Source organism: Medicago sativa, chromosome 2 (assembly GCF_051527215.1).
Source record: "Medicago sativa cultivar Bolivia chromosome 2, Bolivia_mono, whole genome shotgun sequence".
NCBI classification, from domain to species: domain Eukaryota; kingdom Viridiplantae; phylum Streptophyta; class Magnoliopsida; order Fabales; family Fabaceae; genus Medicago; species Medicago sativa.
Window position 1 is genome coordinate 71,431,611 of NC_140750.1, and position 72,089 is coordinate 71,503,699.

General features: G+C 32.7%; 4 protein-coding genes, 2 long non-coding RNA genes, 1 other non-coding gene and 1 pseudogene across 8 annotated transcripts; 1 reads left to right on the forward strand and 7 right to left on the reverse strand.

Moving 5' to 3' along the window:
• Positions 1-1,943: 1,943 nt before the first annotated feature.
• On the reverse strand, positions 1,944-4,630 carry LOC146950348 (2-alkenal reductase (NADP(+)-dependent)-like). The gene is made up of 6 exons (XM_085746270.1): positions 4,298-4,630; positions 3,917-4,103; positions 3,313-3,479; positions 3,135-3,217; positions 2,422-2,548; positions 1,944-2,308 (listed from the first exon to the last, which is right to left on the reverse strand). The coding sequence occupies exons 1-6, from the start codon at positions 4,529-4,531 to the stop codon at positions 2,054-2,056; spliced, it is 1,053 nt and encodes a 350-aa protein (XP_085602396.1). The 5' UTR covers positions 4,532-4,630; the 3' UTR covers positions 1,944-2,053.
• Positions 4,631-8,952: 4,322 nt separating this feature from the next.
• Positions 8,953-13,264, reverse strand: LOC146950349 (2-alkenal reductase (NADP(+)-dependent)-like). Its single transcript, XM_085746271.1, has 6 exons — positions 12,902-13,264; positions 11,724-11,907; positions 11,342-11,508; positions 10,157-10,239; positions 9,492-9,618; positions 8,953-9,365 (listed from the first exon to the last, which is right to left on the reverse strand). The coding sequence occupies exons 1-6, from the start codon at positions 13,133-13,135 to the stop codon at positions 9,111-9,113; spliced, it is 1,050 nt and encodes a 349-aa protein (XP_085602397.1). The 5' UTR covers positions 13,136-13,264; the 3' UTR covers positions 8,953-9,110.
• A 155-nt stretch (positions 13,265-13,419) lies between these two features.
• Positions 13,420-13,493, reverse strand: TRNAN-GUU (transfer RNA asparagine (anticodon GUU)). The gene has a single exon. It is a non-coding gene; the product is annotated as a tRNA-Asn (tRNA).
• A 1,187-nt stretch (positions 13,494-14,680) lies between these two features.
• LOC146950351 (autophagy-related protein 8C-like) lies at positions 14,681-17,469 on the reverse strand. The gene is made up of 6 exons (XM_085746273.1): positions 17,372-17,469; positions 17,234-17,286; positions 16,331-16,386; positions 16,182-16,234; positions 15,097-15,215; positions 14,681-14,983 (listed from the first exon to the last, which is right to left on the reverse strand). The coding sequence occupies exons 2-6, from the start codon at positions 17,268-17,270 to the stop codon at positions 14,886-14,888; spliced, it is 363 nt and encodes a 120-aa protein (XP_085602399.1). The 5' UTR covers positions 17,271-17,286; positions 17,372-17,469; the 3' UTR covers positions 14,681-14,885.
• Positions 17,470-25,623: 8,154 nt separating this feature from the next.
• LOC146950352 (uncharacterized) lies at positions 25,624-26,285 on the forward strand. Its single transcript, XR_015027506.1, has 2 exons — positions 25,624-25,762; positions 25,813-26,285. It is a non-coding gene; the product is annotated as an uncharacterized LOC146950352 (long non-coding RNA).
• Positions 26,286-33,491: 7,206 nt separating this feature from the next.
• LOC146950353 (putative beta-1,3-galactosyltransferase 2) lies at positions 33,492-38,408 on the reverse strand. The gene is made up of 11 exons (XM_085746274.1): positions 37,904-38,408; positions 36,736-36,832; positions 36,590-36,651; positions 36,293-36,504; positions 35,932-35,995; positions 35,666-35,738; positions 35,441-35,561; positions 35,078-35,165; positions 34,850-34,975; positions 34,668-34,774; positions 33,492-34,073 (listed from the first exon to the last, which is right to left on the reverse strand). Exons 1-11 carry the CDS (start codon positions 38,011-38,013, stop codon positions 33,925-33,927), a joined length of 1,209 nt encoding a protein of 402 aa, XP_085602400.1. The 5' UTR covers positions 38,014-38,408; the 3' UTR covers positions 33,492-33,924.
• Positions 38,409-60,850: 22,442 nt separating this feature from the next.
• LOC146950354 (uncharacterized) lies at positions 60,851-62,343 on the reverse strand. The gene is made up of 3 exons (XR_015027508.1): positions 61,979-62,343; positions 61,018-61,079; positions 60,851-60,911 (listed from the first exon to the last, which is right to left on the reverse strand). It is a non-coding gene; the product is annotated as an uncharacterized LOC146950354 (long non-coding RNA).
• Positions 62,344-62,806: 463 nt separating this feature from the next.
• Positions 62,807-66,952, reverse strand: LOC146950355 (NEP1-interacting protein 1-like; annotated as a pseudogene). Its single transcript, XR_015027507.1, has 11 exons — positions 66,611-66,952; positions 66,336-66,408; positions 66,187-66,262; positions 65,558-65,745; positions 64,995-65,121; positions 64,821-64,865; positions 64,420-64,538; positions 64,170-64,321; positions 63,882-63,965; positions 63,621-63,788; positions 62,807-62,884 (listed from the first exon to the last, which is right to left on the reverse strand). The product of XR_015027507.1 is annotated as an NEP1-interacting protein 1-like (transcript).
• Positions 66,953-72,089: the final 5,137 nt, after the last annotated feature.

Below are 72,089 nucleotides of genomic sequence, written 5' to 3' on the forward strand. Positions count from 1 at the left end.
TTTTTTCTGCACTTAGTATTAGTCCCTCCTCAATTCAAATTTGTTTAATTTATGCTTAAACTCTTGAGTTTCTGAACAATTTTTTGCAGACGTGTTAAGAACATTATTAAAAATTCCTCTGCAAAAAAAGTGTCACAAAATTTGATTTTTACGTCCAAATTTTGTTAATTTTATCTTTAACTTTTGCCGTTTTAAAAAATTCATATTTAATTCGTTTCATGTTAAAAAATTCTAAATTTTAGTAAATGATCCTTTCATAGTGTTCTAAACTTGTCTAAAAAAAAATCGTTCAAAAATTTAAGAGTTTGAGAATAATTAAACAAACTTTGTTTTTAACAGGGACTAAAATTAGAAGTAATTTTTTTTGTAGGGACTAAAAAACCTATTAAAATTAAGTAAGGACTAAACTTAAAAGTTTCCAATTTTATAAGGACCAGAAACATATTTAACCCTTTAATTGTTATAAACCTAGAGTGGAAAATAATAAGTTGAGTGTGATGATCATAGGAATAATTAGATAGTAAGATTGAAAAGAAATAAGCAATTGAGAGTGACACTCTTTTCTTTTGCAAATACGATACATATTATGAGACAAAAGGAGTACTTTCTTACAACAACAAAAAAAAATTTCGTAATTTAATGGCTAGAAATTCACCCTTAAATTGAATAAGTTTGAAATTCGGAATTCAAAATCCGACCCTACGTATAAAATGTGATGTCCATCAACCAAGGTATTCTCACAGAAACTTTAACGGTAACAAAAAATACATATTTTTACAATTTACTCTCAGCGACCTTAACTATGACCAAAAATACATAATTTCACACTTTAAAAAATTGCCCCTAGGTAATGGTCACCCCCTCAATATTTTAAGGAATTAATGTAATATAATTTAGGATATTTGTGTGTCTCAATGGGTTCGTGATTTCTGCCGGTTATAAAAAAATAGTCTGATTTGTACCAAAATAAAAAATAAAAAAAAATAGTCTGATGCACATGTTTGGATTCGTTTAACCGATCTCCTTTAGGAATATTGGTGTTCTAAAACTTTATTTGAGATTGCGTGTGCTATTGGAATGTCTGTTTGATTACAAGAATCTACTAGAAACATAGAGTTTGGTCATTTTGCTAGATTGTGCGTGTGTTGATGTTGATTTATCTAAACCGATTCATGACTCTATTCTAGTAGAGAGGGAAGAGCTTGCATTTCATGTTGGAGTTTTGTATGATAGACTTCTTAAACTTAGTAACAAGTTGAATCATGAGAAAAATATAGCATACAATAAGCAGAATATATAAACCTGAAGTTTAAGAGGTAGTGGCAACAAAAAACTTGAACAGAAAGCAAGAGAAACGAACTACAAGAGTTTCTAGTCATGCCAAAACTTCAAAGGAAAATGCTACTTCTCAAGAAAAATAGCTTCAAGAATTTTTCAAGACACAGTTGGCAAATTTTAATTGGATGATTTATTTGTCCACTTCCTATTTTTCAGCCACACCTCCTTGAATTGTGGCAAATAGTGCATTGTGATTGGCTACTCTTTATTCTTGAAGAATTCTTGATGATATTTTTCTAGAGATATAGCATTGCTCAACTTCAAAATAGGGTTAGGAAAATGCAATAGCTAACTTGGACGTTCCTGTCATGGTAAATTTAGAGGTTGACAGCCACCAAGAAATAGACAAGAGGGATACAATGAGGCAAATTTATCTTCTTCAAAAAGTGTCAAGATTTTTTCCGAAACTAACTCATTTGGAGTTGGCTTAATGGTTGGTTTGGGTTCTTGAAGTTTGTTCCTCTTAAGGTCTGAGGTTCGATTTTCCCTAATGTCAATTTCGATGGGCAAGTCCATACAGAGCTTTGCTCTAGCTTTAAATGAGCCCCGCAAGTGGAACAATATAATCTTTTTTTTTTTTTTTGACAAGATGGAACAATATAATCTTGTACCGATAGTAATGTTGAATAGTACATTCATATGAAAATTGTAACATATCTAGTCTTAAGAGAAAATCATACAAACATAATGATCAAGCATATACAATATTTGGACACTAGGCCTTAACTTGAACAACAACTTTTCCAATGTTGGAGCTAGAGAATAAGGAGTTCAAACTCTCCAAAAAGCACTCAATTCCGATATTTATTTTATTGTTTGACTTAATCTTGCCTTCTTGTAAGTATATTTCCATATCTTTGGCAAAATCTCCAAAACGATCCCAATATGATTCTAGCATAAAACCCTCCATCCTTACTTCCTTTCCCACCATATTCAGAAGATTTCTAATGCCTTCTCTTTCAGTCCAAACCTATACCAACATTATAACTATAATTAGAAAATCAATGCTTTTTTTTTTTGGATTTGATATGTGCTACGTTTGAAATGCATTTGATGAAGTGTACTCTATATGACTGTGCTCACCTGATTATATTGAGATATCATTCCACAAAGAGGTATTCTAGCATGCTTGTTGACATGGTTAAGTACAGCTTCAAGCATTTTACCACCAACATTGTCAAGATAAACATCAATACCATCAGGAAAATACCTGCAAAATTCTAGTCTATATATTAGTAATTTATGTCATACATCTTTCTAGGTACAAAATTTATGTCATGAATCTTTCTAGGTACAAATTTTTACTTCAAAATTTAGTGTAATGGAAAATGATATATATAGCGAAAGGTTTGTCACGAATGCACAACGAAGGGTTTTTTCGCATGTTATCAAACTTTGACTACCCATGATCTCCATGAATTCGCATGATTTTTGGAACTGTAAATTACTTTACACGGTTACACATCACTTCGTGATGGATTCGCGAAGCACATTTTCGCTCAATATAACATTGCTCTTTAGTAATTTACATTTGGTAAGTTGCTTTATACAGGGCAGGTCCAATCCTTATGTAACTAAAGCAATGGTTTTAGGTCTACCAACGTTCTACGTTAACGTATTTTAAAAAAACCGAGTTTAGGCCAAAAACAGCATATGATCTAAAATTTGATGTCTCTAACCTCTAGTAACAATGAGATTGAGGTGTGCCGTGTGCCGGCCCAAGTGCGGCCCTGCCTTTATACAACAATATCTAAAAGGAAATGAAATGATAAAGAGAAAAAAGATGAATTACATACTTGTTTAAAGCGGCATCAAAGTCTGATTCCGCATTGTAATTGAAACCGTCGTCATATCCAAATTCCTCTTTAATGAGTTTCACCTAAAAAACCAAAAAAAAAAAAAAAAATTGTAACTTTGTAAGTAATTTTCTTGCGAATTTTCATACATACATTACAAGAAAAGATAGTAAGTTACCTTATCATCGGAGCCCGTGCTTCCGATGACCCGACACCCTCGGATCTTAGCAAGCTGGCCAGCACTCATACCAACAGCACCAGATGCAGCAGATATGAACACATGTGATCCTGGTTTTGGATCTCCTATTACCTCTATTCCCAGCCATGCTGCAAACCCCGCTACTCCTGCAATTGTTTAACTAATTGATAAAACAATTCTTTGATGTCTCTAAATAGTAAATATAAGTGTTCGACAAATAAATATACTTAAATATAAGTCTTATTTAAAAAATACTACGCAAATTATCTCCAAAAATTATTAAGCGTTTTATGAGATGAAAAATCAAAATTGAACACATACAAAAGTACTTATACTCAGGACGGTAGTATTTTTTTATATACTAATTTTTTTAATATATGTGTAGAGTTCTAGAAGTACTTATAAACAGGACCAGGGCAGTAGTTTTTTAAGGAACAGGGATATTAAGCCATTGTGATTTTGATAAAAATTGTTCTTTAAAATTTCAATAAAATTGTAATATTACCGTGATATTTTCAAGTTAAACATGCAGACTTAATTCTCTATAGGGTGTGAAATTAAAAAAATAATATAGAAAACGAACCTAAAGTACCAAGATAATCCGACAGTGAAATCCCATTAGCAGGATCAATTTTCCTAATTATGTCAGAAGAGGGTACAATACTATACTCAGCAACGTAACCATTCCCATTCAAAAGGATATCTCCTTCAGTGTATTTACTTTCCTTTGATCGAATTACTCTTACAATTGCAAATACTTTTTTAAGCACCTGCAAATATATATTCATATTATGTAATGAATTAAACACCAATATATGCATATACATACGAATAAAATAGAGTATAGAATTGAATACATAAAAATCTCGTAACATCACTAAAATTAAATCTCTAAATTATTAAATATCAGAATCACTTTTTATTTCTTTCTAATACGTAACAAACATCTCATAAATGTATGTACCTGATTAATCTCAAATTGTGGCATATAAAGGCCATCAATGGTGCCGGTGATTGTTCTGCGAAGATAAGGATCAACGGAGAGAAGGAGAGTTTCAACGGCTAGATGGTTATCTGGGATTGAATCATTGGCAAGAGAAAGAGAGACGGTCCGGAGTTTAAGATGATCTGAGGTTGGAACACCTTCAGGACAATATTCAGCTAAGTACCATTCTCTGCTTTCTACCAAATCTTCCATGGTTTTTCTCTTCTTCGTCTTCTTCTTTCTAGCAGCTAATTATAGTTTTACGTACTTCCCATGCAATGTCACCAACATGTAGTGTTTGATTCTCACGTGTGAAATTGCATGTGGTTTATGCTTAACATTTAACAACTATGTATTCGTCAAATTAGATGCGGAAATGAGGAAGAAAAATTAGAGTATGGAAGATCTATTTTTAGATCCGGCAGAACATTAATACATAGCCATCAGCCATGCATGCAAAAAATTTTGGCATATTTTTTTGGCAAAATTACATTTTTAGTCCCTTAACTTAATTTCAGGTAACAGTTTGGTCTTTTTCTTTTTTTCATTTCAATTTGGTCCTTTTTGTCCATTTTCATATACATTTTCAAGCTTCAAATCTAATATTCTTATGCAAACATAGACGAGAATCATAGATTTGAAGACTGAAAGACCGTAACAAAATAAAATCATGAATTTTAAGTTTAAAAATTCATATGTAAATGGATCAAAAGGACAAAATTGAAATGAAAAAAAGATAAAGGACCAAATTGTTACCTAAAATTAAGTTAAGGGACTAAAAGTATAATTTTGCCAATTTTTTTAGGAGCCTTTTTTTGGGCAACCTTTTTGAATTTGGAATTTCTTTTTAATTTGTATAGAAAATAATAACATTCTAAATTGAAATGAAAAATTGGGTAGTGGTTAATAAACTTTAGCCTCAGATGTGCAGACGCTTATGATTGAAGGCGTGTCCCGTGTCCAACATCGATACGACACCGATACTTGTAATTATATTGAATTATGTTTTTTTTCTTTCAAAATCTCATCAATGTCGACGTGTTATGTGTTCGTGTTTGTGTCCGTCCTCAATAGGCTTCAGTAAAGAACAAATTGTTCATGAAAACCTGAGTTCGATTCTTGGTGGAACAATTATTTGTCTAGCAAAAGATAAATGACATGTAAAGCCCAAAGCATTGAAATATTCAGCCACACTCACCTAAAAATTAATAGTTAGCACATCCCATCAAATAATTACAATTAGGTTGGACAATAATATAAATTAGATGTATCAAAAATGGAAAAAGAAACACATGTGCTACTTGGTTACCACTTAATTACTCTTACCTAATTTGTTTCCATGAATCCATTTGTCTTCGTTAAAATGCCCAGCGACATCCCATATTTCTTAAGAATTCTGCTATTCTCCTAGTAAGTTTCGCTCGCGCCCAGCTGAAATACCTAAACTACCTCTGTGTTAGTTAACTAACGCAAATGTAAATATGTGCGCAAGTTAAGTTACGTAGCGTGAGTTAAGTCACGCAGAGTGACTTAACTCACTTTTTTAAATTTTTTTACTATATTCAAATTATTTTATTTACTTTATACTAATTTATTTTTTCACTTTATTCTAATTTATTTATTTTTAAAATTATTTGTTCACTTTATTCTAATTTAATTATTTTCTAATTTATTTATTTACTTTATTCAAATTAAGTTATTTACGTTATTCTAAATCATTTATTTGCTTTATTCTAATTTATTTATGCACTTAAAATAAATATTTATTCGAATTTATTCATTAAATAAATACAAATATAAATAAAAAGAAATGAACTAAATTAATATTTATTCGGATTTATTCATTAAATACAAAATCAGAAAATAAAAGCAAATATAAATAAAAAGAAATGAACAAAATTAATACATATAACAACATCTCATTTTATTAATAGAATCCATACAATAATTGATATATTTATTCGAATTAACTAAATGATCTACTTATTTTCTTTTTACCCTCTTGGGGTAAAAAGTGAGCAGCCTTCTTGGGGTAAAATAGTGACCAACCATCTTGGGGGAAAGGACATCATCAACTTGGGGTAAATTTAAATCTGGTTCTTTTTATACCTAAGAAGATTCTTTTTACCCACGGTAAAAAGTTTTTGGGTAAAAAGAGGCAAATTTAATTTTACCCCAAATGTTGATCTCTTTTTCCCCAAGCGGGTTAGTCACTATTTTGTCCCAAGAAGTCTGCTCACTTTTGCCCCCCAAAGAGACTATTGAAAAAAAGAAAGAAAGAAGAGAAATAGAGGGAGAGAGTGAGGATGGAGAGAAAGTGGTATGGTGTGAGGAAATAAGGAAGTATGAAGGGGTATTTATAGGTGGGAATGGTAGTATAAGTTATAACAACCATAAATGTGCTAAAAAAAATGTGTAAATTTGGTAAAAAAAAAAAATGTAGATTGAATGTTGAAAAACTGACCACCTTCCAAAAAAACGTTTGTTCTTCAGTTCTGACCATCGGCAAACGTGCGTGAGTTAACTCGCTCATAAGGTGTGTGAGTTAAGTCACGCAGCGTGACTTAACTCACGCAAGGGTATAACTGGAAATCATGCTGGGCGCGAGCAAAATGTCTTGGGAGAAGAGCAGAATTCATTTCTTAATCAATTACTATGTCAAATAACAAGCAACATAATATTGGCATTCTCAACAATACAATCAAGAGCACATGCTATTTATCTAGAGAGTTTTTATCAAAATTTGTCAAGAAAAGATTTCAACCAATTAAATTTGTTATTTGGTGAAAATTAAGAGAGGTAATGGTGTGTAATTAAGGAAAGGTGTTAACAAATACACTGTATTGAAATTTTCTTAATAAATTTTGTCACTGTATCTATCATTTCCCAACAAGTAAATCACACTAATCAATTGATTTGCATTAATTTCTCAACTCCTACACAAGAGATTCTTCAAATCCAACTAGATTGCAATTTTCACTTGTCAATCTTCTAGTGACAATAGAGTATCATGGTAGGAGGCAAAGTATGGTCATGAGAAACCATCTCATATATCCCAAGGTAGTCTCTCAACCATGCAGAAGATGGTTGCCCCCCAGTCCTCTACCAACAACATGTGTTCCATGCACTTAATATAAGTTAGGTCAATTTGTTAATCTTAGTGTGATATCCGTTGTCGAATCCAAGTGTTTTTGGAACTTGGACTTCAGGAAGTTGAATCGCGTGTGAGCGCCTTTAATCTTTTCAACTTCCCGATCAGCTTCCTCCGGGTTGGATCCAATCAGCTCTACCATTAGTGTGGCCCCATCAGGTTTGGTCAAGGTGGTGTAGTCCAAAATACGATCTTGAATGGTCGGTCATATGCAGCTGACATGATACGTCATCAAGTGTCAATGTTATCCCCCCAACCAATCGGGAGATGGAAGCTGTTAATCTTAGTGTTCCACCTCTCAAAAAGTGCTGACAACATGTCGTGATCAATTAAGTTGTAACTCCTGGTGGCGAGGTCTGTCAGTCCACAAATTTGAACCACATTCCCACTGGACTATTTAGACAAATCTTTTTTCATTGCTGACACATTTCAGTGTCACGAAACTGAGAAACAAAGAATAAATAAGATGGGTGTATCATGCATCTCCTTTCCAAACCCGTTTATGATGCCTCTTCCCTTTGTTCATGAGTGTGTCACATGGTCCATGCACAGTGACAGACAAACATATCAGACGAGCCTCCAGGATACGACTCTAGAACCTACAGTGGTGCCTCTTCCCTCTGTTCATCCGCCTCAGCACCTCATGCTCTGGCTCATGTTGAGACTCGGGTTGTGGCTCTATGGGTTCCCCCCTCTCAGCTCTGCGTCTCAGCTCATGCTCCTGCCTAGCAAAGGCAATGACTAAGGCGTCATTCCCCTAATGTGATCGACACATTTATTTATTTCTTTAACATTGACAAAATCATAAAGAAAACAATAAATTTGAATAATTTTTGGATTCTAAAATCCAAACGAAACTATTACGAAAGAAATAAGAGAAAAAATACAATTGAAAATGCAAGATTTAAGCAAGATTTGATGAAAAGTGGCACAATATAGTAGGTTCGGATTTGGAGGGGTTGAGTTTTCTTCTCAATAGTAAATAAAAATGTAGAAGTGGGAGGAAGAGGAGGGATTTGAACGGTGAATAGGATGTGTTCAGATTATACAATCGGAACACACAAAAAAAATGCTCTAGGTGTTTTCACAAATACAAGGAAAGAATGAGGGTTAACACTAACACCTTAGACTGTCACAGATTAAAAAACATAACCAAAAGATCAGGCAACAAGTTTTTTAAAGTAGCAACTATTTTCAGACGTAGTTATAGACAAAATTGGTTGTTCTACAGTCAAGATGGACCAACTTACATGGGTGTGTGGCAATGGCCTGCACTTGGCTTTGAAGAAAAAGAAAATGAAAAAAATAATACACACAAAAAAACATATATAGATCAATGTTACAGATTGTGAGGAATAGAATAGAATATGTTGATATGTGTTCTTAGCACTCCTCTTACTAATTTTTTTAGAACTCTACATGTGGAAAATAGTTGGGAGAGATAACTGGTGCCATCATTATTTAAAATTTATGTGCCCGTCCCTGCAAAATAATCTTAAATATTATTACATTCACATGAATATCTTTACATATCCAGAAAAGTTTGAAACAGAAGACCAACAGATGACAAATATATGGTTAAAACATACACTCTGCGCAAATAATATATGGTTATGATCAAGCATATATAGTATTTTGACACTATGCCTTAACTTGAACAACAACTTTTCCAATGTTAGAGCTGGAGAATAAGGAGTTCAAACTCTCCAGAAAGCCTTCAATTCCGATATTTATTTTATTCTTTGACTTCACCTTGCCTTCTTGCAAGTATCTTTCCATATCTTTAGCAAAATCTCCAAAACGATGCCAATATGATTCTAGCATAAAACCCTCCATCCTCACCTGCTTTCCCACCATATTCAGAAGATTCCTAACACCTTCTCTTTCGGTCCAAACCTATGACAACATTATAACAATTTACTAATTAGAAAACCGAAGTTTGTTCATTTAATAAATTATGGAGTCGTGTATATGTGCTACATTTAAGATGTAGTTGATAAGGTGTACACAATATATGTTCACCTTGTTATATTGAGATATCATTCCACAAAGAGGTATTCTAGCATGCTTGTTGACATGGTTAAGTACAGCTTCAAGCATTTCACCACCAACATTGTCAAAGTAAACATCAATACCATCAGGAAAATACCTGTAAAATTCTAGTCTAAATATTAGAAAGTTAACTTATTTTTGAAAAACTAAAATATTTAACTGGATCCTCCTGAGTATGCCAATTTATGTCATGAATCTTTCTGAGTGCAAATTCACACTTCAAAATTTTCACAAGGCAGTCCAATCCTTATGCAACTACAGCAATGGTTTTAGGCCTACGGACATTCTACTTGACATGTATTAACAAAAACTGAGTTTAGTAAACAGAAAAGGCATATGGTCTAACAGTTGAGGTCTCTTTTTCTTTTTGGTTTCTCATAGGTTCCCTCCACAAGAGGTTATCCTCTTTCAACTGGAATTCTAATCTTGGTTCTCCGTGTTGTGAGATACTGCCCCCTTCCACTAAATCCAACCCCCGTTGGTAAGAGCTGAGGTCTCTAATTTCTAGTAATAGTGGGTTTGAGATGCAAAAGTTTATTTTACTTTTTTTACTTCTTATGATGGGTTGGCCTTGCATTTATATAGCAATATTTGTAAAGGAAAGGCATTGATAAAGAGAAAAGACGGATTACTACTTGCTTAAAGCGGCATCAAAGTCTGATTCCTTATTGTAGTTGAATCCGTCATCATATCCAAATTCCTCTTTAATAAGCTTCACCTAAAAAACCAAAATAAATTGTAACTTGTAAGTTTCAAGTTGTAAGTAATTTTTTTTGTATTTCTTACATACATAAAGATTGATCCTCAAGCAATTTCTTCAATCCTTCATTACAAGGGTGAGTTAGTGGCATGTGAACAGTGTTTTGTTTTTTTTCAATACACAAACACATGTTGAAAATGTTTTTGTTTTAATTGATGTACAAACCAAATCTGTGGACCTGATTTACGGAAACAGGAATCAATCATGAAACAAAGCACAAGGTTATGACAGTCTGAAGGGTCTATCATAAAACAGGTTTGAAAGTATTATAATGTAACTAGATTTCCCCTGCTATCTGCACTGATAGGAGTGAAAATATTAATATAGATTGAATTACTTCATCTATTTCATTACATCATCTGCACTAGAAGGAGTGTAAAGATTAGTATCGCAATTCCATCACTTGAGCCATGATTTTCACTATGAATTGTGCTACTTCCTTTCATTGTTTATTTGTCTAAGAAACCTTTGTTAGGTGCTTCTAGCCATTATGTTAATTGTTAGTAGGACAATGTGGTAGACTTGTAGCTGATGGAAATATGACGTTTCCAAATAAAGTAAAGAAGATGAAAATGTTTCATATTCACTTTCTCATTCATCTCATGGTGTTTTCTGTCATTTGCTAACTATCAATTTTCTTTTTGTAATTTATTTCCTACCATGTTGGAATATGTTTTAATAAAAGATTACATGTTTTTTAATGAGGTATTGTTTTCTCCTCTGTCAAACTATGGATGTGCTTGAAGTTTGTTAGATATATACAATTTCAAACAGTTAAGCACAAAAGAAAAAGGAATGTTGAAATAATACTTGATTGTGAGACCATGTCACTAAATTTTTGACAGATTCATGCACCAAATAACTTTTTTTTCCTTTGTTGTTTTAGATTGATCATTTTTCTATATGTATTCAAAATTTGTTGCAAACTGAAAGCATTAGTAATAAACAAATTTCTTATGCTGTCGAAAATAATACGCCCAACATTTACTTCACCCTTGCATCGCACGGGTCCATGATCTAGTGATTTCAAAGAGACAAAAATTAAGAAATGATAGGTTACCTTATCATCAGAGCCAGTACTGCCGATGACCCTACATCCTCGGATCTTAGAAAGCTGGCCAGCATTTATACCGACAGCACCAGATGCAGCAGATATGAATACATTTGATCCTGGCTTTGGATCTGCTAGTACCTCTATTCCCACCCATGCTGCAAACCCCGGAACTCCTGCAATTAAGTGTATCACATTAATTTTGGTAAAAACGAGTATAATTTAGAACTTCAGCAAAATCACGGTAGACACTGTGAGTTTGTTGAACTCGTTGTGATTCCAAACATGTACCGACTATGTACCTATATAAGGAAGTCATAAAATGTCCTTTTTTATAAAATATAAGATTTATTAGGGGAATGAAAAGTAGACATGTATAGAAAAAACTCACCTAAAGAACCAAGATAATCAGACAGAGAAATCCCACTTGAAGTATCAATTTTTCTAGTCATTTGAGAAGAGGGTACAATACTATATTCGGCAACTGGAGCATTTGGATTCAAAAGAATATCCCCCTCACTGTATTTACTATCCTTCGATCTGATCACCCTTACAACTGCAAATACTGTAATCACCTGCAAATATATATATATATTCCCATGATGTTGTAAATTATGAAACAACAATATGTTATAGGTATAAATTAAAGAATAAATTTAATGGTACAACGTAGGTTTGTCTAGTTAGTAAGGATTCATATCAGATCTCACAACGATGTCAATTTGAATATGCTGCTGATGTGAGAACTTTGTTGGTGGGTAATATATAAGTAGTATGAGCTATCTAAGTGTGATGATTCAAAATCTAAGGAAATACACTTGGTATAACATAATTGATTGTGGCAAATGGACTTGTGGCTAGTGATCCTGAAATCAAGTAATGTTGAATTGTGCATAAATAGAGAAATGATGATCAATAATGGTTATGAAGAAAAATGAAGAAAAATTTTCTTCTCCCTTGGATACTCTCTTTGAGAGTAATGGCTAAATCTTTGGACTTGGGGTCTGTTTGGATTGACTTATTTTGAGCTTATGCAAAACAACTTATACAGATAAATAACTTTGAAAGCATTATTCATAAGCTTGTCACGATAGTTTATGAAAAAATAATAATTTTCATTGGTGAGAACTTATGAATAATCATCAAAGTTTATTTATTTGCATAAGTTATTTTTTTATAAGCTAAAAAATAAGTGAATCCAAAGGGACCCCTAGTCTTTTTATATCTTTCCCTTTCTCTTTAATATACTAAGAACACCAACTCTAATCGGGATCTCATCTAACAATTTTTCCTCCGATTTAATAATCAATTTGCAATTATCTATATATCATATTCTCAATTTTCAAAACCATTACATTGAGTCTTGGGGTCCGTCCTAACTAGCTCGGTAAGATCCACACTTCTAAATTCGACACGTGTCTTTGTCCACACAAACACAACATCAACGCATTTGATTACATTCAATTATGTTATTGTCTTAAATTATTACACGCATCCGTGTCTCTTGAATTCAATTCACCTAAATTCTATAAAAAAAATAAAAATAAAAAAAGTAAACTAAATATTTACCTGGTTAAGTTGATATTGTGAAATGAAAAGGCCTTCAGAGGTACCAGTGATTCTTCCACGAAGATAAGGGTCAACGGAGAGAAGGAGAGTTTCAACTGCTAGATGATTGTCAGGGATTGAATCAGAGGAAAGTGAAAGAGAGACAGTACGGAGTTTAAGATGATCTGAGGTTGGAACACCTTCAGTACAATATTCAGCTAAGTACCATTCTCTGCTTTCTATCACTTCTCCCATCTTGTTTTTACTTACTTTCTAGCACCTGAAGATAGTTGGATTTGGATAGATAGTTCCACTTCCACTTCTTGATGCAATGTCGTGTATTGTTTGATTCTCACATGTGAGGCCAACAATTGCACATGACTTATATCATATGTTAGCTTATGCTTATCAATTTGTAGGTGTATTACCAAAAAAAAAAAATTGAGAGGAGGTGTATTACCAAATTAGAAAGTGTATTGTATTACCCCGAAAAAAGAAAACAAAATATAGAAAAACATTAGAGCAAAAGAAAAAAAAATCGCTAGAAGGAGGGGTTGAACCTCCGACCTTGTGGTTAACAGCCACACGCTCTAACCAACTGAGCTATTCCAGCTTCCTGTTCTATTTGCGAAACAAATCGTTTTTGAATGGTTTTGAAACTATCATATTCATATAAAAAAGAAAACAACTTATTTAGTCCATAAGCGTTCAAAAACTTTTTGTTAATTATCTCAATTCAGTCCTTCAATCTCTAATCTCACATTTTCTCGAACTTCATAATTTTTCAAATTAGAGAACAAATCGAGTTAGTTTTAGTCATGGCTGATGGATCCTTCAATGGTGAAAATGTGTAGAGGAGATAGAAAGTACTTCATATCAAGTGTTTATATTGTGAAAGTATTGTTTGTAGAACAACAAATACATGTTTCAACCCAAGAAGAAGGTTTTGAATATGAGAATAGACCTTCAGTGTGGCTTCTTTTTTTGAGTGGAAGAATATCAATACCACGTGATAAATATGAGAATGAGAATAAATAACAAAAAGATTTTAATGTTGAGAGACTCAATTATTGTTTCTCTTATGAAGGACTTGATTAATGTTTTATAGTAGTTTTGAGAATATATTGATGTATTTTAATAGTTTATGAACTATTACCAAACAACCAAACAGGCAAACTAAGAATGTGAATGTGTTTGGATGGAGGGTTTAAGGAGGGAAGGAAGGGAAGAGCTTACATTTTTTTTTAAATTACAGACATTATTAAATGACTTTTAGAAAATTGAGCTAAGTTCACGGGACAACTATTGAACATGTTTAACACGATGCAATAATTCTTTTTTTTATTGAAAAAAAAAAGTTGCCAGAATAGAGAATCCCTGGCTAATAATACTTCTCAAATTTCGGAAATAACAGTAATTAGACTTTTCCATGATTTCAAACCTTAACCACCCTTCAAGCAACAGTTTTTAAGTGCTTCTTTTCAATGTTTTAGAGCATAACTTAATTTTGCAACTATAGTTCCCAATAACCTCAAGGGAAGAAAGTCAAAGTTGGTCACACTAATAAAATATGCTTCGACACACTTGAATAAAAAAAAATAAAGATAAAAGTAAAAAATAATATGACTAATTTATTTCTCTTTTAATTTTTTTAATTTTTTTATTTGTGTGCGTTCAAATATTTTTAATTTGAGATTGTGAGTATGCAAGAGTTTCTCAGTCCTCGAGGGTTACCTCTCCGTCATTGGACTTAAAATAATATAAATAATGGTCCCAAATGATTTTGGATTAGACAAGACGTGTCAAATGAAATAAATAATATAAACCTCGTCTATTTGCAATTTGAATACAAACATAAAGGTCATTTTCAAGTAGTTGCAGATTAGATAAGGATTGTCATGGATCAGATCATAAACTTCCCAATAAATTGTCACAGCAAAGCATAACTATTTCACATAGGATATTTTTATGTTCTATTTACATCGTTTCCCCTTGTGAAAATATTTCACATTAACATCCCAAAAGTGTTCTCCCCGCTGTAAGTCATATACAGGAATCCATCTTCATCCTTGTTTTCCTCATATATTGCAGACATCATAGCAGCTGTATGAAGAGGTAAAAAAAAAAATCAACTCAAAATTAATCACCAAGTTAATCACCATAAAGGAAATAATACTAATGTCATCAACAACTACAATAATAATCATATATATTACCGGTTGGTGGTAAAATGTTCTTCACAAAAATGAAGATGGCCTTCTCGGGACTCAATTTGATTCTCTTCCGCACCACATACACGAACTGGCCTACAGTTAGATCAGCAGGAACCAGATACCTGCAATCAACAAAAAACGATAACAGTGTGAATAAAGATGAAAATATACCACCTGCATGGACTGCGATATCAACTATAGATATGTGTTCCACAGCCACTTTTGCTACTTTTCTCCAGTTTCAAAAGTCATTTTACAAAACCACTTTTCCTTTAATTGGGAGGGTGTGTGTGTGAGATGAAGACAAGGGAGAATTGTCCAACCTCCAATGTTGCTAGAACGACGTAATGAAGATTGAAAGTTGTGCAACTAACCCAAAGTATTGTTGGAGGACAAAAATCATAAGCATATGTATTGAAGTTCAAACATAACAAAGGGTGCAGATAAATGTAACTTCAACCATATTTTTGACACACAGGATTTCAAGTTTCAACATTTACTTACAAATGTTATCACTGAAGCCTAAACCAAAATAACTCTTTTGTTGTAGATCAAATATATTAGTGGGAATTCACATGAATGAAATGAAATCATAAAAGCATCTACTATTAGAATTGAGCTTAGCAGTAACCCTTTTTTATTCACCAATTAACTGTAAGTGGCTTTTTCATATCCATTAGAACAATAAAGCAGAGATTAGAATAGAAGGCTTTTGTTTATGTTTTCTGTGCTAAAAATTAATCAAGATTTCTGTCTAACTTAAGTTAATTCAACCACTCAACCAAACAAAATAAGATACCAAGGTTTGCAAGGATAGGAACCATCAAGTCTAATACCACAAACATATATTGAAAATCAATTAAATTCAGCACCCTATAAGACACATTACAGAACAACTGTAATGAAAGTATGACCACTATGGCTCTAGTCCAAGTAAAAGTGTAAATATTTCCAAACTTCGATAAACAACCCATGCAAATTCAAAAACCTCAACAAGGTGAACCACAACAAATTAATGCAGAAAGTAATTACTGAAACAGGAAATCACACTAAAAATAAAAAATTAGAGTTCATAAACAATGACTAACTTTTTCTTGTCAATATCTGGAACATCACTCTTCTCAGCCCTTTCAACAATAACCTACACACCCAAAAGATTAACCAGATTAATAAAAGAACAGATATTATCATTACATATGTACACGCAAAGGTGAAGATTAATAAATGAACAACGTACTGGAATTCTATCGGGATACTTCTCCCTTATGCGAGCAGCTTCAGCCTGTCTCCTCTCTGAATCATAAAGTTTATAGTACAAATCAGAGAGCATAAATTGGTAACTTAGTAGTAATGGATACACACAAACAAATCATATCACCCCACAAAGAGAAAACCAATGTTCTAATTCAGACATCAACAACTAACTCTCATTGATAAGAAGAATCAAATCAGATAAACCAACTAACAGAAGTGAAAAAGCAATACAAAATAGTATATATGCATTCAAGCAATAGACCTTAATTCATTGCTTACAACTTAAATAGAGACCAAAAAATATCAGCACAACAATTTGCACCTAATTTTGCAAAATTTCATTAAACAATCATTTTAAATCCTCCAATGTGAGGCGCTGTCACAATAGTCCTTGAACGTATCAAAATTACAAAACATTCCTAAATGAGTCTTTTTTATCCTACGACTTTTATCCTACGATGATGTGCCGTTCGACACGTTATTTAGTTTAGCACTCGAATATGTCTTTGATTAGTCAATTCGTAACCCATATACAATCAAGGACTATAACATAACGACGAGCGACACGCATTTCGGAACCAAAATAACGTTCCTAATTCTTCTTTTGTTGTTCCTTTACTTGGGCAGACAAAAATCAGATTCATAACAAATGTTTTTTTAGCCAAATTTTCATCTTTAAAGGAACAAAATTCACATAACGATCATAATGGAAAAGACCCAATTTTTCAAATTACAAATCATAAAATTAAGAAAATAAAATGTCTAATATTTCTCCGATCACATGAATTTCAAATCCTAATAACCAAAACATAAAATCGATAAATTGTATCATCCAATATAACCTAAAAAAACAAAAATTGGCAAAAAACAAGAGAAAAGAACGAACCAAGGGGGTGTTCCAATTTGAAGGAACTCTTAGCCATGATGATGATGATTATGCTGCAACAGAATTAGGGTTAGCGATCGATCGATCGATAAAGCGAGAAAAAGAAAACGAAATTAGAGAATGAAAGAGATTGGTTACCAAAAGGGTTGAGAAGAGAAGAGAGATAAGAGAATCCCTAGAAGAGAAGAAAAGCAAAGGGAAAAAATCTCTCTTTGATTGATTGCGGAAACAAGATTAGGAAGGATTTGGCAATTGGGTAACGTATAAGGCTAAACTTTAGGACAACTCATATGCTAAATTATTAAATTAAATTATCCGTAACATTATTTATCACCAAAATATCACTATTATATTTATTTATTATTTTTTCTTCTGTCAAAAAAATATTTATTTATTTTTTTTGTTGGACACCAAAATATGAGTATATATGTAGGGGTCTAAGTGGTTCGGATAAAACCGACAAAATCGAAAATCCAAAATGAATCAAACCGAAAATGTATAAGACCTTACCTGATTTGGTTTAAAATTATAGTATGCCCCTTACTTTGGTTTGGTTCTCTGTTTTTTATTTTTAGATTTAAAGTACTGATGCTATCCCCACTTCTCATTCTAGTAATATTATCCCTTCTACACACACTTGTGATTAGACCCAGAATTAAAGTCCAAAATAAAATATTATTTAATTCATTCACTTTCTCCCTTCTATTATCTAATCTCATCACACATACTCTATTTCATTTCTAATAAAAAAACATTTTAGCTGCCAGTCACATCTAACGCATCATTCTTCACCACAGATGTAAATCAAATTTTGAGTTGATTGTGTTGCAGACATGATAGAACCATGTAAACAATCATCTCAAAATTCGATTTCTATGTCGAAATTTCCGTTGTTTTGGTTTTTGAGTTTTTTTGCCTTTTAAATTTTATAAGTGATTTTTCCTTTGTTGAAAAATTCTAATTTTATGTGGGAGGTCTTATTTTAACTTCTTAAGCATGCTTGCCAGAAATCATGAAAAATCCGATCTCTAGATAACTTTTTTGGTATTTTTTACTAAAGGAAAAAATGTTCACTTTCTTCTTTATTTTGAGTTACTCGATTAATGTTAGCAGGAAAAAAAATTAGGGTAAAGGCAAAAATAAACTACTATGTGATCCAAAAAATCTATGTGACAACAGCCACGTGGTAAGATTCCCTTCAACGTCAGCATCTCTTGCGTGATTGGGTTCTTGGATGACAAAAATAGTAAGAATATCAAATTATAGAGGTAGAATTTGTGTTTATTTTACGTGCGTATTTTTCAGTCTTCGCTTTTATTACAGGAGTAATTTGAACAATTAACCCTATAATAAATATATTTTAGGAAAAAATATCGGTAAACTTCGCATAAATTTAAGTTGGCAAAATTACTCTCGTGTTCTCTTAACTTAATTTTTCATAAAAAAAATTATTTAACTTAATTGTAGAAAACAATTTCGTTGTTTATCCTTTCTTCACGTTATTTTCATCATTTTGACCAATTTGCATATGAATTTTCACGATTCAAATTTATGATTTTAGTTTGATATGAGCTCTTAGTGTTCAAATTTATGGTCCTTCACTCATGTTTTCATATGAATTTTAGATTTGAGGCTAACAATTCATATGCAAACAAACCAAGAGAATAAAATGGACGTGAAAAAAATGTAAATGCCAAAATTGTTATCTGAAATAAAGTAAAGGACGACGAGTGTAATTTTTCCATTTAAGTTTGTTAATTTTCTATTTTATAAAAAAAAATTGGGTGAAGAGACAATTTAATCCATGAGAAAAGGAAGAAAAAAAAAATGTCCCTGCGTAAAATCTATCAAGACAACGTAGTTATTAACTTTTTTTTTATTTTTTTGGATGACGGAGGAAAGAAAAAAAAGAAAATAAAAGGAAAGAAATGTGTGTTTAAAATTGACATGAATGTCCTTAAGCAAAACTTATATATGGTGTGCAAGGAAATGGTGAAGGCACTAGTTTGCAAAATTCAGCTAGAGAACCCTGGCAAGGGGATCATATGTATCCCATCCCCTTATCTTTTTATCAACTGTGCAGCGGGACTTCCACTTTTATTTCATGGTATCAAAGTATGCCATGGAGCATCGGTCCTTACACACTTGTTTTTTTTTTTTTTTTTTTTTGTGTATAATGCTAAAATACACTTGTTATTTGTTGGCGATTGTTTTTTATTTTTAACGTAAAAGAAAGTGAAGCTAGAGCTTTACTTTATACTCTTCACAAATATGAGAAGATAGTAGGTAAAGTCATAACAAGCAAAAATGCTAACACTAAGATGAATGAACAATTACCGAGAATTTTTCAAGTAACTCAAAGTGTGGGATCAGGCAAGTATCTAGGGATGCTCTCTTTCATTGGAAGGAATAGGAAGGTTATTTTCAATTATGTTCGGGATCGCATCTGGAAGCACATATAAAGTTGGTATGGGAAGCACTTATTCAAAGCGGGTAGAGAGATACTTATTAAATTTGTTGCACAGTTTGTTCCGACATATCAATTATTTTCAATTATGTTCAGGATCGCATCTGAAAGCGCATAGAAAGTTCGCATGGGAATCACTTATTCAAAGCGGATAAAGATATACTTATTAAATTTGTTGCACAATTTGTTCCGACATATCAAATGAGTAATTTTCTTCTTCTTATGTCTACTCTAGGAGAGGAGATACAATATATGTTAAACTTTTTCTAGTAGGATTCAAACATAAGTAATGAGAGTGGTATAAATTGGTTGAGTAGGGTTCCAACTAATATCATTACCAACAGAGGGGAGCAACTGAAGAATGAACAACAACCAAAGGGATGAACTAGCAACGAAAGAAATAATAGCCAACGAGATAAACTATTGTAGAGAGGTGGAGGATCCAAAAAGCAGAACCAATAAACCAAACCAAACAAAAGAAAACAAAGAGAATCAATCAAATCGAAGAATCAGTATAGAGAGAAGCGACCAAAGAGAATAATCAACGGAGAGAAACAACCAAACACAAGAGCCAATAGAGAGAAAAACAAACAAACAGAAGATGAGCAATCAAACTAAAAAAGAACAAATAGGAAATGGAGAAATCAAACAAAAGAATTAATAAAAAAAAAGAAAAACAAAATAGAAACAATAGTCATATCAATTGATCATAATAGAGAAATGAATCAATGAAGAGAATGGAAACAAAGAAGGAATAACAATCAAAGAGAATAATCAAATCAACAAGAAGTTGCACGTAAAAAAGGTTCGACAGAAAATGTGCAAGTTTGGCGTTCGATGTAAGAATGACTATTATTATACCTTTTCGGAAAGGAAATTGGCTCACAAGACTTGTCGCTTTGTTATGATATATGGGCTTTTTAAGCCATCTTAGTTTGTCTGAAGCCTGAAAATTTGCTTTTATTATCTCATCCCAATTTTAATAATTTTCTGTTTTATTTTTTGTTTGGGCTGTTTAGTATTTAAACGCTTTAGTTGTAGCAGAGAGATATATTTTCATTTAATAAAAATTTCAGAGAGTTTATTTTCTTTTCTGGTGGATTCTAGAGCTGTAATTCACAGGTTTGTCGTTTGCAAATTTATTTCTTTTCAATCTAGGTTTTGCGTTTGCTAACCTACACTTCTAACTGTGTGTCAGAATATCAAATCAACATATAGAATTGGAGAATCACAAAAATTGAAACACGTAATAACATGATCTACCAAAATTAGCAAAACCAATTTCTTCTTCCAAAATTGAACTAACTTTCATTTCTTCTTCCAAAATTGGACTAACTTTCTCTAGCCAATAAATGTAATCAACCGACACATCATCAAAGACATTCATTTCCAAGATAATCAACCGCACAAGCTAATAACCACCACACATGTGAGCCATACCTAATTAATTGGATGTCTTGAACGCCCACTGTCGAGATTGATAACTACATTGTTCATCAACTTAAACAAATCCTCAATACTTATGAAAATCTTGTTGTCAAAACAATATGTACATATAGGATTTTGATTTGTTGCCGTAGAAAAGCACACAGTTTCACAGTATAATTAATCACAGCCGTTGCTATGAGAAAAGACGGTCTAAATTACAATATTCTACAGTATCTTAACCCTTAATCTAAATTGGACGGATCTGGTATGTTACAGTTTTTTATGGCAACAACAGGAAATCCAAGTCTGCACATATAGCTTCTCATTCATAATCCAACTTTCCATTTCCAACGACCATTCTGGTCTGAAACCAATTTCTGTTATGTCATTGTATCTACAGTGATCCTGTCGAAACGTGTGCCACTTGTGCGGCCATGAACGAATAGACATACTTGAGCAAGCCTGAGAAGTAAACAGTGAAAGAAGATGCTACATAATACTCGAACATAAGTCCATGTGTTTAATAATTTCAATGTATGGTCATCCTCCATAATCCTGCACCTCACGCTTCATCCTATTCCTTCCTTATCAACACTTCCTTTCTTTTCTTCCCCATAATTATTTGATGTCCATATCAAAACATTTTATGACACTTTTTAAAAGGACAAATTGACACAATTTCACTAATTTTAAACAAAAATAAGACGCACTTTTCTTATATGCTTTTTCATTTGTTAAATACAAAATTTTGATTTGTGCCAAAAAAACAAATACAAAATTTTGACTAAATATATCACTGATCATTTAAGTTATTTGTTTGTAACATATTAGTTCTTTAAGTTTCACTTTGAGAAAAAAACAAAATTAACGATATGGATTAATTAGTGACCAAAAAAATGAAATCCTTTTGTAATTTCATTGTCACAAAGTTTAGGGACGAAATTAGAGAGGGATTTCACGTTTTTCCTTTCTAAAATTCCCTAGTTAATTTTTGTTTTTATTTTATTTTATTATTTAATAATAATTTAGTTTAAGTCATAAAATGTTTGCTCCGTCATTCATTTTCCTCCATTTTTAAAATTAATTAATTAAATAAATGCTTACATGACCATTTAATTTTGATGTTGAGGTGGCAAGTCAAAATAAGGTACAAATATTAGCTTCTACTTTTCACGTCAAAATGCTTTGTAACCGTGTGATGATCGTGAAAAAAAAGTCAAACCAAGCATACACTTTACCATCCCAAAAATAAAAATCATAGACGGATTCCTCAATCAACATTCATCCTCTTATTTTTAATTCAAAAACTATATTTTGCACAAAATTATTAAAAAAAATATCAATCCCCTAAATTAGAACTATTTTGAGTTCTTCAACTTATGACTTTCTGGGTTTCAAAAATTGGAAAGAGTTTTGCATGAATAATTCCCTAAAAAAAAAAGTTTGCATGATTAACTGCTCCAAAGCACTAAACTAGAACAAGAAGAAGAAAGAAGAATGATCTATTTTGGCTGCAACAAACAATTTTAGTGACAAACATGATGGATGCTCTCTGCCACCTATTTCTCCCATTTCATCCTCAATAATGCAATCCCTAGCCTTCCTTTTTTTTTTTTTTTTTGAGGGAATCCCTAGCCTTCCTCTCGTCTCCTTATATTATAGTCCCTTCCAGAAGTGGTGTTTTCTTAATGTTTGTTTATTTGATTTTCTTTATCACCACAAAAGAATTACATGAGTAGTCATCTCGATTCAATGTCATATTTAAATATGAAGACTTTAGAGTTTAACATTGTAACATTGAGGTGATGAACTCGAATCCTGTCAAAGATAATTGTAAAATAATTATTAGTATCGTTTTTAAATAAAATCAATAAAAAATTCCTTCTCCCAATTTTTTAAAATAAATCAGGACCAACAAACAAAATGGATTCATGTATCTTCCAAGTGGGTAAATTTTTTTTTAGTAATTTATTTCAGAGAGAAAATAAATCGTAAATCATTTTAATTAATTGTTAAGAAGAGAATGAAAAGGAAGTTTTAACAAATTTAAGGGGCCTTTTAGACCATCCACAATGGAGCTCCCCTATTTAGGTGTTTAAGTGGACCCTACATATACACATCATTTATTTATAAATTTTTAATGTCAATACCTAATAAAAACCTAATTCCTACAACCCAGCACCACAACAAAATTTACTAATAGGTCCCACTAATAACTCTATTATTACATTTTTTTAAAATGCTCATTTATTTCATTACAAAATATTAAATGAAATTCACACAAAAAATGAAGTGAGAGAAGGTCCTTATATAAGCACCATTCTCTATAAGCACCAATAAATATCACAATGAGGGTGCCTATTTAGCTCGGTGCTAAATAGGTGAAGCACCCACTATTGTGGATGGTCTTACAGTTTGAAACCGACAAACTCGTAGTTTGAAGTATAAGTAATTGTAATTTTGGAGTTTTTTTTAATGATATTCTTTTAGTAAATATCGTTTTTTTTTTGAAGAAAAAGTAAATATAGTTTTTGAATTCAAAATACTATGAAGAAGGTTGATAGTATTTTATTTTAGGGAAGGAGCTAGTATTTGGGATTTTCATTTTTCATGAAGATGATGAAGAGATGAATCCTAATAATTTTTTATTTGCGGTTTTCTATTTTTAATGAAAAATAATAAAAAATAGAATTTATTGATTCGAATATCTCCCTTAAACATCAAAATGAACGCCACTTAAATAACTTAAATACTAATTTGTGACTAAACAAATTAAATGACTAACTTGTCACAAGCAAATAACTTAAAAGATTTTATAGTGTATTTAACCGATCTAGATGAAGGCAACAATGGTGTGCGGTGTTCCGGTACGGTGGCAGTGCCTTATTCACGACGAAGCGCATGCAGTCACGTTAGCACTCTAACACTCAAATCAATGTAGAAAATGAGGTTGAATGCGTAAAAGTGTCTGGAAAAATGAATCGTACCTTGAGGGTGACGCTGAGTCACTCTTATATAGGAGAAGGAGGCACTAACAGCTTCAGTGCGGTGGTACGCACCGGAACTAACGTGCTCACTCAGGACGTTGTGTCTTGTTTCGAGGGTTTTGGTCCGCGTGTCTTCATGAGATTGACGTTCTAACCGGTCCAGAACATTAACCCATAATTTTCAATGATGAATTTAAATGTCAACTAATAGAAAAATAAAGTATTGTATAAGTGTGAGTTGGGTTTGCCACTTGGCTCATCAGTCATCAAAGTTTTTTTTTGAGCAAGTCAGTCATCAAAGTTAAACAAACGTAAAAGGAAAATATTTGAGTGGTCACAAGATTTTGGCCACGAGACTTGAATAGACAAATAATAAAACATATCATTTAATTATTTAAAAATACTCATTATTAATTCCTTTTCTTTTTACCCTTTTTAATTTTTTTTAAGTGCCCAAAATCTTGACCTCACACGAGTTTTTCTAGTCTAGTAAAACCTTAGGAGTGCCATATGTACTACAAATTTAAACTATCACATCACAATGAACAACCACACAATTGAAATTAGACACGAAATATTAATCGAAAATATTAAGGTTTTAGTATAAGTTATCTCACCTATATATTTTTTAACATGCGCTTAAAAAAATTAACACAGCCGTTTTTCAGTTGGGTCGAGGTCTACTTCTGGAACCCCACCCACAACTGAGTTGGCCTTAGCTTTTGCCTATTACTGTTACATATCCACGGGCTTTCCAACGATTAGACTCTTTGTGTATGGCTTTTTTTTTTGAATTACTCTTCTCCCTTTCAAATTGTCCATAACTTAGTTAGAGTTACTCCCGCTAACATTTTTAAGATCAGTTGAACCGACTTAAAAAGTGATTGAACCGATCTTAAAAGTGTCAGTGAAGTTAACTCTAGCTGAAAAATGTGGAGCAGGAGTTAACTATAGCTGAGTTAAGGAGAAGAACAATTTTCAACTTTTTTTAAAGAAAAATAGTTATAAAATTGGATAAAGAACAAAAACTATTATACCCACAACTCTCACACGTTTGACACGTCAACAGATAACTTCTTAACAACTTGAACAATCTCATCTCAGTTGATTAAACATGTAGTATTAAAAAAATGTGTTGTTATCACTTCTCCAAAAAATAATTTTGAAATAATGTCACGTATTGATGATATATATAAGTAACGATTTTCCTTGCTCTGTCATGTCATGAAGTAGGCCCACAAGGCGCCACACACAATCCTTGTGTTCCTTACCTTGCTTGTATTTCAACATCCTTTAACTTCTCTCTATATATAAAACCTGCAGGACGTAGCAAATATACCACACGAACTAGCTAGGTCACATATAAACGTAAGAGATCAGAAATGGGTGAGTGTGTGTCAAAAAGAGGTCAGAAATATTGGAGGTTTGGAAGGAGACTAAAAGAGTACAGAGGCAGATTTTATATAATGAGAAGATGCCTAGTCATGTTACTCTGCTGGCACAAGTATGGATGATGACTTACACTTGTTTATTTCTTTATCATCTTTCACTGATTAATTTGAAGAAAAATTTGTGTAGTGTGGTCATTCTATCACATGTAGCTAGTGCCACCCAGTATCATGTATTATATGTATATATTACTATTATGTATTCATCTCTTATATATCTCACATGGTTCCAAAATATATTGGAATTAGGAAGCATGCAAGCATAATCAATCATCGTTATATTTGAAGTTCACTCTTATGCAAAAAATAACATAATCAATCATAAATAAAGAGTATTTGGACTTCACTCTTATGGTGTAACTACCACCCTACCAACACGCTGTTTGTCCATCTATTTTAAAAGGATTTGTTTGATGCCATCAAGCACACCTACCTACCTTCTTCTTTACAACTGAGAAGTTTTGCAGATGTTTCTGAGTGATTTAATTATAGAACTCGTTCTCATCAACAATTAATGTTAGGAAAACACTAACAATACATGATCAAGAATAAACTTCAATTATTGTCAAATACTTTTGTGATATATGTATTATATTATATTCTGAAATGTATAACACTTGCATGGATAAAATTGTTCATAATTTTGTTTCATATAGATAGACTTGCATATTTATATGGTTGTGAACATATATATAGACCCTCTACTTTTTGGCAGGGCCGTTTCTAGAGTTTTACATGCCTTAGACATAATATCAGAAAAGGGCCCCTTGCATAATATATCATAATTTTTTTTTAGCTCATTGTTGTGATTTTATCGGGTCTTCTTTTCATTTCTTTTACCGCTCTTTGCTACCAAAAAAGAACAACAAAAAAATGAGTGGGCCACATGATCCTAAATGCGTCTCACATTAGTTTCATGATCATGAATGCGTCTCGCATGATTTAACATTATCAAATTCAATTTTGCAATACTTTTAACCAATTCAAGAAAGTTGACATTACTATAATGATATAATTTAATTTTTTGGAACCTTTGAACAACAACATTAAGATTAATTTTTCTAGTAGGCATATTTTCAACTAAAATATAATTTGTTTTTTACAAAATTATCTCAATTTCTTGGATAATAAATATGGCCAATATATTTAATATTAGTGAGACACATTATTAGGAACAAAGGGCCCAAAAAAATATCAAGAATTTCTTCGATAATAATTTTTTTGCTTATTATTAAGAAAAACCAAAAAACAAATTATAGGGAGGATGTATATAGAAATATTTGTATATACGGGGGTATATTTAGCAAATTGAGAAAAAAGGGCCAAAAACATTAACAGGCTTCAGCCAAGCCTTTCATCATGTCAATATTTGGGCTTTTTCAGAGAAAATAGCTATGTACACCCCCAAAAACAAAAAATTCCATAAACACCCCACACCATAAAATTATTTTTAGGGCCCCCTACCAGCATGGGCCCTAGGCCGTCGCACCCCCGAACTATGCCTAGGGCCGGCCTTGACTTTTGGATAAAATTGGGATTTTAGTTGAGTGTATATAATTGGGATATTCTGCAAGTTCTGATTGTTTTCATTTACCTATAAAGGGTTCAAGCCCTACTAATGTCTTTGAAAGAAGATAAATGTAAATAATTTTGTAAGAGTTCTTTTAAGCCCTAATTTTATAATGAGTATCATCTTCTCAACATTCAACACACCTGATCCTATTTCGAATTATATAATCTGAAACAAACCAACACTCAGAAAGAAAAAAAAGTTAAAGAACAAAAAATTGAAGAAATGTGAACTATCTTTCGGTCTAGTGGCTGAAAAAGGTACAAATGTGATAAAATAGACCAACTTCACTTTAAGAATGACACAATGTGTAGTGGTTCAAATTTTGAATTGTATGAGATGAGTTAAGGCTTACATTCGTAACTGTAAAAATGACAGGAGGGTTTTGATTCTTACTTGTATATGAGTATGTTTCATATTATATAATCTGAATTGTGCTTTTTTTAGACCTGTGTTATATAATCCAAACAAAATAAAATTGGAAGTTTGAAAGGCGCGTGAGAAAGACAGTGGGGTGAAAAGAATTTCTCTTAACTTATCTAAGATATTTGAAACTTTGCTTTGCACATCCAATTGGAATAAGTGGAATAAGGTGGTTGCTTCTAGGAAAGTTAGTTGCTCTTGGTTTAGAATGTCATTTTTTTCCTTTCAAAAAGGCCCATTATTGTTATTTTAAAAAAAAGATCTTATGTTAAATATAAAAGGCTTATTACATAATTGGATCGTTCAAATTAAACAAGTTTTTTATTTGTAAATTTTCAATATTTTGAGAAATTATACAGTATACCTCTATATTCATACTTTCACTCCTACAACCCATAAAAATGACAATTTTACCAACTTGTTATTTCATTTTTTACAATTTCATTTTTCAACTACATGCCATAAAATATTTTCGGTATTTAAAGGTTTTCTTAAATTGAATAAATTTTTGGCAATTTGAGCTAAGTTTACATGTAGACAGGGGCGGATCTGGACTCACAATATTAGTGGGGCAAAATTTTTTTTGTCAAATAATTATATAATACTAAATTTAATAAAAAAGTTGTAGAAACCAAAATTACAAAAATAAAAAATCTATTTTTCAATTATTGAAAATGAACTAAAATTATATCATTATTAATTGTTCTAAGAACATCTCTTCCTATATAAGTTGCAAAGAGATGAATCAAATGCTCTAACAGGATACCCGTGCATACGGACGGGTGAGCGCGTTGCGCTCTCTTTTTGGAAGCAAGTCACAATTGCATAGAAAAATATAGACATACGTAAAAATTGTAAAAAAAAATTATTTCTGTATTAAATATGAGTAAAAATATAGACATGTGTGTAAATTAAAAAAAATTGGTCCCCGTATTAATATATGAGTAGAAATAGACACACGAATAAACATAAAAAAAATTAACTGTCAGTATTAATATACGAGTAAAAACTATACAAAAAATTGATTAAAAAAAAAATTAAAAATTGGACATGGCTGGTGTGGCACTTGCCACACCATGCCTTGGCCAGTTCCGCCCCTGCATGTAGCCAAAAATAAATAGATTTTCTGATCTTAACATTGCAATTCATCTTGAAAATGTTTCGTGAGGTGGTGTTGAAAAATGAAATAAATAGTAAAAAATTAAATGACAAAAGGGTAAAATCGACATTTTAATACTTTGTAGAGGTGAATGGGAAAGTGTCGAGTTAGAAGGTAAACCACTCTACACTTTTACCTTGTAACTCTACACTAAGAAAATCACTCTACATTTCAATATATTTTCTTATAAAGGACTCATAGAGTTACCACTATACAACTCATTAAAATTTCCTCTTGAGGATGATTTTCTTATAGTGGACTCATAGGACGTATTGGATAGTTGTCCTACAGACATATTTGTAATAAAGGTTATGATTGTTACACACAAACAACAAAAGCACTAAATGCAGAATAAAAATAGAGACAATGTTACCTGCATAAAATGATTTACATTCACATATACAAGGCATATGAGTCAATTACTTTCTTTTGGTGTATCGTGTAATAGAATAAATGCTCAAGAGATCAATAAGAAATCATCCATTTTTGCGGAGGTGTTGGACCGGTTCATGCAGAAATCAAAGCGCAGTTGACCTGATTGAATCATCCTTCTGACCTATAGTTGGAGATAACTCTAGCATTTATTGTTTATCTCTTTTATAAGATCAAAAAGAATTTGGAATGAGACTTTACATACCATCCAATTAGTTCAAAAACAACACAGTATTCAAATTGACCATAACTAGTAACATCAACGACATCTTTAAAATTTTGATGCCTAAACATAGGCAAATGATTGATGTTTGGGAAGTTGTGTTGCATGGAGTGTGGATTCGATGATTGATTAGTTGGTGGGACACACTTTCTATTTGGTCATGATGACAACGACCGCGAAATCAGTTAATCTCGATGCAAAGAGTCGACATTCTCAAAAAATGATGGTGAATGCTTAATTGAATATATCATCCTGATTTGAACTACCCCGCTTTTGCGCACTTGATGCACCTTTTGTTTTGACCTTATTTGGAGGTGGACGCATTGACATTGTTTATGGTAAAAGAAACATATGAAACTGCTCTTTCATTTCTACTTTCGTAGTTTGATCAACAACGTTAAATCTGACAAAAAGTACATAACCATGTGTTAGAATCATGGAACAACCGGAATTCTGGTATTTACAGTGTTAAGACTACAAAATTTGTCAAATTATTTGGAGAACTACCATGTAAATTGTATATTTACAGTGTACCTTGGATGATTATTTGGAGATTTCAACAAATCACAACACCTCTATAAAGCCTAAATAATGTTGTCTTCCTTTTTGGACATCATATAAGAAAATGTAATTGAGCATCTTTGTAGAAGTGATATCAACAAACTCAAACAACGATAAATGATATTTGTTGGTTATATAAGTGGAACAAATTGGAAAAGTGTTGAACAAATTGATGAAATACATATGGGCCCATAAAATATCTTTGACAGTATTAGAATCAACAATCAATCTATCAATCTATAGTTATACAAATATGTATAGTCAATCAAGAATTTCATTAGATGTTGCATTTATGATCTTTGACACAATAGCCTGCTTAAATATGTGATGTAAATTATAAGTATGTTTAATGGTAGTTGCCATGCGACCATTTCCATTCTTCAAAATATTTATTAGAAGGACCATACTACTTATGATCTCATGAGCAAGCTTCTTATCTTATGATTTTAGACGCTCTACATCTTTATGACTTGAAAGTAATTAAGTCCTCCATAAACAACAGTAAGACTCCATAAACCACTATTCAAATAATAACTCATATATTAAGGTGCAATGTCATATGTTGCTTCAGCGGGAGGATCCACAACTGGATGTGCAATGTCTGGCTTCACATCAACGGGAGGATCCACAGTTACGGGTGCAATATAAGGTTTCAAACTAGCGGGAGGACAAGAGGAGTATCAAAATCTAAAACACTAAAAACTGGACCGTCCCAATAAAAATAGAATTCAAGTGCAAATCTGAATTGTTCTAATTTTAAAATACCAACTATGCTAGTATATAGTTGCTTCACATGAATGCAACAAAAATGCTAAACAATTCAACGAGAAAGGTTTTAAAGTCACATTATCTTTGTATTCAGAAGAAATAGTTAATAATGTGTATAAAGTTCGTTGTTGATTAAATTGTATTTTGAAACTAAAACTACGTGTAAAGGGTGTGTTTTTAGGGTTTGAATGAAGAAGACAAGTTGGCGAGGATGTTGTTTGATTTTTGGCAACATGCTCATGCATACATATTAGGACACTTTGGATTTTATAACTCAAACATAAAACACACTATGAATTTTATAATCCAAAAAGGATAATTTCCTTAAGAATAAAAAATGTGGGGGAAGAGAACGGGATCAAATAGTATGTAAGATGTGTCCAGATTCTATAATCCGAACACAAAAAACATACTCAGCTTTTAAAATTCAAACGAAAATATTTTCGACTAAACAAGGGTCGAAGGGCACGCGAGAAATATGCTGAAAAGAATTTCACTAAATGGTTACTACAACACCATAATGCAAACTTAGAGAGGATTCAATTTTCAAAAATTAACATAATGACAAATATGAGATAGTTCATAACTTCATGGTCTTTATCATTAAGCTATTTCATGAATTCAATTGTTACTACATGCGTTTTTTACCTTTTCACCAAGATAAGTTTGGCTCCTCACATAGTATCGCTATCTATCATCATTTACTAGTATTGTCGTCTAACACCTTCTATAACTATTCACAACTTCGTTGTCATTATCATCACCATCATAGGGAAGGAAACCTTTGTCATTGCCCCTTCCACCATTGCCAATGTCATTGTCACCTAGTAATATTTTCACTGCCAATATTTGTCACCTTTCAACAACCGCATGTGCATTATACAAATATTGTTGCATTGACTTATAAGTTATGTCCGTATGAGAACACTGAGAAGAATACCAAGGTTAAGTCACAACCAAAATCAAAAAAATTCGACCGTAACCGTATAGTTCAATCCAACGAGAGATCTAAACTATGGTTCAATTGAATCAATGAGTTCAACTATGGTTTGTGTTATTCTTAATACTTATGGTTGATTTGGATAACTAATAAATCAGTAAATAAAAAAGTAAAACTAAATTGAAAAACATCCATTAAAATCAATATCAAAGACTTACCTATATTACCTTGAATAACCAGACACTACATCAAAAGAAAAATATAACTTATACAATTCTGACACTAAATTCATAAGAAAAAAATGCCTAAATTACGAATTTAAGGCTTTGTTTCAAAGTTTGGAGGAGAGGGGAAATAAGGGTTTTGGGAGTGAAAAATATAGAGAATGGAGAAATTTTTCACATTTTTTGAAAGAGTAATTTTTTAGAAAATGATAAATTAATGTTTATGATTAGAATATTTTTTACTTTAAGAAAATTATAACAACATAAATTAAATTTGAAGAATTCACATAAAACCCTCTTTCATTATAATTTTTGAGTTCCTCAAAATGACGGGAATTTTGTATTAGAAAGAAAAATGAACTCTTCAAAGCTCTCATCTCACAATGTCCTCCATCACTTACTCTTTTTTTTTTTTTTTTTTAACTCTTTCATTTCTTCCTCTTCATTCTTCAAGTTGCAAACAATGTCTAAGGAATTAAATTAACCGAGGCTTAAAATTTAAAACTTCAAACCAACATGCTATATTACTTGCTGCATTTACACTTTTCCTAATCTTCTTTCTTTATTTGTTGGTGGTGACCTAATCTTCTTTCTGAAATAGCATATTTTCATGTTTGAGGAACATGAGTAGTGGAGGAATCTCCTTATTGCGTTATTTAGGTTCGGCACTTGTTCAACCACTTGATGCATTGAAGTTGAAATGGTACCACAACAATTAATCAATGAAAACGGCAATATTAATTAATTCCATTTTTGTGTGTCTCATTTCCTTTCTCTTATAGTTGCAACTTCAATAACACTTCCACTGTTCCTTTATTAATTGCAACTGCAAATTTTCAATACCGTATCTCCCATCCATGAAGCAAGATGAAGTGACTTAACAAAGAACATGCATAACCATAGAAAGTGTCCGGTCAATTTAGGAAACACCGGCTTTTCCCTCTGGACGATATAAAATTATTCATATCCAATAAATTTGTGTACACACATTTGAGCACATCATTTAGACACTCGGGCCAAAAGAATATTAGTAAAAAACATGTATTTTTTTCGACGTATGTTAAATAATGTGTCTAAATGTTGATATTCACACACTAATTACTCTTCATATCCACTATGCCTATGGTGATAGTGGAATTTGAAACTTATAAGATTAATATTTTCATCTATATCCGGATTTAAATCTAAAATCTCCAAACCCTTTAATGTATTTTTTTTTTCCTCCGTTCGATTTTTACATTTGATTTGACATTTAGGATCCATTTAAATCCATTTTTATAGGGTGGCTGCAAATTGCTCCAATCAAATTGGCATTTGGTATGACAATTGCTTTGTGATGTTGCACCACTTTTGCTTTGTGATGTTGCACCACTTTATTTTTAGTTTATTGGATAATTAATAAAAAATACATATATAGGTCACCTAGCCTTGTAGGTTGATAAGTCCCGAATTGTTTTCTTTTGTGGAAAATGTAGGAATAATTGCAATTTTGCCTAACACAAACTCAATTAAATGGAAGGAATGGTGGCAATTGCCAAAAACCCACCGAATATTCTACTATATTTAAATACTTTCTTGTTCTATAATATATGTCATTTTAACAAATAACACACGAACCAAAAAACATATGGAAAAGAGAAATTATTACTTAATTACTTTACAAAAATATTTGTCGTTATCAGTAGTATTTATTTATTAGGAGCTTGATCGGCATGGAACTATTAACATATATAGTAAAATGGCCCTTCAAGCATAAAAAAAGAATGGATTGAGAGGACTATCCCATGCTTCCTATTCTAGTAGCTACCATGGTCAATCTCCTTAATTTTATTAAAATTGCAGAAGGGTCCATGGGACAACACCTTTTACTTTCTTTTTTTCTCTCTTCTTATATCTATCTCCTGCTCTCGTGTAATTAAAATGAAAATTTTTCTATACTTCTAAAACATATAGAAAATGAAGAAAAAAAATGAAAAAAAAAAAAAAACTATTGCAGCCTAATTTCATTGCTACATTTAATTATAATCTTCCTGAGTTAGGAAGAACTTGAAGCTGCCTCTCCTAGAAAGAAGCACTCCACAAAGCTTTCTCACCTTCTCCACATTTTTTGTGGACTTCTTTAATTCTTTCAGCAGACCTACAAATTCCACTGCATGTCCAATCAAATGAAGCAACACATGCATTGCCCGCTTGAGCCTTCCATTCACAATCTGCAAGAAGGACCAATTCAAGAATTGAAAAATGTTAGCGTTGCTTACCTCGGATTTTTTTTTTATATCGACAAATATTAGTATATTAGTTCTTTCAAAAAAAAAAATATTAGTACGTTAGTTCGTTCTGTCAGTAACTGAAATATCTTGGGTGTCATTTAGACATACATGTATCGGCGTTTAGTGGTGTAACAAGTCGGTTAGGTTTTTGTTATCTTTCAAAAAAAAAGTCGGTTAGGTTTTCGGGAGAGAAAAAATTAAAACCTATAGAAAATAATCAATTTAGTGTGGTTCAAATTTTACAATCTTTTTTCATGGAATCAAAAATTAAACGGATGAAGAACATGTTGGATTGTTCAATTAGATCGACACTTTAAAAATAGAGGTCAAACTTGATTGGTTTTATTCGGTTTGAAAACCAGAACATGGAAAAAACCGAACTAATTTAATTGGTTTGGATTAAACTCTCAGGTTATGGTTAGTTTCCTACACCCTAAATGTGAGTGTAATTTCTCTTATGAATAAAGATTTATAACATATAATTTTATTTGTATATATGAATCAATCATCTATTAATGTTGGAAAAGTTTTCACCTGTTGTACCACAGCATAGTCTACGATCGTCTATGTGTTCCACATCAAGACCAATAAACCAAGCTCCTAATGAAACATCCTCATTTGCATACTTGTGAAGAACATTCCTAACACATATACACAAAGTCCATTAATTTCACTTCAATTATATTTTTTACTTCATAAGAGGAAAAAGTGATTACTTGTTTGTAGCAATGTATGTTGCAAGATCTTTCGAAACGGCATACAATTGTCCTGTAGCATGACGAAAGTACTTGTTTCCTGTCTCACCAAATTTCCAATATTCTGGTTCATGGTACCTTACTCCTCTGAAAGAAATTTGACATGTAACGTAAGAAGATAGAAGTGAAATGTCTCAAATTTACAACTCTTCTGTTAAATTAAAGAGGATGAAGGAAAATAATTCTTACTTTTGAGCAAGAACCGGTCCAGATTTCATGCATCCAATGTATACTCGTGGTTTTGACCGATGTCTAATTAGAGTTTCTCCTAGTGTCGCTGAAAGTAGATTGAATTGGATACTAAAACAAACTTGTATTTGTATTAAAAAGAAGACATGATTCAACATAAAACCATTTTTGGGATAAGTACTTTTGTAACTCTTTCGAAGAGATTATAGAAACGGCTTATGACATGTTTGTAAGCAAATGTCAGCATATTTCCGTAAATTCTCGTGGATAACTAGCATATTTCCGTAAATTCTCGTAGATAACTTATAAGAACATCTTATAACTGATATAAAAAATAGCTTGAAGATTGAATAACATTTATACCTATATTTACATGAACATCATCATCAACTTTTATGTAGAAGTCAGCATCCCACAAGTTAACAGCAGTAGCAAAGTAGGTTTTTGTCTTTGCTGATAATTCAAGGTACCCTTCAACATGATCCTGCACAATCAAAACACAAATTTGAAAACTTGTTCTCTTTTCTTTCCTCCTTCAAATCAATGTGATCATACTATATTTTCAAATGTTATTCAAGTGATCATTACCAATCTCAGGAAATCTCCATGTTTACCATCTTCTGCTTCAATAGCTCTATCTAGGATACCACCTGTCGTGGCACTAGAGAAAGGAGTAAAATAATAAATTTATAAGTATCTTGAACTCGCATTTTAGTTCATACAAATTATAAAACTGCACGCTTTTAGTTAGTTTTGCAATTTACGAACCTAAATGTAGGTCCAGAGGCTAAAAAAAACTTCGAGATAATTATAGGAACTAAAATCGTTGAGACTATAGAGATGAGATAGCTTACCCATGACCAATTACAAAGCGGATGATAATGCCCTTCTCTTCCTCTAACTTCTTCCTTTTCTCACCTATTTTCCAGGTTATCACCAGAGAATCAACATCAGAAATCATGGCCAATAGTTTATAAAGTGTGAACAAGAATATAAGGAATAGAAAAACAGTTTAAGAACTATACATTCACATGGAACAAACATGTATATAGTTCTTCAATCATATCGATCTTATCAGACATCGTAAACAATTTTCGATAAGTAATAGTATGATATGGTAAGATGGTAATATATGATTAGGCATATGTGCAAAATATTATCGGTGAATAGTTATTAAGCTCAAAAAAACAAGGAAGCAATGATCGAATTATGAACCTTGTGGCATCCAAGTAGCGCGAACAGAGTCTCTTCTTTTTCTGCTGCTAAAAGCAGTGTTAATTCCTATAACCATTAGGTACCTTCTCCTACCAGTTGATTCACTTATCTTCATATCTTCTGATACAGGAGCACCACTTTTTAGAGACTCTTGAGCTGCTTTAGCCGAAGCTAGTTCCATTTCCAAATTTGAAATAGTCTTGTCCAAGTTTCTACATTCAACACAATTTCACTTGTTTAGCATTCAAAATAACACAAACAAAAATGATAAACAAGATCATGTTATATGTAACTCACTGTATGGTTTTATGTGTTTTGAAAATGCCTTTCGTGTCGCGCTTCACTTCCTTCTCTTGCAACTAAAGCAAAAAAAAACATAAAATTAAAAATATAGAAATTTCATATGATACATGAGACATTGAATTAAAAGGAACAATGCTTACAATTCTTGTATTACAACCCTCTGAAACTAAATTTAATTGTTCAGATTCCATTGCTGTTGTCCTTGCAAGTCCTTTAGGTTCAGGAATAGTCCACATCCTGTCACACATTTAAATTTCTTGTTAGAAAAACACCACAATAACTCTCTCATAAATACTTTAAATTGAAATTATAATACAAGATTTTCATGTGGCCATCCTAAGTTAAGTAAAATATTTAAAAAAGACCTAAAAATAAGTTGGACTATCACTATTTTATAATAATAACTAGGTAGATCCCAAAAATAAAAGATCCATCTATCTATCAACATTTCAACAACTAGTAAATAGTATATGTAATTGCTTCAGTTGCAACTACTTAGATGTGCCAATTCATTATTAGGTGTCAGAGGTCTTCTTCACCATTGATGAGTGAGATGATATATATGATACTGATAAGCATGTGCAGTAATTTTTAAATATCAAAAAAATATTATTTAAATAAATAAACTAGATGATTATTTAATAAACATCAGTAAATTAATTTAACAACCAGTGATTAAATGTTCACAAAATGGAGAGATATAAGATGAGGTTGGCAGTGTTAGTTGGAAATTAGAATAGTCCAGAATTGACTTGACATTGAGGGTCAATTATATAGAAGACTTTCACTTCAAACCAAAAATTGTTAATGGCTTCAAATCATTTTTACCAATCAATTCATTTCAGATCCATTTCATTTCTTCTGATGGAACATAAGATAGGGGAAGAAAATTTAAGGAGACTTCAAATTTAAAAATCATCATATAATATTTAAAGGAACTGAATTCATAAAAATTGAAAAATCATAGAAAAATCAAGTTTTTATTGGTGGAACAAATGATAGGGTGAGAAAATTTAAGGAGACTTAAAATTTAAAAATCATATAATATTTAAAGGAACTAAATTCATAAAAATTGGAAAATCAATGAAAAACAAAGTTTAAGGAAATTCAAATATACCAATAACTCAAATGAATTAAGCAACGGAAAACCAGTGGTAGAATACTCTTATGAAGATCTCAAAACACCAAATATATACTAAAAAAAATATTTTTAAGGTTAGAAAACCATGGAAAACACATAATAAAGCAATCATCAATAAAAAAAACAGGACAATACAGAAAACAGAACAACAAAGAAAATTGATGTACCTGTTGGTGAAAAACATTCCAGCACAGAAGCTTCCAATACACAAGAAAATCATCCATTTCTGTGACATAAAGCTTCTAGGAACAACCTCTCCTCTACTTTTCCAAGTCATAGCTTTATTTTTCTTTATATATTACTTTTTTTTCTCAAGATATTTTCTTCTACATGGAACTTAGAAACCAAAAACCATGTTCAAAACTTGGTTTCCAGAACAAAACCGAAGAAACCCACTTCCAGAAGAATCAGAGTGAACAGAAAGTGCAGAAAAGAAGAAAATTTGGTGTGTTTTTGACAGAGAGAGAATGAAAACAGAGTAAGTACTCTGTTTTGGTGTTCTGTTTTTTACTTTTCACTTCTCGCTTGGTTCTTTCTTTGTTTTCCTATGTGCCACGTTATACTTGTTCTTTGCTTTGTGTTGTGTTTGTGCTCTCTCTCTCTCTCTAACAGACACACTCTCTCTCTCTTTCTGTGTCTGTCTTTGCAGGTAAGGGAAGTTGAATACAACACAAGCAAGAAGACTTTCTAACCGCTCAGTTTTATAAGACTTATATATTTACCAAATGGTCCCTTGTAGGGTCATTTTTTAATTTAATGATACTTCAGTAACTGTTTATTGTTATGACATTAATGCCCTTCCAATCTTCATGGCCATAAACATGAGCCATGCTTTTCTCTCGTGGAGAATATGTGCAATGGAAACAACTATTCCATCACTTCACATGGGTTTGTGCTCATCCATGCAATTGATGGGGAGATGAGTTTGTTCATATCATGCATTCATATTGTTCATGAATTTTGACGGTTTGATCTTGATCGAATGATCTATCTTTTAAATATGTGTATTTAGATTTGTTGAGTCAAGTCACTAGACCAATCGTTTAATTTGGACCGAACCGCTGAAAATGTATAATTTTGTGAATTTATAATAGTACTAATCATAGAAAATTCATGCTTCAATTGATGTTCTTTGAATCTAATGACCTAAATTGTGTGGTTAAAGAAGTCGCATAGTTGTTTATGTGAGCATGACTTATTTGACAGGGACAATGCATTGTTATATGCAGAGTCCAAGTTTCGAACCTCAGACACTCCACTTATTCATCTTATAAAGTAAATTCTAGCCACTGGACTATTTGATAAAATAAAATCGCATAGTTGACACATTTAAATTCGTTTAAACATTCGACGATTTACATTTAAATTTTATGGTCAAAAGGTTAAACAAATTTTTTACTTGGAGAAAACATTTTTTATTTTTTCCTTTAAATTTGTGTTACTTTTACTTGTTAACAAGAATAAAAGAGACTCTTATGGTTATATATTTCTTGAAAAAGATAAAATGTCAAAAGAACCAGATGTACTTGTATTTAGAAATTCACAATTACTCACTTGAAAATGTTTCATTTTACTAACAAAATGAATGTATATTCTGAAAAAATAGAACAAAAAATCGAAATAGAGACCCCCTAAACATTTTGGAATAGTTGAACCATAATCAAATGCTTTGGATCGTTTGACAACACATATTTACAGCAGAACATCCAATCCAATTCTTGACAATTTCACCATTAACTTTTTACTACTATATGTACTACTAGCTGCCAAATTATAGTTGGGATAAGAAATACTACAGTTTCAGTTTACTATAATTTGATATTAATGAAATCAATGCATTTTCAGATTAAGCCTATGTCAATAAGTTTTATATGGAATGTGTTGCGATTGGTTTAGGGAACCCTACAAAAAATTAAAGGCTAAACTGCACTTTTCACCCCCTAAGTTTCAAAATGTTGCGATTTTGGCCCCCTATTAAAAAAAATTAAAATTTGGCCCCTTGCGTTTCAAAATTGCTGAGAAGACGCCACGTGTCCCAAAAAAGGGGCCATAATCGCACCTATTTGTAAAGATAAGGGGTCAAAAAGCATATTTCCCTTATGTTAGGGGTTAAAAGAGTATATTTCCCTAAACATGGAGGGTCACTTTTTAATTTTTTTTAATAGGGGGCCAAAATCGCAACATTGTCAAAGTTAGGGGGTCAAAACTGCAGTTTAGCCAATAATTAAAAAGGTTATGTAACTTATGCTCTCTTCATATATATTTTTAACTTTTTGCTATTTTTTTTAGTAAATTACCTTTTTCCTTTTTGAGTAAATAACATAACGTGGCTTGGTATTAATTCTTGACAATGATACATCATGTATGTATGCATAATATTATCCGTGAATTTTGTTACCTTTGTTTGAATTTTTGGGATAAGAAAGTTGAGATATGCTCAAGAATAAAGATAAAAGAGATGATGGACAGTGACGACGCTAGAAAGGTTCCTCCAGTTTCATATGTCTTGGCGGTGAATTTTATGTTCTTCAATGCTAAAATTAAGAAGGTAATAGAAAAATGAGTCTCGCTAATAAGTGTCTGGGTACTTTATAAGGGTTTCAATAGTAAGAAATTATTTTATAAGAAAATCAAATATTGGTTAAATTTAATTTTGTATGCATGTGTTCAATCATATGGTAGAAATATTTTGAAAAATTTATATAATAAAATGCGTATGATTTTACTTTTTGTTGGTGTACAGAGTTCAAACCCCAGATCTTGCATATTTTATTATGCATTGTCCTTATCAACTGAGTTAAGCTAACAGGGATAAAATGCATATGATTTGATATGCTAAATAAGTTTTTGAAAATTTTCATCTTACAAATTGAATTTACAGGGAGATAGATACTTAACTTCAAAACCACGAAGTTGGGAATCACTTTGAGACAATTAAGACAAATCATGTGCATGTGCATGAAAACAGAGTTGCCATAGAAATAGAAAAGAATCTTTATCTAGGATGATTATTATTTTTTGACGGAACTATCAAGGATAAGTATAATTGCTATTACACTTAACTAACTATATTAATTAATTCAGGCTTGCTTATAATATAAATTCCAATTGTCCCACTTATACATTAGGCATATAGTACATTACCTATATATTCTTTTGCATTTTGTAGTCACATTCATATGTGCTGAACCGGTCCAGGATAAATAAAGGTACTACCTATTTCAAAGATTAGCATACGAAGATAGGAACTTTTTTCTTTCATTGATATACTTTGCTTTATCACTATTAATGGTAATAAAAGATATCTGGTTGAGAATATCATATCTGGTTGAGAATAATGATATTTTCCTTATCAAGTACAAAGGAATATTTTCATTTATATATCTAAATTATTTATTTAGTGTAGTGTGTGTTTGACAATTGCATCCTCCCTTTAGAGCATACAGTACCTATTTTATTACTTATATATAGTCCTATATTAGTAGTGCATTTAGATAAACCACTCAAATCCCACACAAAAATAAGATAAACAACTGAACTACTTTCTAAACTGCGTTATGAATCTTCTGAGCATTTTGAAACTAACGAGGTTGATTTATTTATTTAATTATTATAATTGAATGAGAATTATATTAAAATTAGTATTTTGCTGAATAGTCGGTCGAAGGCACGTGACATGGATCTAGCAACATGCAACGTGGCCCATACTGATTGGATTGGGTCCTAACTCAACATTAGTCACGTGACTATTGCGTTTTGGACTCACGTGGGTTCTGTAAAAGTGAAATCTTATTGGTGACGTCACGATAATGACTGACACGTGTCATGATTTCGTGATGTTTGACGAAAAAATTTAACGTTTCCACATCCGTTGAATAAGAAACATCCTCTACATGGTGGAAACATCCTCCCTTGTCTGTGTAGGTATTATCTTCACATGATAAGAGGATGCATGCACTCGTCGACATGAAAACATACTTCATCTAACCTAGGTTAGCATCTAATACATCAGTTAGACAATAAATTTAGAAATAAAATATTGATTATATTGATATCGAAAGGAATACATGATATGATCATATGATAGTTGTATCATATCTTGTTTCAATATAATGTTATTTTTAAGGAAGAGGAAATTAAAGGACAAGAAAAACAAACTAACTGATCCGCTCTATTTCAAAGGTAATGAGTTAACCTTCTTTCTGGCTGCTGATTCAATATCATAGGAGTCAGGTTCCAAACCAGCAGCGAAGTATCTTTTCTACTATACACTAGATCGGGTTGCGAGAAGAAAGCCTACCGACGAGGCTAAATACCCCAGAGGTATCCGTAAGTAGGATAATATCCAATTGTGAAGGAGGAGAAATCCACATCTTCAAAGAGTCGGTATTAGTTGCACTAAATTTAGTCAACCAGACAGCACATTCTTTCTCTTCTCTCAAAGTATTTTTGTTTCAATATAATGTTTGATGAAATATTAAGATATAATAAGCTTTTTGAAAGAAAAAAACGAATTAATTCACCTAAATTGGTATCGAAGAGAATTATTGAAACCTTTAGAATATCACACTCCAAAGTTTCAAACCAGCACCACATAACAGACCCATGAAATTAAAGTATTTAAAAATTAAATTAAATTATTAAAAGTTACAACAATATGAATATTAATTTAAATCTTTTTAACAAATTAATTATGTTTTCCTGCGAGAGTAGTTTTAAATATGTTGATCTACCTTAGATATTTGTAGTTAAAAATTAACATATGGGACTACGTTTTTTTAAGGCACAAAAGAGACTATTTTGACTAACCAGAGTATAATTATGAGATCTAAATATAAAAAAAAATAGTTATAAAGCCAAAAGGAAATTAATAAATAAGTTAAGGGACAAAAGATGAAATTTAACATATTATTTTTGTTTTTATAAATATTATTCTTTTTTTAAATATTGTATTCATTTTTATTGTATTTGTTTGTATATTATCTTTAATTATCATCGCGAAAGATAAATAAAATAAAGTTTTAATTGTATGTTTGGTCATTCGCGTTTATTTTAAGTTTCAAATTGATCCCCTGCATTTAAAATGTTTTTAATTTTTTTTTATGAAATCAAACTAGTTCACCGAAATTGACATAGAAAGAATTGTACTTTAGATCTTGAGAGGAGTACACTTTAGAGTCTCGAGCCAATACCACCAGACCAACCAAAGTGGGTTCACCCTTTCGATCAAATTTTAAGTTAACTCTGTCTAAAACGTACGTGAGACCCCCAAATTTACGCATGTGTGCAGCTAAGTTATCCATGTAGACATTTTAAAATGAAATTTAACTAAAATGACTAATTCTATGTTTGGTTCCACTTTTACAAGAGACCAAAATTGATAATAAAAGTATAGATTTTGCAACTTTTTATTCTAGAATTGATTTTGTAAACAAATTTAAAGTTAAATTCACTCTTACATAAATGTATTCAAACATAAATCATTTTACTTTCAATTCACTTTTAGACTCTCAAATTTATCCATGTGTACATTTCAGTTATCCATGCAGACGTTTTAAAATGAAATTTAACTAAAATGAATTAGTCTTATTCACCATTTGAACGTATTGTTCCACACTCTCCTCTTGATGCATCGTGAAAGCCCCTTGATTAAATCACCCAAGCCAACTTTATTTTTTTACAACTATATGTCCAAATTAACTCATTTTTCCAACGATAGAATCGGAGAATGAATTGTTTTATGTGCAATGCTGGTAATAATGTGACCATATAATATATTGTGTTCGGTTATGTGCATGTTTATAAAATTAAATTAATGTAATGTAAAGTGGTAATGATTACTTGTAGGGGCAGAAACGAAGTTCATATATGTAGTGATGCATGTGGTTCAAAGCATGAAATCACGTTACCAAGACAGAGTAGGGTAGTGAGCAACTCCATGTGATTCAAATTCAAACCAGTTTTTTGAATACAACTTTCACATGTTATCGATTAATAGGGCAACGTTGTAGGGAACGATAAAAAAAGATTATTTATTAAACTAAATAGATGTTCCTATGTGCATATGGTACACGTAACATTCCAGCTTGTAATGGACAGAGCTGAGTGGTGAGAAGGAAAATCTAACATTTTTGTGGTGTCCACCCTCGTGATCAAGTGATTATTTTCTTTTAATAATTACAATAACAAGTCCAAGTAAATAATGATGATTGTCTTGAAAAATAAAATAGCACGAGTGATCAATCTTTTTGTTTTTTACTTTTTATACAAAAAAAAACCACATACAGTATTTATTTTTACTTGTAATTATACAAAAACCAGATATTTAGGCACATCAACTTATATGCACGTAATTTTGCAAACGATTGAGGCTTGACCAATGTTGTTATTTTTTTCTTTTGTAAGCAAAAGTGTATTGATGTGAGTATATAGAATACTCATACTCAAAACTTAGTGTAAAAAAGCATTAGACACTTAAGACAAAGACAAGATAGAGAGCAATTAATTCAATCGATGAAAAGTTATATAATTTTTACTTCTATCCTCGCAACTAACCACATCCAAAATAATCTCTTAATACCACCAATCACATCTTTTAAGTTAGCTATTTTCCGTTAAAGAGAATGTTGTTTCTTTTTAACTAAATGCACCAACAAGTAGTTAACCCTAAAATATGAGTTACAATTTTTTTTTTTTTTTTTATCAAAGATACAAATTTGTCACAGTAGTTTAGTGGTGACTAATTTCATTGAAATTCGAAAACATGTGAGTTTGTAATCGAACTTTTAATCACTTTTTTAAGTGGTTCAAATTTCTTACCACTTGAACTAATTCATTGGTGACACTTTTTTCCGCCTTTACAAGGGAGTATGAGCAATGTGCATGGCATCAAGCCTCATATAATGATTATTTTACAATTATCTGTAATAAAACTTAATCTTTATTTCTTAAAACTAATTTTTTTACTGCTGAGCTGAGACCTCAAGAATATATTTAGTTACAATTATCACTAATAAAACTTAATCTTCATTCTTAAAAGTAAATTTTTTACTGCTAAGCTGAGACATCAAGAATATATGTCGTAGTCATAAAGCCGTATCCCCTCTCCCTCCTTCCCGCATGCTAAACTCAAGTACTTGCAGCAATTCAAAGATGTCATATTTGTCTTTATTAATAAGGACAGATTATAGAACAAAAAAAAGTACAAGATCATAAGCTAGCTCATAACAAAAAACATTTAACTTTTGCTTTTTTATAAAAATTTCTTCACAAATAAAGATATCATGGATCCAATTGATTCATTCTATCATGAAAAAAATTTGTCTCTATAACTTGACTCAGTTGGTAGGAATATTGTATAATAATATATGGATTGAAATTCGAATCTCAAATTCTCCACTTATTTATCTTAAAAAAAATGAGTTTTTAACCGCTAATTACTTGACCCAAAAGAAAGGGAAAAAAAAAAAAAAAAGGAGGTTCGTATACTGTCAAAATTTTGTGGTTCACAATAAATTAACTTATACACAACATGAGACATAAAACTATAGATGAAAGGAAAGGGCAGCCATAGTGTGGAAATGGTCAGAGACCAGAGAGAGATGTATATATCTAAAGTTGGCTGTCACATGATGCTATTTGGTCACTTTAAGTACGAGTACTTGTTCAATTCAAGTACCCCCTTCCTTCATTCTCTCTTGATGAAGCAACCCAAACCAAAGCTGCTATTGCACAGACAATACTAACTGTAACAGAACATGGTTGTTTGCTTGTACTTATACTATTGTCATAGCAGTTACAATAATTTAGCTGACAAACATTTCAATGGTTACATTATATCATTTCCCTCTTTGAAACCATACATACATCAGTGTGTTTGTTTCAACCATGACACATAAATTGATTTTGAATAAATTGTTTCGGTGAGATTGATTATGCCTAAAAGTGAGATGAATGTAAAGTTATTTATGTTTGAATATATTTATGTAAAAATGAGTTTAACAATAAATTTAAGACTAAAAATCAATTCTAGAATAAAATTCCAAATTATAGCTTCATTCTATAATTAATTTTGTAAATAAAATCAACCCTATTTGAGAACAAGCAAACATGTCAACAAAACAAAATTACAGCTCTATGATCAATTTTAACTTTATCAAATGTGTAACAAAGTGTATGTGTTTATGTACACAATCAAAAAGAGATTTGAGGAATACAAAAAAGAAAAGAAAAAAAGTGTAATATATCTTGTCATAAAGGTTCCCAACAATGAACTTATCAAAGAAAATCTAATGTCAATTTATCTCTTTAAGGAGACCATTCTTCTACTCTTCAGTAGTACGTACGAGTCCTTTTTTTTACCAAAGCAATATGAGTCTTATGCAAGCTTCATTGTAATTGTACATTTTGCTCTAATCAAAATTGTACCTTTATTTTCATAGATTGAGCAATTTCTCAGCTAGGATGAACTGTGCCAAGATTTCGTTTTATACAATTCTATACCATAAACAGATATGAAAGAGTACCTAAATGGGGTCTCCTCCTAGGACCCACTAAAATTACTTACCATCCAACTTTTTTTTCACATATTATTAATTATTCTAAGAAATATAGAAACCTAAAATACACATCTACACAAGTTCACAATATTAGACAACAAACACAAAAAGACTAAACATCTAGATGATTCTTATACTTTTTGCATAATAAATAAGATTATGGTTCAACTAACAGTAGCAAACCCACCCAACATATTGACAAAAAGAAAATCCTCATAGCATTGGCTTTTTTTATATTTTCCCCTTCATTTCTTTCTTCAAATTTAATATAGAAAATTAATGCTAGAAATTAAGTGCTGAACTAAGACAAAGTGCAGACATTAATGACTTTTTTAAAAATGGACATTTACTATATCTGGACCATGAATTGAGGTCAATATGGCCCACAGTCCTTATGAAATTGGGCCTTTTACTTTAAATGACCGTTCATGTCAAGCAGCCTCTTTGTTCCAGCACACCATGTCATACTGGCAATCATCACACCTGGGAGCACGCAGTGGAAATAGATTATACTCCCTCCGTCCCAGTATATCTGAGTCAGTTTGGTTTTTCACACAGATTAAGAAAAATGTATAAATAAAAGGGAAAGTGGAATATATTGAATTGAGAATGATGAAAGTAGTATTAATTAGAGTTATATTGTATTGGAAATGATTAAAGTTGTATTGAAAATTGAAATGGTTCAGTTATTTCGGGACATTTTTTTTAGTAAATGGGTCAGATATTCCGGGACGGAGGGAGTAATCATTTTTTTACCAGCCACTCTTTCCTTAAATGGGAAGAAAATATGGGAAAGGTAGTAGATATATCATTTTTACCGGTCATTTACTAAATTTTTTAGGGCATTTGACACCTCTTCATATGACGACAAAAAAAGTATGGGGAATTAGTCACTTTAGTCCGTCAATGGGAAAGGAGTAGTCACTTTAATCCCTGAATGCAGGGAAATTGTAAAACAGTCCATAAATGTAAACTCTGTTGTTCAATTTCAGAGACTAAAGTGACTAACGGAGTCTACATTCAGGGACTCAATTGACTAACGGAGTCTGCATTCAGGGACTAAATTGACTAACAGAGTCTACATACAGGGACTATTTTGCAATTTATTTGCATTCAAAGACTAAAGTGACGACTCATTTCCTATTCAGGGACTAAAGTGACTAATTACCCAAAAAAGTATATATATGTCCTCGTGAACTTAGTACAGTTGATAAGTACAATGCATAATATATGCAAGGTCCAGAGTTTAAATCCCGACCACTACTATATATATATATATATATATACACACACACACACACAACTCAGGAGCTGAAGTCCCTCCCTCATCCATATTAGTTAAATATTTAATTAATATGATTTTTTTTTGAATCGGCATTTAATTAATATGATTGAATTTTGTTTATAAAAAAACTACTATAACTGAGTGTAAAAGTTACTAAAAAAAATTACATCTATGAACTAGTTACAAACCCGTGCTTCGCACGGGGTGGATTACTTTTTTCCGGATAATTTTATTTGCAAAGACATATTTGTTAACGCTTAAAAGTAAACTGATTCTAAATATATATATATATTACATGCATATAAATATAAATTCTCACAATTAAATCCATTTAATCATATTTGACATCTTTGTCAAGAAAAGTATAAATCTCACATTCTTTGAACAGATTTGGAAACAATTTACCTTAATCATACATCCTTCCCCGATAACACTATCAGTGATATCAACATCAAGCATCTTCGACGGAGGCAAATATCGCGGTTGAGTGTAAATTGGAAATGATCGATCATAGAAAAACATGGTTCTTTTGCAGAATTTTTAGCCAAAGTCCATGACATTATATTGATTATAGCACATAAGCAAGGCTGGTTTTTATTTGATTTACACACATGGAAGAGGAAGGAAAGAACCAATAGCAATGTTTGTGGCAATGTAAACAAACTCACAGACATGTTTATCTTTAAAATTGAGATTTTCTCGGTTTGTGCTATATTATGAAATAAATGACATCTTGAAATTAAGATAGAGACATAACTGAGATATTGTTAGATAATATCAAATATACCCTAATTTCAAGGTTTTATTATCACTAGTCCTGCTTTACTTTTTAAGCTTTTGGAGGATAAAAAATTAAACTCTATGATTTTATCTCATTCTGCTCTTAACTGGCGATAACGTGAGATTCACATTTTTGTATGATTTTTATATGATGCGAGCTCAAAGTTAAGAGATACAACTACATATTTAAGAATAATTTCATGTTATTGTACTAAACATAGACATATTTTTCAAGCATCCAAGGAGTAAGTTTTCGTTAATTAATGGCTAAATCAAAATGTTTGTTCACGAAACAACTCTAACATGCACAAAGATGGTGAATCAGTCCAAAAGATATTGGCATAGATGAACAATATTTGCAGCATCACTTGAAACATAAAGACACAGCTAGGCTTTAGATAACTATTTATTCATTCTTTTGGTGCAACCAGAATATTGAACATGGAGTTTTGCACACAAGGATGCAATGAATGATAAACTTTTTTATTTTCTCTTTCAAATATGTCTTTAGTTCATGTAAATATATCACCCTTCTGGATTTAGCCTAAAAAAAAATACAAGTAAGTTTAATTAATAAACATAGTATAACTTTCCAATGGATCTAATGTTGTAGGAGTGAAACAAAATCTCTAGATTTACACTATCCAATTGTTGATAGTTAAGCTATCCTTGCAAACAATTTGTCTCACACTTGCTTGTTTCATGTTTTTCAATCATCATAGTATCAAATTCGATATGTCTTCTTCATTCGAAAAATTTAAGAGCAAAACTTAGTGTGGCAGCATAGTGAGAATATATTCCCTCAATTTTGGAGGGCAAACAGGTCTTTCTTTTGGATTTTGTATCATGATGTTATACCCTAATTTTGGACCTAAAAATACTTGATCAATTCTTCTTTTCTTGCATTATAAGTCATTTGATATGTCTCTGATTAATTGCATCTTTCTCTGCATTTTATTTCAATGTTATTTGCAAAATTTACATGCAAGGGTATTTTAGTCATTTTCTAGGTCAAATGTCTCTTAGTCTTTCAAAATTTTGTTTGAGTCTTTTCAAGTAGTTTGAATAAGTCTTTGTCTCATTCTATGTCAAAATCCATTTTTTTTTGCAGTTGAAGTCATTCTGAGTCAGTTTTGCCCCTAAGGGCATTTTGGTCTTTTCATGTGTCAAAACCCTGTTTAAATCCTAAAAATTGTCTCTTAGTCTTTTAATTTTGCTTGTATGAGTCTTTGCTTCAATTTCTTGTTAAAAATCCATTTTAAAGTCTGTATCTGAGTCATTTTCAGTCATTTTAGCCTCAGGGGCATTTTGGTCATTTCACACGAAATTTCGGCGGAGAGAGGTTACTTTAAAGTACCTCATTTAGGCCATTGGTTCGTTTTAGTCCGTTTTGTCAATTTTAATCGTTTCACTTTACGTTTATTTCCAAATTACATCTTTTTACCAATTTTATTATTAATTACTTTTAAGTCCTTTTTTGTCACTTTTGTGTTTTAGTCCTTTATTTTTAGTCATTTGCAATTTGGTCCAAAAGTTTGTTAAGGGTCCTAGGCCACATGGCAGCTCCTGATTCGTCCAGCACTTACACTTGTCACTATAAATTCAATCATCACAAGCCAAGTCAACAAAATCAATCATTATCACATTTTCCCAAAAATATCACAAAAAAATCAAAGAAGAACCCGGTTAGACCTTCCGCGGATAATCATGGAGCGAGTGTTGTCTCGTGACACCGTGATATACGTCGGAGAGGTTGCAACTTGGGAACCTTTTTAGAACCCGGTTACTATTATCCTAAAGCCCTAGATTCACCGGACACCGTGTCCACCCATGACTCCTCGACTTTGAACTTCAACCCACCATGTTTTCTCCGAACTTGAACATAGTCATGCATTCATGCATACATGCATAAACTTTTTCCATACATTTATCGGAGGACTTAGACAAGTCATCTTTTGGACATCACGGATGTGAACACCAAGTGATACCATCTCAACTAAACTTTTAGTTTTGCTCAATATTTTCAAATAAAACCGTGTTTCTCCGTGATGTTCACAACCACTTTGACAAAGTCCTCTGACAAAAAAGAGTCTTTTCGCATTTGCATATCATGCATCATATGCATCATTCATCGGTCACAAATGGCTTCCCGTGCTCATTGTCTCCTGGTTCTTCTGCCGCAGTCTGAAAAGTGGCTCGTGCTCGTAAGGTTTACCAACCAGATAGAGTTTATCAGACAAGATTGTACAATAGAAGAAACATGGCTAACCTTGAGGGAGAGAATGCCAGCCCCTCGGGCCAGCCCATTGAAGAGTCTAATCTGGACGAAATTCTGAGGCTCATCAAAAAGAGCGATTATAAAATTGTTGACCAGCTGCTGCAAACTCCATCAAAAATATCCATCTTGTCTCTGCTCTTGAGCTCAGAAGCTCACAGGAAAGTGTCGATGAAGGTACTGGAACAGGCCTGTGTTGATCATGAAGTCTCTGTGGATCAGTTTGATGGAATAGTGGGTAACATTACTGCTTGCAACAACTTGGGGTTTGGTGACGATGAGCTCCCCGAAGCAGGGAAACACCACAACTTGGCTCTGCATATCTCGGTACACTGCAAGTCTGACATGATATCCAACGTGCTGGTGGACACTGGATCCTCCTTGAATGTGATGCCCGAGTCTACACTAAGACAATTAAGCCATCATGGAATCTCTCTGAGGGGAAGCAGCTACTTGGTTAAAGCTTTTGACGGAACTCGCAAAGATGTTCTTGGGGAAGTAGACTTGCCAATTACCATTGGTCCTGAGACATTTCAAATTACATTCCAGGTCATGGATATCAATGCTTCCTACAGTTGTCTCCTCGGAAGACCGTGGATTCACGACGCTGGAGCAGTCACTTCTACTTTGCATCAGAAACTCAAGTTCATGAGGAATGGTAAGATTGTCACTGTGCATGGTGAGGAAGCATATCTGGTTAGCCAAGTATCATCTTTCTCTTGTGTTGAAGCAGGGTCTGCGGAAGGGACGTCATTTCAAGGCTTGACTGTTGAAGGCGCGGAGCCTCGAAAAGCTGATACTGCTATGGCTTCACTGAAAGACGCCCAGAAAGCTGTTCAAGAAGGGCAGGCTGCCGGCTGGGGCAGAGTGATTCAGATTCTGGAAAACAAGCGTAAAGAGGGCCTTGGATTCTCCCCGACCTCTGGTGTTTCAACAGGAACTTTCTACAGTGCTGGGTTCATCAACGCTATTACTGAAGATGCTGCTAAAAGAAGCCACGTGCCTACATTTGTTGTACCAGGAGGCACTGTGAGAAATTGGGAGGCCATTGATGTTCCTTTAGTCATGCATGCTTCCATGTAATGTGTCTTGTTGCTCATGTTTTTCTTTGTTTTCAAAATAACAATCCTTTCGCTCTGCCCAAGGCGAAAGTGATATCATTGTAAGGGCATGTTTGTTTCGGCATTGCCGTTATCAATAAAAGTTGTCGTCTTTCTCACGACTCTTTGTTTTTTACTTTTAGTGCCTTTTTCTTGGAAATAATGGTAATGCCAGAAAAAACCAAAACATCTGTATTTTCTTATTAATTTCAAAAATCTGCATAAAAAAACATTTTTCTAAAATCATCCCAATCATATTATGCAGATTGAACCACAATAAACCCGTTGAACACAGTGACCCTATGGTTCCTCCAAATTTTGAATTCCCTGTATATGAAGCTGAAGATGAGGATGATGATGAAGAGATACCGTATGAGATCACTCGACTGCTTGAGCAAGAAAGAAGAGCCATTCAGCCTCACCAGGAAGAAATTGAGCTTATCAACCTGGGTACTGAAGAGAACAAGCGAGAGATCAAGATTGGTGCAGCACTTGAGCCAGAAGTGAAAGAGAAGATCACTCAGCTTCTTCATGATTACCCAGATGTCTTTGCATGGTCCTATGAAGATATGCCGGGTCTAGATCCCAAGATTGTGGAACATCGGATTCCGACAAGACCTGAATGTCCTCCAGTCAAACAGAAATTGAGAAGGTCTCGTCCAGACATGGCTCTTAAGATCAAGGCTGAAGTGCAGAAGCAAATTGATGCAGGTTTCCTCATGACAGCTGAATATCCTGAGTGGATTGCCAACATTGTACCAGTACCAAAGAAGGATGGGAAAGTTCGAATGTGTGTTGATTACAGAGATCTGAATAAAGCCAGTCCAAAAGATAACTTCCCATTGCCTCATATTGATGTGCTTGTTGACAGTACTGCTCAGTCTAAATTATTCTCCTTCATGGATGGTTTCTCTGGCTACAACCAGATCCGGATGTCACCTGAGGATAGAGAAAAGACGTCCTTCATCACTCCATGGGGAACATTCTGTTATAAAGTGATGCCGTTTGGCTTGATAAATGCTGGTGCTACCTATCAAAGAGGTATGACAACTCTGTTTCATGATATGATTCACAAAGAGATTGAAGTATATGTTGATGATATGATTGTGAAGTCAAGTGATGAAGAGCAGCATGTGGTGTATTTGAAAAAGATGTTTGAAAGACTGAGAAAGTACAAGCTGCGGTTGAATCCTAACAAATGCACATTTGGTGTAAGATCTGGAAAGTTGCTAGGCTTCATTGTCAGTCAAAGAGGTATTGAAGTTGATCCTGACAAAGTCCGAGCCATTAGAGAGATGCCGGCCCCTCAAACTGAGAAGCAAGTCAGAGGTTTCCTCGGACGTCTGAACTATATTTCAAGATTCATATCTCACATGACTACTACCTGTGGACCAATTTTCAAATTGCTCAGAAAGAATCAGCCTGTTGTATGGAATGACGAATGCCAGAAAGCTTTTGATAGCATTAAAGAATATATGTTGGAACCACCTATCCTTGTCCCACCAGTGGAAGGAAGGCCTTTGATTATGTATCTGTCAGTGTTAGATGATTCAGTGGGTTGCGTTCTCGGTCAACAAGACGAGACTGGTAAGAAAGAGCATGCTATCTACTATCTGAGCAAGAAGTTCACCGACTGTGAGACTCGGTATACCATGCTTGAAAAGACTTGTTGTGCTTTAGCTTGGGCTGCCAAACGCCTGCGTCATTATATGGTGAATCATACAACTTGGTTGATATCCCGAATGGATCCAATCAAGTACATCTTTGAAAAGCCTGCCGTTACTGGAAAGATTGCGCGTTGGCAAATGTTGTTATCTGAATATGATATTGTGTACAAAGTTCAGAAAGCAATCAAAGGAAGCATCCTTGCTGAGCATCTTGCTTGTCAACCTCTTGATGATTACCAGCCAATTAAGTTTGATTTCCTTGATGAAGAGATTATGTATCTGAAAGCAAAAGACTGTGAGGAACCACTGATTAATGAAGGGCCGGACCCCAATAGCAAATGGGGATTGGTGTTTGATGGTGCTGTTAATGCTTATGGTAAAGGAATTGGAGCCATCATTGTAAGTCCGCAGGGGCACCACATTCCTTTCACCGCTCGAATAACTTTTGAATGCACAAACAACATAGCTGAATATGAAGCATGCATCTTGGGCATCGAAGAAGCCCTTGACCTGAGAATCAAACACCTTGACATCTATGGAGATTCTGCACTTGTTATTAATCAGATAAAGGGTGAATGGGAGACTCATCATGAGAAGCTGATCCCTTATCGTGACTATGCAAGACGTCTGTTGACATACTTTAGAAAGGTTGAGCTGCACCACATCCCTCGGGATGAAAATCAGATGGCTGATGCTCTTGCTACTCTGTCTTCCATGTTTCGTGTCAATCACTGGAATGATGTGCCCGTAATCAAAGTGCAACGTCTTGATAGGCCCGCTCATGTGTTTACTATTGAAAATATGCCAGATCAAGCTGATGAAGATGTGAATGATAAAAAGCCTTGGTATTACAACATCAAGCAATTCTTGCAGAATCGTGAATATCCACCTGGTGCCTCCAACAGGGATAAAAAGACTTTGAGAAGATGGGCTAGCAGATTCTTTCTGGACGGAGAAATCCTATACAAAAGGAACTATGACATGGTCTTGTTGAGATGTGTTGACAAACAAGAAGCTGAGAAGTTGATGCATGATGTACATGATGGTACTTTCGGGACCCATGCTTCGGGTCACACCATGTCAAGAAAACTGTTGAGAGCCGGCTATTACTGGATAACCATGGAGCGTGACTGCCACAAACATGCTAAGAGATGCCACAAATGTCAAATTTATGCTGACAAGATTCATGTGCCTCCACACGCTCTCAATGTTATATCTTCCCCATGGCCTTTCTCTATGTGGGGCATTGACATGATCGGAAGAATTGAACCAAAAGCTTCCAATGGACATCGTTTCATTCTAGTGGCAATTGACTATTTCACCAAGTGGGTCGAAGCTGCCTCCTATGCAAATGTGACCAAGCAAGTGGTTGTCAAGTTTATCAAGAACAACATCATCTGTCGATATGGTGTTCCCAACAAGATCATCACTGACAATGGTTCCAATCTGAACAATAGCATGATGCAAGCTTTATGTGAAGAATTCAAGATTGAACATCACAACTCTTCTCCTTATAGACCTCAGATGAACGGTGCAGTTGAGGCCGCTAACAAGAATATCAAGAAGATTGTTCAGAAGATGGTCACTACTTACAAAGACTGGCATGAAATGCTACCGTTTGCCTTGCATGGTTACCGTACCACAGTGCGCAGCTCAACCGGGGCAACTCCTTTCTCTCTTGTGTATGGTATGGAAGCAGTTCTCCCTCTGGAAGTGGAGATTCCATCTCTTCGAGTGATCATGGAAGCAAAATTAACTGAGGCTGAATGGTGTCAAAGTCGGTACGATCAATTGAATCTAATTGAAGAGAAACGTATGGATGCTATGGCTCATGGACAGTTGTATCAAGTGCGAATGAAGAATGCTTTTGACAAGAAAGTCCGACCTCGAGAATTCAAAGAAGGCGAACTTGTATTGAAAAGAAGAATAAGTCAGCAACCCGACCCAAGGGGCAAGTGGACACCCAACTATGAAGGTCCTTATGTTGTCAAGAAGGCTTTCTCTGGTGGTGCTTTGATTCTTACACACATGGATGGTGTTGAGCTTCCAAATCCTGTTAATGCCGATATAGTCAAGAAATACTTTGTCTAGAAAGAAAAGAACAGCGTGGTAGGTCGAAAACCCGAAAGGGCGGCCTAGGCAAAAATGCGCTTCCCGGTGGATCGAAAACCCGAAAGGGCGATCCAGGCAAAAGTTAGGGACAAAAAAAATGAATATGAAAAAGCTCGCTGAGATTGTACGCAACTCAGGCAAGAATGAGCGCCTTGATGAGCCGAAAACCCGAAATGGCGGTTCATGCAAAAATGAGGTTGACAATAAAAGACAAGTAACTATATCTGGCAAATCACCATCACTCCTTGGGGCATCTGCAACTGTCAATGATCGTCTTCATCAGAAGTTTCTGTACTTGTGAATTCAAAATTTCTATGAAATGTAGCGGTCATCGTGTTCAATGTATCACCAACCAATAAAATTACCATTTTCCAAGCTTTGTAAATCCATGAAGTCATGCCTTTGGCTGACTCTCACTCTTCTACATCAATTTGAGCCTGTGCTATTGTTTGAAACTCTATTTTTCTTTCTACTTTCAATGCTATATACAAAATATTTTCTTTCCATTTTGATAATGTTAATGTCTGAAACAAACATTTTTGAAAATTGAAAAATCTTTTTCTGTCTATTTTGAAAGCAAACCTGAGCAACAGGGTACATTTCAATGAAACATGCATGAATAAATGGATGTCAATGTCAATGTTAATGTCAAATGTCAATGTCAATGTGAATGTCAAATGTCAATGTCAATGTTAATGTCAAATGTCAATGTCAATGTTAATGTCAAATGTCAATGTCAATGTTAATGCCAATGTCAATGTCAATGTTAATGTCAAATGTCAATGTCAATGTGAATGTCAAATGTCAATGTCAATGTTAATGCCAATGTCAATGTCAATGTCAATGTTAATGCTAATGTCAATGTCAATGTTAATGTCAAATGTCAATGTCAATGTTAATGTCAAATGTCAATGTCAATGTGAATGTCAAATGTCAATGTCAATGTTAATGCCAAATGCCAATGTCAATGTCAATGTCAATGTCAATGCCAATGTCAATGTCAATGTCAATTTCAATTTCCAAGCCAATGTCAATGTCAATGTCAAATTCAACTTTCAATTCAATTCAAATCAATGTCAATTTACTTTTGGGCCAACAAAAATGGTCATGTCTATTTTCAAATCAAGTCAATGACAATTTACCCTCAATTGGTATCTTGTTAAACCAGACTTTCAATTTGTATCTTGTTACTGGTCAAGTGCAAGGTTCAATCCAAAAAGAACCACTTGTACCTGCTTATATGTCTATGTTTCCGGTCAAACGGCAAGTTCGATCCAAAGAACAGTTTGTACCCTCTGTTTATGTTTTGATTATCGGTCAAACGGCAAGTTCGATCCAAAGAACAGTTTGCACCTACTTACATGTTGTGGTATTGATCAAGTGGCAGGTTCGATCAGAACAGCTTGTATCTACCCTTTGTTTGTATCCCCGATCAAGTGGCAAGTTCGATCCAAAGAACAGCTTGTATTCGTTTCCTGTTTGTATTTCCTTGGTCAAGTGGCAAGTTCGATCCAAAGAACAGCTTGTATCTATCTTTTGTTTGTATTCTCTCGGTCAAGTGGCAAGTTCGATCCAAAGAACAGCTTGTACCCATCTCTTGTTTGTATCTCTCGGTCAAGTGGCAAGTTCGATCCAAAGAACAGCTTGTACCTGTCTATTTGTTGCCTGTTCTTTCTACCTTGATGTCTATAAATCCCTTGGTGGTGTGACACAGCCCGTAGATTCCGGTTCGATTGTCTTGCATTCATAAATGAAATGTTGCATGGCATTCATGTTTTTGAAAATCTGAAAACGTATTTTTATGTCCAAAAGCAGTGCAAATGTTAATATTTAAGTATCTTCGTCCCGTCAACTCGAAGACTTCGTCTCTTGACCCTCCGGACAAAGAAACTTAAATAGGGGCAGCTGTTATACCCTAATTTTGGACCTAAAAATACTTGATCAATTCTTCTTTTCTTGCATTATAAGTCATTTGATATGTCTCTGATTAATTGCATCTTTCTCTGCATTTTATTTCAATGTTATTTGCAAAATTTACATGCAAGGGTATTTTAGTCATTTTCTAGGTCAAATGTCTCTTAGTCTTTCAAAATTTTGTTTGAGTCTTTTCAAGTAGTTTGAATAAGTCTTTGTCTCATTCTATGTCAAAATCCATTTTTTTTTGCAGTTGAAGTCATTCTGAGTCAGTTTTGCCCCTAAGGGCATTTTGGTCTTTTCATGTGTCAAAACCCTGTTTAAATCCTAAAAATTGTCTCTGAGTCTTTTAATTTTGCTTGTATGAGTCTTTGCTTCAATTTCTTGTTAAAAATCCATTTTAAAGTCTGTATCTGAGTCATTTTCAGTCATTTTAGCCTCAGGGGCATTTTGGTCATTTCACACGAAATTTCGGCGGAGAGAGGTTACTTTAAAGTACCTCATTTAGGCCATTGGTTCGTTTTAGTCCGTTTTGTCAATTTTAATCGTTTCACTTTACGTTTATTTCCAAATTACATCTTTTTACCAATTTTATTATTAATTACTTTTAAGTCCTTTTTTGTCACTTTTGTGTTTTAGTCCTTTATTTTTAGTCATTTGCAATTTGGTCCAAAAGTTTGTTAAGGGTCCTAGGCCACATGGCAGCTCCTGATTCGTCCAGCACTTACACTTGTCACTGTAAATTCAATCATCACAAGCCAAGTCAACAAAATCAATCATTATCACATTTTCCCAAAAATATCACAAAAAAATCAGAGAAGAAAGAGAGAAGAATTTCTCTTCCCTCTCCTCCCCTGTAACCGAATTTCACCACCCCCATTACCACCATCCAACAAACTCCGACCACCCTAACCACCTCATTCCACCACCCTAACCAACCTAAATCATCACCATTACACTCTTCCCTCTCTCTCTTCTCCTCCTCCTATCTCTCTCCACTGTAACCTCCCTAACAGCCTCAAGAACAATCTGAAACCTGCAGCACCAAATTCACGTTCTTACAACACGCAACGGTCATTTTCCATCGCATATCATTGAAGTTCGCCGGCTTTCAACAAGAACTCAACAACCAGAAGCAGATAGGAACTGAATCGGATTGAAGAGGAAGAAGGCATACGAATCCGAACCTGTTCAAGAAGTAGAAGCAGAGATCGATTGAATCGGCTTTGGACTAAAAGGAACAAAGAGGGGAAGAAGAGTCTGAGTTCGACGCTGCTATCACGGTGCAGATCGATCCACCGCAAGGTTCGTCAAGTCTAAACAGAGCCGTTCTCGTGAAAGAACGAAGGTAACTAACCCTCTATTATTCCTCCTTTCTGCGGCTCCATCACATTTGCTTACATGATTGTATGTTCTCCTCTGTTTGAAACGGTTGAAACGTTTGAAAATGATAGATGCTAAAAATGGATAGATCTAGGGATTATCTTTGTTTTTTGATGAAAAGTAATAGTGGATTCGAGTAGAGAAGAAAGGGACGAACGTTTCGGTGCAAAAATTGTCGAAATAAAGTGTAAACGAAGCTCCGACGCGGCGGCGCTCCGGCGAACCACCGCGTCAGAGGACTCCAGCCGCCGTACCCTTTCTTCTCCGTTCGCCTGGCTTTGTGAGAGAGAAGACAGACTTTGTGGCTTTGAAAAAGGAAAATGTTTATGAATGAGCAAGCTGAAATCGTTTTTATATGCCCTGGGCCAACCAAGCTGGGTTTTCTTGCCCATGGGTCTTGCTCCAGGACCCATAACCCTACCCATTTCGTTTGGGCTTGGGCCTAATTTGCCTACAGCCTCTGTTCTATTCTTTTGTCTTGCTGTTTGCACCATAGGACTTGCTTCTTACGCCCTCGTTTGTTCAAAATTTCTTTAGAAAAAATTCCGAATAATTTTCTATGAACTCTTGATAATTTTCTTGGTGTTTTTGCAATATTTTTGCACAATAAAATTTGATAAAAATGTGTGTGTATAAATTCTTGTTACTTTTTACTTTTCTTGTTATTTTTCAAGGAATTTTGCTATGATTTTGGTCATGATGTATTGATGCATGCTATGGGTACTTAATATGTGATTTTAAGATGTGTGTACTACTATTTTGTTATGTCCATTCCACTGTTGTATGAGTGATTTGTTGGTTTCTTGTTTTGTAAGTCTTGTAAAAATAAAGTGTCAAATGTGTCTAGAAAATGCATCCTACCTTTTGGATTGGGTATATTCCTATAATTCCCATATTATGGCTACAATAAAACTCTTTGAAAATTACCATAATAAGAGAATTATAGGTCATGTACTCATTGAGATGTTATGATAAATTTCCACTACATTTTGACACTTTATTTTTGGCATTTTTACCATTCTTTGTCTTAGTATTTCCTTGCCTACCTTTCTATTCTATTATGCCTTATTTTCACTAACCATTCTATTTCATGTTTCATATACCCCATAAGCATACTTCACTCCTCCATCTTAGTTTCATTTCTTGCACTTTAAAATTCATGCAAAGCTTAGAATGTAAAACTTAGGAATTTTTGTAATATTTTACTTTCATGCAATTTTAATTTCTTGCAAGACCATAGAATGTATCTAGGCCAATGATGTAAAGGACAATGGACTCTAATAATGTACACCGACACAAGCACCGACACATGCACACACATCACTATATAGCTAGAATATGCATGTTTAGATGTATGTTTAGGATTGTATGTTTAGATGTATGTTTAGGCCTTACACTTAGAAAAATCATTTTCCAAAACAATATAAACAACATCACTCAAACATTTTTCATAATAAACCTTGGGGTCAAAACCCCATTGAATTTTCCTTTTATTTTCTTAATCAAACTTCAATGAAAAATAATCAAACTTTGACTTCTTTTGCAAAATGACTAATCCAACCTCACAATTTCATAAGTCTCATGCCCTTTGAGGCCTCTCTCTCTCATTCTTCAAAATCAATTTTCAAACTCAAAATCAACCAACAAAAACGAAAACATTTTTTGGAAGAGAACTACGGTGGATTTGATCCCTTAAACGGGTACGTAGGCAAGGTACAAAATTCCTTCAATTCAAATAAAATAAAAATTCAAACACTTTCTTCTCCCTCCAATTCTTCACATAGAAACTCTTAGGTTTAAATAAATACTTTCAAAATAGCATTTAAAAATAAAGCGCGCGCGTAGAAATTAAAGACGGTTCCTATAGGATACTATAGTCGTTATGGGTGCCTAACACCTTCCCGTAGCGAAAACAACTCCCGGACCTCGATTCTCAAGTGTTTTGCTTACTTTTTCCCTTCCCAAGAAAAAATAAGATATCACCGGTTTAAAAGGTTCAAACGTAATCAATGTTTGACACCCGAAAACCAAGATAAAACACATGATCCTGACATATAAGTGTAACTTGTTTGAGCTCCAATCTTAAGCTCAACAATTTTCGCTGTAACAAATATATTAAGAAAAACTTATCAGATATTCAAAGTAGTCTACTAAGCTAAGATGCAAAAACATGGTAACAAAAGTAAATATATAAATATCAAGCACACCTGTAAGAAATCCTATGACAGGTATACGTTCCAAAACTTTCTCCGTGCTTTCGAGTTTTCGCCTGAAAAATTAGGCAGGCTTTCAGTATTATTTCTTTTCCTACTTAGAAGTCGCATATTGCAAAATGTGAGGTTTAGAAAAAGTGAAAGGAAGCATTAAAGATGTGAGAGCAGAATGTGAAATATTTTTCCTATGAGCATATTAATGAGATGAAATATGAGCATATTAATTACTTTCAGTGAAAAATCCAACGTATAAATAAGGTGTTGCGGCCTATGGCAGATGTGTGGTGGATATAGCAGGCATTGCAGATGCAGCCTACGGAAGAGATGGCACAAAATCCGCCATGTCATAATGCTATAGCGTTACATGGCAACAATTCAACAACACTGAAACTTAAAAAACCACAGCCATAATCTCTGAAATTATCACTAGTGCAAACCAAAACAATTCATTTCAGACAGTGTTGTTAAATAGCGGCTGTGGTGGCGTGATAGCTGTAATAACATAGCAGAATTTGAACAAATCCCTATTATTTTGTGATAGGTTATTTAGTAGAAAGTGATGTCAAGTAGGGGCTAAAGTGGCACATTAGTTGTGTAGCATAACAGAAAGTAATTCGACGCCAGAAACTGTCTATAATAAAAACTCAGCCTTATCTTTCATAATAAATACCAGAAAACCAGAACTAATGTCATATATTCTAGAAATGTGTTCATCTATATCATGTATTTACACCAAAACTATAGTAAAAGACATTGCAAGAACTTTGTTTAACCAAGATTGATTCATCAGGATGTATAATGACTTGTGAAGCCTTATATAGCTCTAAAACAGCACTAACATTATGAAGGATATAAAGTTAGAAACACTAAAACCTCAAAATAAGCTCAACTGTATAAAAGTTTAGAGTAAAACTTATCAACTCAACAATATAGCAGACAACTTAAGCATTATTACCTATTATATATTTAGAGAAGTTAGAGCCACCAAAAGTATCCTCTATGACCTGTACATAATCTAAAGAGTATCAAAATTATTGTTTCAGCTGTCAAATGTAGAAAGGAGGAAATTAGTTGCACTGCAGAAGGCAAGGAAAACATAGAAAAGATCTTCCCCAACCAAAACTAAATAAACCTTTGAAGAATACCATATATAATGAAAGACAATCAATGATAGATTTTGTTTCAAAGCAAATTTCAAGTCACACCAAAGAGAAGAGTGAATCAACCAAATTTTAACTCACAAGATTTCTCGACGATGGTTCCTAAAGCAGAACATAGTTAGCATTTATTGTAATCAACCAAATTTTCTGAAATATAAGTTTTGATCCAAAATTCTAACCTTCATTGCCTGCATCAATATTTTCAAGTGCATGAATTTGCTTTGATTCTTCGCTATGCTTCACCTTCATCTTTTTATCTTTCTTATTGTTAAGATTTTTTTTCTTTCTATAGCCACAAAATGGAATAATAGCAAAACGGCTGCTTGGATAATCCTCAAATTTACGACGATATCAGCTATGAACAAAAAGAAATGTGAAAAAAGCAAGTCGAAATCAAATAGTAATAATTTGTTCAAAACATGAAAACCATGCTAAACCTGGTGAAGAAATATTACCACAAAAGCAAAAAGTAGCCAGATTGTTAGATTTGATCCACCAGTAGCAACCACAAAACTGGCGTATATAACCTTCAACAATATCAAATATAGACTTAGCTAGATGAATCATTGCAGTATAAGCAATAGAAAAGTATAAATTATAGAGACAGAACGAAAGGGAGTTACAATTTCAGAGATAGTGTGGAGAGGAACATAAGATAGACACACAGACTCCGATTAAGGCCGTGACCTTGAGCTTGAAAACTGCAAAATCAAAATAGTTGTTGATGAAAGTGAACCACCAAGTTGATGTGTAAGGAAGAAAAATGAATCAAAAATTAAAATATGCGCAAGAAGCACCATAGTTCAACCCATATCCATTGGATAGGATTTATTAATGTTACACTTTCTAATGATTTATAGAAAGTAAATGATTTACGCAATATACTATAGTTATTGGTGATATGTTGTCTAGAAGTAAAGAGGGTAGTCCAACTGGCAGGACTCTTGTACAAATTGGTCGCTTTTTACTTATGGATTTGCAAGTGAAGTGCATCATCTTATCAAGAGAAGGTGTAGAGAAATTTTATTTATACTTCCTATCTGACATGACACCCTAATACATTTATATACCAAGTGGCCACATCAACAGTTTAATGTGACAATTATTCCCCATGGTCTCATGAAGAACTTCAACATGTCACATTCACACTTTTATATAAATTAACATATTAACATTGTGATGACTTTGTATTTGGATTTTTTTTCTTCATATTAGCCTCTTGCATTGTTAGTTTTAACAATTAAGAGGCTAGAAAAAAGTCAAAAATCTGAGTTCAAAACTAATATCAATAACTGTTATGAATTTTTTGGAGAACTAAAGAGATTTCTTACTCAAATATAATATATTAGTGAAATGTATTGAACCAAAATCAACTTCTGTTTGCTTTATATTACCAAAAATAGTTTTCACATGGTTTTGAGAACTTTTAATTCTCACCAGGATGCAAATTGAGCAACATGATTCATTGTATAATTTCATCATTTTGTTGGAGCTGAATTGCTGCCATGGAAGGTTCATAATACAACTTTGTGGCATCCCCTTAACTCCCAAGTTGTCATAAATATTTGAAAGCACTCCTCCATAAGTTGTTTCTAGTGAATTTATCTGAAAACACATGTTACACAAAATCTAAACTAAAATTTTGATTCTAATGAATTAATTTCACATTTCGTAAGCTTTTTATTTATTAATACTTACATAAAACAAATAATCTTGTGCAACAGTTGGACATATTCATTCCATAAACACTCTCCCATTTAGTAAACTTCTCAACAATGCAACCTGCAATTCCACACCAAAATTGATAGGTGAGACAAACACCGTCTCAATTGGATTAATATAAGGGCAAATAATACAAATAAAATATTTCTAAATGATTGAATGTAATCACATGTGTCAGTGTCAAAGCAATATATACATTCAATCAAAAGTGTCAAAGCTACGTAAATAATCAGTGGTGAGATAATTGTCAGCCAGAATTGTAACCTTGGAAAATGGCTCAGCCACAGAAGCAAAACTCGTCAGTTTTATGGCTGCAATGGCTCCTGCAATTGCTCATTTTCCAGCTCCATCAAGAAAACCAGTTTCTGTGGTCTGGCCTTTGATAGCTCTTGCTATTGTTCCTATTATTGACCCTCCTAAGGTTCATAACAAACAATTTTCAACGACTTTATAAAACATGCATAAATAATGAGATGTATAATATTCTGTATAGCAATAACAAAATGTAACATACCTAGTGCTAAAATGCAGGTGAATGCAGCAAAAAGAAATCTATCCACGGCATTCATGAATTTTTCAAATGCAGAACAACTAAAAAGGACTTCTTGACACTTTGTTATTGCTTCTATTGTTCTAGAAAACCATTTTCTCATAGTTAGTGAAGTGATGGTAATAGGCATTTGAAACAGAAATGAAACTTGTTTGTCACAATGTTAAAACCAAAAAACTAAACATGCACTGAGATTGCAGATCATGTCAATTCAAAAATTGTTATGACATTATGGGTTCAAGACACAATATATCTATCTAACCAATTAAAGTCCAACAAAGGATGAAAAACATAGCAAAATAACTATGACTAAAACTTGGCAACTATAAGGGAGGACAATGTTTGGTTTTGTTTTAGTGTCTCACCTGATATTTGGTTGAATGGGTGGGAAAGAAATAGCCGAGAATAAACTGCAGAAAAAGAGAGATGTTAGTGTGAGAACATAGATGAGAATGCGACAAAAAGTTGAGAAAAAGTTTCTTAAGGACCTCTACCGCAACAAAACCTGCCAACTGTACAGGGAGTTTTAAAATGATAACCTGGCCATGATGAGCTATGGAAACTGTACAGGGTTCCTGAAACCAAGGTTCTCCATCAATTTCAATAGGAAACTTAGCAAAAGCAAACAATTGTATCTTAATCACTTAGAGCTCGAGAAAGCCCAACCTATATTGACAAAGCAACAGACAGAGGATTTGAGCATCCAGAATTTCATAATTTGAACTCCATAAAACTTAATCTAGACAAAGATATTCTGTCTCATGTCATAGTCAAGACTCAAGCATGCCATTTTAAAATTGAAGAGAGCTTAAATACTGGAAATATGAAATAAGGTAGAAGTAACAGACGACAGGCTAGATTACAACTGAGATGTATGAGATTCTGGATCCGTACATAACATGATTAAATTAAAATAAAAAGCGTTCAAGCTCTATAAAATTACTCATTTTTACATCATTGCATCAGGATCCAGTTCTCATAAAAAAGAGAGCTCATCAAACCCCGTTTCTACATATATCATATATCTCCATTCATGTCGCTCACGTGCATTGAGATCAAAGCCATAAAATAGGTGAAAGGGCACAAAGATGAATTAACTTACAGGAATGGAGAATTTTGTCGAAGCAAAAGAGAAATTTGTAGGTTCATCGATATTTCTCAAAAAGGGCCACCTTTGGATGTCTCTCATATCAAAGGGGCAATCAGATCCATCGCCATTCATTCCCTCCAAAAAGAAATTCATTCCCACCTTTTTTTGAAACAATTTCTTCTAGCAACGATGATAAAAATCTACAAATCACATAAAAACAATCACATTACATAACATATCGACTACCATCTTTTGCAAGGAACCAATGTTACATTAAACAATAATATACAACGAAATATAAGATTAAGATAAATAAGGCACCTAAAATTGAACGAAATTGAAAAACAACATATTTAGCATCAACAAAACTACTATAAAGGTAGTAAAAACTTCAAGAGGAAGAGATTGAGTTCACTATCAAACATAATGTGTCGATTCTCTCAGATTAAATTAATAGTTAGAACTTCAAAATTCAACCCATAATTTCAGTTTTGAGAAGTCCCTCTCTGTCTCATTAATCATACATTAGAACTATATATAACCTATAATATATTTTCTTTCCCTTATAGTTCCAACCTTATAACATGTACTGCAATATAATGTAGCAGCTTTCAATGACATTTAAGAATAAAAGTATGCACCTTTAGATGATTTACAATCTATGAGTTTAGCAGCCACACCAGGTAGTTTTTTCCAGCTTCTGTCCAACCCACTAACCTGTCATATTCATATTAAGCAAAATAAATCACAAACAACTATACACTCAACAAATCCAAAGTAACTTCCTAACCTTTGCATCACCGATGATCAATTCCATGTGTTGGTTCCCATTGCTGGCAGTAACAATCCATGAATCAAGAACCCTAAACCCAATTTTCCACACATGCAACCTCAATTAACCAAAAAGGGAATGAAGAAAACAACAATCCTCTCAATTGATCAAAAATTAATCAATCAAACAGGCCAATAGAAGAAGCAGAGAAAAAAAACAAAAACAAACACCATAAAAGAGCAAAATATACCAATAATCTAAACATGCAAGCAGATGAAGGATAAAAAACCAACCTTTGATGAGAAAACGCGACCCCTTGCTCTTCACTGTTTCCTTTCTCCCCGTCAATTTCGTCGTTCTGTTACGCTCTCTCCGACCTCCCCCGTCGCTTTCCCTTTCTCTTACTCTTCCTCACCGGCGCCGCAGTTTTTCACCGTCACTTTCCCTTTCTCTTACGCAGCTTTTCGCCGTTCCCCCTTCTTCCATTCCCGTTTCTCTCTCCCTTTTCTTTTCTTTTGTTTTTTTTTTCTTCTCACATATATATAGGGAAGGGAAGCTCCAATTTTTAATTTACCAAAATGCCCCCCTCAAGGGCAAAATGGTAAAACGCACGGACTATTATTTTCTTATTTAGTTTAGATTATGCTAAACTTTCAAGTCTAAATTTATATTTAGATGAGTCGTTAGTTTCGCAAGATTACAATCACACCATAATCTTACTGGACCTCTAAAATATGATTTTTGGCCAAAATTTTGATGGTTGTGAAGTTGACAATCTCGTCACTTCAACTCTACTTAGGGCCTGTTTGGTTTGGCTTCTGAGAAGCAATTCTAGCCCAAAATCAATTCTCTACAGTGCCAAAAGCAATTCTAGCCAAAAACAACGTGTTTGGTTCAGCTTTTCAGAATTGCTTTTGTCCTCCAAAAGCAATTCTCCATGAAGCTACAAATCCTAGCTTCTAGCTTTTCTAGAATCAATTCTCCTTGAACAACGTGTATAGGTTTGTATATTTTATTATTACAACACGTTATTTTACTTTATTGCCCTTTATCAATTCTCATTCTTTATCAATTCTCCTTTAGCTATGTCTATTTTAGTAATTATACATTCAAAAGCAATTCTACATAATTGCATCCAAACATAAATCATTTTGTTTAATCAATTCTACATAATTGTATCCAAACATAAATCAATTCTCTCAGAATCAATTCTGTCTGAATCAATTCTATCAGAATCAATTATATTCAAAGCTGAACCAAACGGGCACTTAGCAGTTAGGAGATTTGTTAAACAAAAATGAAATTATGCGATTTAAACTAAGAAAAACACAAGTTAATAAAAAAGAACAAAGTTATGTATTACCAAACCACTTAATTTTGAAAATCTAAATGAAAATGAAGAAAAGAAATTGTAAAAAGGTTATAATTGCTTTTTAATTACAAATTTTTGGTATGCAAAAGTATCACATTTAAACTTTCAAGTATGTTGGTACAAAAAGTATGATAATTTTTCTTTTCCCTCAAAAAAAAAAAGTATGTTGGTACAATAACAAAAGTATGATAATGGAGTTTCAAAAAATTAAGACTTACTCCATTATCATATTTTTGTTATTGTACCAACATACTTGAAAGTTTAACGGTGATACTTTTCGCCATTCGTTTAATAAGTCTTATGGATTAGTCTATGTTTAAGATGCGTCTTAAAACTTTTGGTCCTTTAAAATAAAAATAAAAAAATTGGTCCTTTCTAACAAGTACTTATTGTATATCACTTTACAATATCAATGCAACATTTTATTTGCTAATAATCAATGTAACATATCAGTTTCTTTCTTTCTTCTTCTTAAAAAAAACATATTTGTTCTTTTTACTATCATACCATATACAATTTATTATTCTCCATTCTTCCAATTATTTTCATAAAATTATATGGCGAGAGGGAATGTTCGCCTGAATCGCATGAAATAGTTGCTTCTTTTTTGTCAGGTAGTCTAATGACTTGATTCACACATTTTAAATGTGGAGAAGTTGAGAATTCAAAGTTTGAACCACAATTGCAAATAAGATCCTTGATAACTATCAACTGAGCCACACTTACGGTATATACACGAAGCGGTTGCTTTAGTCATGTCCGATATGTCAGCTTGTCTATATGTGTCTTAGTCTTACATTCCTTTGATGCACATGCCCTACTTTATGGAGTTTTTTTTCTTAAATAAAAATTAAGTGGTAAACTAAAATAAATAAAATAGTTAGATGTATTTTTGTACTAAAATAATTATATATTAATATTATATCCTCTCCTTATGATTTTCTTTAAATAAATAATAATAATTCATTTGGTCTTTTTATAAAAATGGATAAACAACCATTTTTTGTAACTATAGTCCGTGATTTTATTAAAATTATAAATATGTTTCAAGTATCTCTTTTTTCTTCAATCGTTTTTAGATGAGTCGTTTGTTTGGCAAGATTATGGACCTATAAAATATGATTTTTTGCCAATCTCGTCACTTCAACTCTAATGCGGCTGATATTAGCGTTAATTAACATGGCGTTATGTATTTACCAAACCACTTAATTTTGAAAATCTAAATGAAAATGAAGAAAAGAAAGTGTAAAAAGGTTAAAATTGCTTTTTTTTTTTTTTTTTTTTTTTACAAATTTTAGGTATGCAAAAGTATCACCGTTAAAATTTCAAGTATGTTGGTACAATAACAAAAATATGATAATGGAGTTTCAAAAAATTAATACTTAATATTTACTATTAATAATTTTCGCCATTCGTTTAATAAGTCTTATGGATTAGTTGGTACAATAACAAAAATATGATAATGGAGTTTCAAAAAATTAATACTTAATATTTACTATTAATAATTTTCGCCATTCGTTTAATAAGTCTTATGGATTAGTTTATGTTTAAGATGCGTCTTAAAACTTTTGGTCCTTTTTAATAAGTACTTATTTTATATCACTTTACAATATTAATGCAACATTTTATTTGTTAATAATCAATGTAACATATCGGTTTCTTTCTTTCTTCATCTTAAAAAAACATATTCTTTTTCCTATCATACCATTTACAATTTATTATTCTCTATTCTTCCAATTATTTTCATAAAATTATATGGCGTGAGGGAATGTTCGCCTGAATCGCATGAAACAGTTGCTTCTTTTTTGTCAAATAGTCTAATGACTCGATTCACACATAAGTGTGGAGAAGTTGAGAATTCAGAGTTCGAACCACAATTGCAAATAATATCCTTGATAACTATCAACTGAATCACATTTACGGTAAATACACGAAGCGGTTGCTTTAGTCATGTTCGATATGTCAGATTGTCTACATGTGTGTTACATTCCTTTGATACACATGGCCTACTTTTTGGAGTTTTTTTTTCTTAAATAAAAATTAAATGGTAAACTAAAATAAATAAAATAGTTAGATGTATTTTTGTACTTAAATAATTATATATTTATATTATATCCTCTCGTTATGAGTTTTTTTGGGGAACACCTTATGATTTTCTTTAAATAAATAATAATAATTCATTTGGTCTTTTTATAAAAATGGATAAACAACCATTTTTTGTAACTATAGTCCGTGATTTTATTAAAATTATAAATATGTTTCAAGTATCTCTTTTTTCTTCAATTGTTTTATAGGTTTAATTGACCAACATAAAATAGATTTGAGGACTGAATTAATTAATTAAAGAGACGTTTAATGATCAAATGTTTATCAAGAGACGCATTTTCATGTTTCTCACATAATAAAATATAAATTAGTTTGTCAGGTAAGAAAAACTTAGTTGGTAATTGTAAAGATGTTGATACAAAGCGATTAAGGTTCGAACTTTGGGTTCTCCACTTCCTCACATTCAAGGTGTACAAGTCTAGTCACTAGACTATTTATCAAAAAAAAATATAATAGTTGCATAATTAAATCTTTTTTTTATTGGATGTGTCTAACTTAGACCTCTCAATAATGGACTAGATCTCGACCTTTACCATTTTACATAAAAAAAAACTTTATAATAATAAAAAAATTGAAAAATAAATATTATTTTATTAAAATTTACTCAAAATAAGAGTGTCCACCTTTAAACAGGTCCATATTAGACGACTAAATAAAAAATAAATATTGATCAAATTAGATACACTCGTTCAATTTACACTCATGCACTTTAGCATTTCAGTTCTTCATAATTTCTCTTTCTTATACAAAACTAATTATATTTTTTAATTTATGTGAAATTTCCAAAGTCACATATAATTTGAGACGGAGGTAGTACATAATTTTATCATTAGACTCATTTGCATTTCACATGGATAACGATTCATGCGATGTCATGGTACTAGTATATATTCACTCTGTTTGAAAATAAGTATCGTTTTAGCAAATAACTTTCATTTTAAAATAAATATTGTTTTACTTTTTTAATATAATTAATTAATAGATTTCAATTTTATCCTCACATTAATAGTGTGTATCACTTTTTCTACCAAAAAAAATAGTGTGCATCACTTTTAAGTTATTATATGACATTATGACAACCATTAGTAGAATAGTTAATGGAACAATTTAGTAAAATTGTTACCCCTTCTCATTTTTTACTATATGAATGATCTTAGATTGAATGATGTCTCAATTCAAAGAAGGGAATATGTTAAAACTCAAAGAACAATTACAAATAAATTATGTTATTCAAAAAAAAAATTACAAATAAATTATATTTATCTTCTTTTAAAAGATTAGTGATACTCGATGTGAAACCTCTAAATCTAATGTCTGTTTCTTACCCCCTAAATCAACAATTAAGTTATACAACACTTTGTCAATACCTTAACAAAAATAAAAAAAATCTTGCCAATTATTTTAAGGACATTGTTTAAGGAACACGTAAAAAGAAATTTTATCTTAAAAATATAAATCAAACACATTTAAAAATCATAACTACATAACTTTCAATATAATATGTCTATATGTTTTTTTTTTGACAAAATATGTCTATATGTTTAAAACCCTAAAAAAAACAATACCCTTAAAGACACTTGTTAGCATTTTCATTAAAAAAAAAAAACATTTTGACATAAAAAAAGTTATACCACACTTATGTTAGAATTAATGGATTATATCATAGCTCAAGCCTCGATCCTTCCTTTTGCTTTCTTTCACATCTCATTTTGGAGAGAGGTATATGTGCCGACATACTACAACGAAGATATTCCCTTCACTAATATACTAAAGCTTAAATAGTCCAATAAGCTTCATTAGTTAATGAAGAAATATCTAACTTTTTTTTCTTCGTGGGGAACAATTGACCAAACACATAATTAGTGACATTTTATAATCCATAATTGACATATCCACCATCATTTCCCATTTTATTACACTCTAACTCGCATAAATAATGTCATTTTTGGCCATATGCAATTATTTTTAGTACTGTAATTTCAGCTTAAACAATCCATCACATGAAGAGGTATTGCCACGAAAAGAAAACCTCTTTAAAGTTGCTTAAATCAATGCATATTCATCATAAGTTTCCCATTTTATTAAAGAGTGTATTATAAGACTTCACCTAAATAATGTCATTGCTTAAAAAAAAATCCTCTTTAAAATTGCTTAAAACACGAACATACTATTCCCTCTTCGGTCTTTATTATAAGAAGTAAAACAAGAAACTATTTTATCTCTATCATCATCTGGAGAACCTTGTATACCCACGGTCTCTTGACAATAATTTAGATCATTACTTCTTGGGTCAG

Coding starts and splice junctions, on each gene's coding strand:
- LOC146950353 (XM_085746274.1), bottom strand. CDS start 38,013: ATGACTTGGAAAAGTAGAGGAGAGGTTGTTCCTAGAAGCTTTATGTCA. Junction 36,505..36,589: donor AAAACACATAAAACCATACA/GTGAGTTACATA, acceptor TGTTGAATGTAG/AAACTTGGACAAGACTATTT. Junction 35,562..35,665: donor ATGGAGATTTCCTGAGATTG/GTAATGATCACT, acceptor TTGATTGTGCAG/GATCATGTTGAAGGGTACCT.
- LOC146950348 (XM_085746270.1), bottom strand. CDS start 4,531: ATGGAAGATTTGGTAGAAAGCAGAGAATGGTACTTAGCTGAATATTGT. Junction 3,480..3,916: donor GGATTATCTTGGTACTTTAG/GTTCGTTTTCTA, acceptor AAACAATTGCAG/GAGTAGCGGGGTTTGCAGCA. Junction 3,218..3,312: donor GCACGGGCTCCGATGATAAG/GTAACTTACTAT, acceptor TTGGTTTTTTAG/GTGAAACTCATTAAAGAGGA.
- LOC146950349 (XM_085746271.1), bottom strand. CDS start 13,135: ATGGGAGAAGTGATAGAAAGCAGAGAATGGTACTTAGCTGAATATTGT. Junction 11,509..11,723: donor TGATTATCTTGGTTCTTTAG/GTGAGTTTTTTC, acceptor ACTTAATTGCAG/GAGTTCCGGGGTTTGCAGCA. Junction 9,619..10,156: donor TTTGATGCCGCTTTAAGCAA/GTAGTAATCCGT, acceptor AGAATTTTACAG/GTATTTTCCTGATGGTATTG.
- LOC146950351 (XM_085746273.1), bottom strand. CDS start 17,270: ATGGCTAAGAGTTCCTTCAAATTGGAACACCCCCTTG. Junction 16,387..17,233: donor CAAATTGGAACACCCCCTTG/GTTCGTTCTTTT, acceptor TTTATGATTCAG/AGAGGAGACAGGCTGAAGCT. Junction 15,216..16,181: donor CCAGATATTGACAAGAAAAA/GTTAGTCATTGT, acceptor TGTTGATTGCAG/GTATCTGGTTCCTGCTGATC.